Here is a 65,231-nt window from a genome sequence, read left to right as displayed (position 1 = left end):
CCAGATCTAGTCATGAAAATTCAATGGGTACTTACTGTCTCAAGTTACCCTTGTGTGCCAATTCAAGTTCCACCTCAGGAGAAGATGAGTTGATGTAATTCCTCTGCTTTATTGCACAGGACTTTGATCCACATTTTCCCTGAGGTATTCATCATAGACACTCATGGGAAAACCTGATCTTAATCCCATGGCATTAACCCAAGGTACCTGCAGGAAAACAAGAAACATACCATTATAGCAGATTCTAACAGAGAATGCACTGAACAGTCCCAATCACCTGGCCACACCTAACTCCTGCAATCTGCCCCCTATTTTGTTCCAACTCTGTAATGGCAGCATCCAGCTTCACCGGCTACCCCATACCCCAATATCTCTTCTAAGTATCCATTGGTTGTTCATCTGCTGAGCTGTTAGAGTAATAAATGCTGTTTTTATTTAATAAGTACCTAAATAGTTAATTATTTTATATGAGGTTATTTTTATCTCCCTGAGACTACTGGGGATCTGAAGGTCAAGTTTTTTACACACAAAAACATTTTCCAAGTGGGAGATCACAGAGAGAGTTGGAAACAGTTCCTTGTGGAGTTTACATGTCAGATTTTAAAAGTGAACAGGGCCTGTTGGAGTGTCTGCTGACCATTGAGATTGCTTGGGTTATTAGTAACTAACAACCCAAGCAATGGAGCAGTTGCCATATATTAGCAAAACTAATTATTTTGAACAGAGAAATAAACATAGACTCTGAGAGGAGTAGAAACAAACTCCATGATATATCAAGATATATCATGGGGAGTCCACCTCACAATCAGGATGTTCTGGACTCCATGTAAACAGTAGAGAGTTTCTTCTTTTATACAGCACAGAATCAAGATGTTCATAATTTTAGTCTTAACCACACTTTCACTACACAGAGCAAATAGATATATCCATAGCACAAAGCATTTTTAATCATAGAACAGACAATAACTAAGTCATATGGATGTATTTTCCTCTTTTCTGCAGACAGTGTTGCATCCTGATTGTGAAAGACTACCTGCTGTAAGACTATGCTTGACATTGGATTACAAAATTCAAATAGAAAACTGCAAGTTAGCAACTTAGTTTGTTAACCCTTTTGCTGACCTTTCAACCAGATAGTCTGGACTGATTTTATGGCTAACTATGTGTAAAGTTTTGGTAACACTAGAAGAATTGGAAAGTTTTATATTTTCATAACTTTAAGAGTTATAATGGAAAAGTACTAGCAATTCTGGTGCTATCAGACCAATAATACTTTATTCTTCCACAGTATACAAGTAGAGGCAGTATGTAGTAAGACTGTGAGGAAGGACAGGGAGAGGGTAGGGCAAAATTGAAGTCAGTGGGATGAGCTGAATAGCTGTGGGAAAAATTGAAAAGGGTGATGAATACAGGGCTAAAGGTGTTATACTTGAATGCTCGCAGTATACAGAATCAGATAGATGATCTTGCAGCACAGCTGAGATTGGCAGGTATAACATTATGGGCATCATTGAGTAATGCTGAAGGACGATCATAGTCGATAGCTTAACATCCAAGGATACACACAATATCAGAAGGACAGGCAGGTAGACAGAGGAGATGGCTCTGCTGGCAAAAAGTGAGATCAAATTCTAAGAAATAGGTGGCATAGGTTCAGAAAATGTAGAATTTTTATTGGTAAAGTTAATAAACTGCAAAGGTAAAAGGAACCTGATGTGAGTTATATACAGGCCTCCGAAAAGTAGCCAAGAAGTGGGATATAAATTACAAAAAGCCATGCAAAAAGGGCAATGTTATGATAGACATGTGGGATTTCAATATGCAGGTAGATTGGAAAAATTAAGTTGGTACTGGATCCCAAATGAGAGAATTTGTAGAATGCCTTCAAGATAGATTTTTCAAGCAGCTTGTGCCTGAGCCTAGTAGCGAAAGACAATACTAGATTTGATTAGGGATCTTAAGGAAAAGGAACCCTTATGAGGCAGTGATCATAATATGATAGCATTTGTACTGTAGCTTGAGAGGGAGAAGCTAAAGTCAGATGTATCAGTATTACAGTGGTGAAAGGGAATTTTAGAGGCATGAGAGAGGAGCTAGCTAAATTTGATTGGAAGGAGACACTAGCAGGGATGACGACAGAACAGCAATGCTGGAGTTTCTGGGATATATACATCCCAAAGAAGAAGTATTCTAAAGAGAGAATGTGGCAACCATGGCTGACAAGGGAAGTCAAAGACAGCATAAAGGCAAAAGACAGGGCATATCATATTGTAAAAATTAAAGGAAAGTTAGAAGTTTTGGAAAATTTAAAAATAAACAGAGGGCAACTAAAAAGCCATAAGGAAAGAAAAGATCCAATACAAAGATATAAAAGAGGATGCACCATGTTTTTATTCGGAAATATAAAGAATAAAAGAGAGGCAAAAGTGGATATTGGTCCACCAGAAAATGACTCTGTAAAGGTAGTAATGGGGGGGGGGGGGGAGACAAAGGAACTTAATAAGTATTTTGCATCAGTCTTCACTGTGGAAGACACTAGCAATATTCCAGATGCTCAAAAGTGTCAGGGGGCAGAAGTGAGTTGCTATTACTGAGGAGAAGGTGCTCGGGAAGCTTGGGTACCTGAACCATATGGACTACACCCTAAGGTTCTGAAAAAGAGGCAGCTGCAGTTATTGTCAAAGATTTGTAGTGATCTTTCTTGAATCTTAAGATTCTCCAATGGTTCCAAAGGACTGGAAAATTACAAATGTCACTCCACACTTTAAGAAAGGATGGAACATTTCTTTGAGAAAACACAGACAGGATAGACAAAGGAGATTAAATGGGATGTTATTTACTTTGAACGTTAGAAGGTATTTGACAAGGTGCCTCACATGAGGCTACTTAACAAGTTAAGGTCCACAGTATTAAAGCAATGGTTGAAAAATGCATGCAAAAAGTGGGAATAAAGGGGATCTTTTCTGGTTGGCTGCCAGAGACTAGTGGGGTATCCTGCAGTAGGTACTGGGACTGCTTCTTGTTACGTTATATGCCAATGATTTAGATTACGGAATTGATGGCTTTGTGGCCAAGTCTGCAGACAATACACAGATAGCTAGGGGGGCAGGGGCAGATAGTCTTGCAGTAGCAGGGAGCCTGCAGGGAGAATTAAGCAGATTAAGAGAATGGGCAAAAAAAGTGATAGATGGAAAACAGTGTTGGGAAGTATATGGTCATGTACTTTGGTGGAAGAAATAAAAGCATATACTATTTAATAAATAGAGAGTAAAGTCAAAAATCAGAGGTATAAAGGACGGGAGATCTTGAATAGAATGCTCTAAAGGTTAGATGAGTTAATGGTAAGGAAGTTAGCAAGGTTAGCATTCATTTCAAAAGGACTAGAATATAAAAGCAAAGGTGTAATATTGACACTATATAAGGCACTGTTGAAACCTCACTTGGAGCACTGTGAGCTGTTTTGGGTCCCCTTATCTAAGAAAATATGATCTGGTTGAAGAGAGGTTTCAGAGGAAGTTCACAAGTATGACTCTGGAAATGAAAAGGTTAACATCTGAACAGCATTTGATTGCCCTGTGCCTGTGCTCACTGAAGGTCAGACAAATGATGGGAGATCTCATTGAAACCCATCAAATATTGAAAGTCCTAGATAGAGTGGATTCCCATGCCCACTTTCCATCCATGCTGGGTTGAGCGCTGAGCTAGCGACTAGATCTCATAAAAAAGAAATCGCCTGCTACAGAAACATCATCAGTAAGAAGTTGATGGCCTATGCTCTCTCATGAGTTGAAAAGCAAATTCTCGTCTTCTTCTTCTTCTGGATAGAATGGATGCAAAGAGCATGTTTCCTATTGTGGTGGAGTTGAGGACCAAAGGGATCAGCCTCAGAATGGAGGAATGTCTATTTAGGATGGAGCTCAGGAAGAATTTATTTAGCCAGAGGGTAGTGAATCTTTGAAATTCATTGACACGGATGTGGTCACGTAGGCCAAGTCTCTGGGTGTATTTAAAGTACAAGTTGATATTCTCTTGATTAGTCAAAGCACCAAAGGTCACGGGGAGAAGGCAGGAGAATGGATTAATGAATCAGCCATGATAGAATGGTGCAGTTGACTCATTGGACTGACTGGCCTAATTATGTTCCTATGCCTTATGGTTTTATAAGAGGATGGAAGAGCATGTGATAGAGGCAGATAGTAATAAAGCATTAAAAAAAAACAAATTTAGACGAATTCTTGAATATGGGAGATATGGGCCAAATGTCAGCAAGTGTGATTAGCACAGATGGACATCACAGTCGGCGCACAGCAGTTAGGCCAATGAGTCTATTTCTGTGTGGTATAACTCTATGAATCTATGATACTCCTCCATGTCAATTGTGCAAAATTCTGATACCTGTAGAAGCAATTGGCCTGAGATAGCTCCCAAATTTAGGTTGTGTTGCTAGCTATAGAGGATCTTTAACAGCTTTCCATGAGGACTGTGATGCCAAGACCTTCATAGAACTCATTCCTAAAAGCAGATTACAAAAACTGCTTTATGGATCACAATGGAGTTTAATACTTCAAATAAAGTGTAACGTACTCTCTTTTGAATGGTTAAGTCTACGTGATTATTCCATCATGAAGTACCTAAAGATGTTTCATTTGTTTTTTAATGATCATATATAAATTCAAGTATTTGTTGAGGTAATGCCTTGGAACAGTGAGTTTTGGAGGCAGGCAGTGATGTGCTGGGAAGGTGTCTCCACGTGGTTGACTCTTCATTACGATCCATAATAATTTCATGTGATTGACATTAATACTAGACTTAAAATAAAACTTAATTTTCTGTTTCAAACCATTTGTGCAAGATTACGTACAACTAAATTGGATTATGCTATTTCTGTAAAATATCATGAGATTTTAAGTAGATTGCATGTATAAAAGTAAAGACTAAAATTGCATTTTATTTAATTCTTGTCCATTAGCCATAAATCTGGTTGAATGAAGTTCAGTGCATAAGAGATTGTTTGACAATCAGGAAATGCATATTAACTCTATATCAACTTCCTGTCACAGGAGCAAGTAATCTACAGAAATTGAAAGTGATTCTTTCAAATGGGTTGTATTCTGCTTGAATGTACCCAACAGTACCAATGTAAAATCAAGCAAAGTGTTTGAGAGAATGTGGCTGGCAAGAGAATTAGTTAACGCCAAAAAGAATAGCTTGATCGCTGCGTGCATTCAAGTTGCTATGATTGCGACTTTCTTCTTAACTGCCCGTTCACTTGGTACAGTATTCCTTCTTTTACAAAAATATTTTTAGCTTATTTGTTGTATAATTGCTTCTTTCAAAATACCAGAATGCTACTTACTGCACAACTATTCCTTTCAAAAACAGTCAATTTATAATATTGCTTTAAGATAATTTAATTCTTGTTAAAAATGGCATTTTTAAGTAGGTGAATTCGGACCTTTTAGATCCTATCGTCAAATTTTTCACAATTCTAACATTTCCTCATGAATTTATTGTATGTTTGTGTTTAAAATATATTTTCTGTTTTGCTCTGCAGTTATAGAAATATATTAGTTTATTTGTTGGGTTGGCAGTTGAATCAGTTATTTTTGGTAACCATTATATATGCATACTATATAACCATTATATAAGTAAATTATATATGCCTTACTATCTCCAAGAATCATCGAGCTCTAAAGCCTTTAAATATTTTCAAAAGTAATTATTTTTATCTTTTATAAAGTAAAATTGAAGTATAATTTCCACTGTAAACATTTTGTCAATCTATTCCATCTTTACATTTAAATGAGTTATGAATCTGATTTTAACCTGATTCATTTTGATGCCATTTTCCATATTTAAGTGATTTAAATTTATCAGAAAACAGCATGCAATTTAGACTATTTAGTTCAGGACATTAAGCACAACATTGAAGTTAGCCATAACAGTGCTTCTAAATTTGATAGCAAATGACTATGTTACGTTTCTTTTTTCTAAAAAGAAGCCCTGTTTGGAATATTCTGACTTTTTAAACTCCAACCATCTTGCTGCAGTACTGCCCCTAAATCCAGCTTTAAAGGTGTCAAACTGATTAGTCACCCAAGGTCAGAGAAGTTTTAATTTCAATAATTGTTCAGATTACTTCTACATGAAGTGAGAGATTCAAGATTCAAGATGTTTAAAGTTATTTACTGTACACAAGTGTAAGGTGAACTACATAATTGCTACTCCAGATCCAATGTAAAAAAAAACAAACACAATGATAATACTATAAGTCATTTGCATGACTTTGACAGTATACATTCCTTTTGTTGTTTTGTACGTTTATGTATTTGATACAACTTCACCTCTGATTTGTATTTAATCATTTTTTAAAAATCAATAAAAAAGATTTAAAATGAAATGATAATACTATTGAAATAAATATTAAGTATAAATACATAAGATAGCTTATTTACATAGGTTGATTGTATGTCCGTAAAGCGATCAGGCTGTATATAAAGTGATGGGAAATAATAAAGTACTGGTGGAGTTAGTGGGTGGTGTGTTGATCAGTCTTACTGCTTGGGGAAAGTGACCCTTTCTGAGCATAGTGGTCTGGGTGAGGATAGTATGTAGCCTCCTCCCTGCTGGAAGTGGGACAGTCTATCCATGAGCAAAGTGTGTGGAATCCTTCATGATGTTACTGGCCCTTTTCTGGCACCTTTCTGTATATATGTCCTTGATGGCAGATAGGCTGGTGCCAGTGAAGCACTGGGCAGTTTTGACTACCCATTATAGAGCCTTCCTGTCCACTGCAGTGCAGTTTCCATGCTAAATGATGCAGCTTGTTAGGATGCTCTCTACTGTGCATCTGTAGAATGACGTGAGCACGAATGTGCAAATTGCTTCTGGGCTCCGATTCTGATGCCTCTCTCCTGGGCGGCAGCAAATAGGCAACATTATGGCGTGAGGCCTAGCTCTCATTAGAACTGAGGACATCCAGTACCTCCGCTGTTGGTCCCACTAATAAACCAGTGAATCAGACTTGCAACATTTCACATTACCAATGTCCAACTGTGTCTCGCGAACATAAGAAAAACGAATATGACAATCACTCAATGTTAGTACATCGCCTTCACAGCAACGTGGTCAGCACCAATTCCAGCTCCTCCACCAATGAGCAACTCACTGATGGGGACTGACCTGCAGAATTTGAAGTTCTTAATGTCCAGCCAATTACACCATTGGCTGTCCCCATTTACAGTCATCTAATCAAAAGGTCACTCTAGCAGGAAATGATACAGTAGTGGTGGAACTGTTGATCAGCACTTGGACCGATCTTTCATAATGATATATGGAATCTCTAATGAGTGGGATTCCATTGGACAGTTACCTGAAATGCAAAAGGATTCAAGATTGTTGAATTTCATTTTCAGTACACAAGTGTAAGGGAGAACAAAATAATTGTTACTCCGGATCTGATGCAGCACAGAAAAAAAACATATTAAGATAAAGAACTGAATAAATATAAATACATAAAAATAGCTTATGTGCAGGATTGTATGTCCATTAAGTGATGTTAGGTATAGGAGTGTCTGTATATTTGCTGACTCCAATGGGAAGTGATAAAGTCATGGTAGTGAGAATGTGTTGGGGTGGGTTAATGGGTGAAAGTGCTGATCAGCCTGATGGTTTGGAGGAAGCAATTGTTTTTGAGTTTGATAGTCCTGGTCTGGATGCTGTGTAGCCTTTTCCCTAATAGGAGTTAGGTGTTCCCTAACAGTCCATGAGCAGGGTGGGTATGATCCTTTGTGATATTGCTGGCCTTTTTCCAGCACCTTTCTATATATACGTATATATGTCCTTGATGGCAGGTAGGCTGGTGCTGATGATATATTTAGCAGTTTTAACTACTCATTAGGGAACCTTCCTGTCCATTGTCATGCAGTTTCCATACCACATAGTGATGCAGCATGTTAAGATGCTCTCAACAGCGCGTCTGTAGAAAGTCAAGGAATTTGATGTGCACAGTCCAGCTCTCTCTAGCCTCTTCAGAAATTAAAGGCATTGGTGAGCTTTCTTGACTGTATAGGATGTGTTCTGGGACCATAAGAGTTTATGTATGATGTACAATGGTTTCCATGATTTTGTTGCTGATGTAAAGCAGGGTGGGGGTGTTGTGAGTTCTCCTGAAGTCGATCACCATCTTTTTTGTCTTGCTGACTCAAAAGAAAAGGTTATTTTCCTAGCACCAGACCTCGAGCTCTTCCTCCTCTTCTCTGCAGGCCATCACATCATTGGTGGTACTGAGCCCCACCACTGTTGTGTCATCAGCAAAGTTGACGATGTGACTGCTCGGACGTTTGACCATGCAGTAGTGTGTGACCAGAGTATACAGCACTGGTCATGGTAGCCATCCCTTTGGGGCACCCTTGTTGAGGTTGTTGGGGAGAGAGAAGCAGTTGTGCATGCTGACTGTCTGAGGTCTTTTCATTAGGAAGTCCAACACCCATTTGTACTGTGGAGTAGAGCTCATGGTAGTGCAGTGGCTACATGAAACACTATTACAGCTTAGGTCACTGGAGTTCGGAGTTCAATTCCAGTGCCATCTATAAGGAATCTCTATACGTCCTCTGCGTGGAACGCATGGCTTTCCCCGGCTGCTCAAATTTCTTCCTATGGTCAAAAGATGCACAGGGTCATTGTAACATGTTGTGAACAGGTTAGGGTTAATTGGGGTTGTCAGGGGTTGCTGGGGTGCGATGGCTTGAATGACCAACAGGGCCCTGCTCTGCACGGCATCACCCAATGTATAAATCTCCGCTTGCCCATGCTTGGCTTCCTCATGTTCAAATCCCAACCTTTCCTGATTCATAAGTGTTTTAATTTACTGATTGGATGGCACTTGTGTGCAGTTCGGCCTTTTTTGCATTTTGTTTTGGGTTTTTAATGACATCAAGCTGTTGCTTAACTGTCCAAAGGCATTGAGGCTGCATAGTTAGGTATTTGTGAGGAAGACTAAGCTGATAGTGAATTTCCCAGCCTGATTTTGGTGTACATGTCAACGTCCATCCTTTATTTTGTTAAAATAGTAGTTATGATGCAGATTGCTCATTTCATAATCAATGATATTTTTGTTGGTCTGGAATAACAAACCACACCAGGTACGTCAATGAATGTCCAAATGATGATTTTATAGTAATTCATTAGGTCTGTGTTCATCATTACTAAAAGTAATTGGATTCTTTTAAATGTCAGATTATTGATTGAAATTTAAGTTTCACTGCAGTCAAGGTAGAAGTTGAAATCACATCTTCAAGTGGCTAAATCTAGATCTCTGCTTCACTAAATAAGTAATTTAACCACTATCATGCAAGAACATATAACGAGCAAATTTGTTTTGAAATCTGGCGATGCCACAATGCATCTAAGCAACAATTATGATTGATATGTCAGTAAAATAGCATTAAGTTAGCACCCAGACTCCCCCGATAATGATATTCCATTAACCAAATAATCAGTATTCTGTTGAGGGATAAACATTGACCAAAAACACCAAGAAATCCTCCCCAGTTACACTTTAAATAAAGCCATGGAACCCACTTCACAGATGGCACCTCTAGCCATGCAGCATTGCACTAAGCGGCACTGAAAGTCAAGCCCCAAATTTTGTGCTCAACTTCCAAGGTCATTGAACCAAGAGGGAAACCATATACAGTAATTAAATGGATTAGAACTTTCCTCCTTCACTCACTGCTCAACTATAGAACAATTACTGCCTTTCCTTGCTCTGATCACCCGATGTTGACACACAGATAAGGGATATCTTGTTGTAAGATGGTATGCAGCTGCATCTCAGCAGGGCCAAGCATGACATCATACCTGAACAAACGTTATCCATGTCAAAGTCAAAGTAAAATTTATTATCAGAGTACATACGTCACCACATACAATTCTGAGATTCTTTCTCATGTGGGCATACTCAGTAAATCACTCAGACAGTAACTATAAGCAGGATCAATGGGCAACAAACTGTGCAAATACACATATAATAAAATAGAAATAAATAATGAGCATGACATAACAAGATAAAAGAGTCATTAAATGAGTGTAGTCATAAGTTCTTTCTGGGGAAGGTATGACCTGTACAAAAAGGATTGGTTACATCTGAACCCGAGCAGGATCAATATACTTGTGAGCAGGTTTTCTAGAAGGGTTTAAGCTAGGTTGGCAGGGAAGTGGTAACTGGAATGATAAGGTTGAGGATAGGGATGTTGGAATACTGTAGTGAGACACTGAGGATGGGCAGAAAGATGATAGGGCAAAATTAGTCAGTGGGATGAGCCGAAGTATAATGAGGGCAAAATCACAAAGGTGATGAATACAGGACTGATGGTGTTATATTGAATACACACAGTATGCAGAATAGGGTAAATGATCTTGTGGCACAGTTAGAGATTGGTAGGTATGATTTTCTGAACATCAGTGCATCATGGCTGATAGGAGCTTAACATTCATGAATACATACTTTATTGCAGGTAGGCAGAGGGAGTGGGTTGGCTCTGTTGGTAAAAAAATGAAATAAAATCCTCAGAAAGTGGTGACATAGGATCAGAAGATGTAGAATCCTTGTGGGTAGAGTTAAGAAACTGCAAAGATAAAAAGACGGTGATGGAAGTTTCACACAAGAATCTGAACAGTAGCCAGGAAGGGGGATATAAGCTTCAATGGGAAACAGAAAAGCTATGTAATAGGGGCAATGTTATGCTTCAATAAGTATTGAAGATTGGGAAAACTAGGTTGGTGCTGGATCCTAAGAGAGGATATTTGTAGATATCTATGAGATGGGTTTTTAGAGCAGTTTGTGGTCGAGTCCACTAGGGGGAAAGCAGTTCTGGATTGGATGCAGTGTAATGAATCAGATTTGATTAGGGAGCTTAAGGTAAATAAATGCTTAGGAGACAGTGGTCATAACATGATAGAATTCATCCTTCAGTTTGAGAGGGAGAAGATAAAGTCAAATGTTTCGCTATTACAGAGGAGTAAAGAGAATATCAGAGGGCTGAGAGAGCAGCTGCCCAAAGTTGATTTGAAAGGGACATTAGCAGTGATGATGGCAGAACAACAATGGCTTAAATTTCTGGGAGTAACTCAGAAGACACAGGATAGGTACATCCCAAAGATGAAAAACTATTCTAAAAGGGGGATGAGGCAACCATGGCTGACAAGGCAAGTCAAAGACAGCATAAAAGCAAAAGAGATGGCATATAATAAAGCAAAAATTAATGGGAAGTTGGAGGATTAGGAAGCTTTTTAAAAAACACTGGAATGCAACTAAAAAAAAACATGAGGACAGTAAAGTTAAAATATAAAGATAAGCTAACCAATAGTATCAAAAAGGATACCAAAAGTTTATTCAGAAATATAAAGAGTAAAAGAGAGGAGAGAGTGGATATTAGTCTCCTGTAAAATTATGCTGGAGAAGTAGTAAAGAGGTAAAAAAAAGCAGATGAACCAGATAAGTGTTTTAACACAATCTCACAATCTTGAGGGTGGAAAACACAAGCAGCATGCCAGAGATTCAAGAGTGTGAGGGGGCAGAAGTGATTGTAGTTACTTTTACTAAGAAGAAGCTTCTTAGGAATCTGAATGGTCTGAAGGTAGATAAGTCAACTGGACCAGATGGACTACACCCCAGGGTTCTAAAAGACATAGCTGAAGAGATCGTGCAGGCATTAGTAATGATCCTTCAAGAATGACTAGATTCTGAAATGGAAATTTGCAAACATCATTTCACTCTTTAAGTAGGGAGGGAGGCAAAAGAAAAGGAATCATAAACGAGTTAGCCTGACTTCAGTGGTTAGGAAAATATTGGAATCTGTTATTAAGGATGAGGTTTTGAGGCACTTAGATTTGCATGGCAAAGTAGGCCAAAGTCAGCATGGTTTCCCTCAGATGAAATTTAGCCTGACGAATCTGTTAGAATTCTTTGAGGAAACAACAGGCAGGATAGACAAAGGACGTTGTTTACTGGGATTTTCAGAAGGCCTTTGAAAATGTGTTGCATATGAGATTGCTAAATAAGGTAAGAGCCCATGCTATTACAGGAAAGATACTGGCATGGATAGAAGATTGAGTAACTGGCAGGAGGCAAAGATTTGGAATAAAGAGAGCCTTCTCTGGTTGGCTGCTGGTGACTAGCAGTTTTTCACACGGATTGATATTGTGACTGCTTCATTTCATGTTATATGTCAATGATCTGGATAACAGAATTGATTGCTTTGTGGTCATGTTTACAGATGATACAAAGATAGATGGAGGGGCAGCTAGTGTTGAGGAAGCAGGGAGTCTGCAGAAGGACTTGGACAAAGTGGGAGAATGGGCAAATAAGTGATATATGGAATGCAGTGTAGAGAAATGTATGGTCATGCACTTTGGTAGAAAGAATAATGGCATGGATTATTTTCTAAGTGGGGAGAAAATTCAAAAATCAGAGGTGCAAAGGGACTTGAGAGTCCTTGTGTAGGATTCCCTAAAGGTTAACTTGAAGATTGAGTAGGTGGTATGGAAGGCGAATGCAATGTTAGCATTAATTTCAAGAGGACTAGAAAATAAAAGCAATGATGTATTCCTAAGGCTTTATAAAGCATAGGTCACACTGCATTTGGAGTATTGTGAGCAGTTCTGGGCTCCTTATATAAGAAAAGATGTGCTAGCATTGGAGAGAGTCCAGAGAAACTTCACAAGAATGATTCCTGGGTTGAAAGGGTTAATGTGTGAGTATCATTTTATGGCTTTGGGTCTGTACTTGTTGGAGTTTAGAAGAATGGGGAGTAATCTCATTGAAATGCATCCAATATTGAATGAGCTAGATAAAGTGGATGTGGAGAGGATGTTTCCTTTAGGGATCAGTCTAGCACTATCTTAGAATAGAGGGATGTCCATTTGGAACAGAGATGAGAAGGATTTTCTTTAGACAGAATTTGGTGAACCCATGGAATTCATTGCCACAGACAACTGTGGAAGCCAAGTCTTGAAGTATGTTTAAACGGAGGTTAATAGGTTCTTCATTAGGCAGAGTATGAAAAGTTAAAGAAAAAAGGCAGAAGAATAGGGTTTAGAAGGATAATAAATTAGCCACAATGGAATGGCAGAGCAGACTTGATGGGCTGACTGGTCTAATTCTGGTCCAATATCATATGTTTTATAAAATAGCTGAAAGGAACTTTGACATTTGTCTTGACCAGTGTGAAAGGACTCTAAATTCTTCTAAAGCAAAAAATAAAAATAGAAATTTATATAAAATACTTTTAAACAATTCAAAACATTAAAGCAAACAAAGCAGTTCAGCATTGTAAATTACCTTGTCAGTCTTCAGCCTCAGAGCTGTTCTTGGCTGCACAAACTAACATGGCTGTTTTGTGTGCATGTGCATGCACACTTGGAAAATCTACTAAGCTACTTTTACTCATAGATATAAGAATTACTTGTTGTGACGATGCCAAAGGTAACTTTCACTGTGTAAATTTAACACGATAGCAATCTTATCTATAGCCAGGAAGGAAGAGTACATGTATGAAAGCAGAGAAAAGAAGCACTATACAGATATATATCTTCTAATTTAGAGACCAGGTTACTTTTATAAAATGGTATTACAGGCATTCATGAAAATGTACTATGACCAAAAGTGCAAATATTTCTACTAATTTAAATGTTTTTAAATAATGAAAAAAATATATATTGAATGTCATGGACAGTGTTTTCAGTTAAAAACAATATATACCTATAAAATAGATGAAGCGCATCAGGCAAGCATCATTTTCTGTTGATTAGTAGTGGCATTTGTCAAATATAAAAAATATGCCCCACGATTTACCAGAATGCTCTATTGTGTTTTACTGTTTCTGTCTGTGGTAGTCTAGTTGAGCAAATTAAATATCATCTAGGGTTGCCAATGTATGCCATTTATGAAATAGTATTAAAGCCGTGTAATACTCAGCACTTCCAGGCTCTTTCTAAATTAAGCCTTCTAATATTCATTTTTGTAGATCTCAGATATTATGGTGATAAAGCACTGAGATTAATTTTGCATTTATTGTCCCAGAGATGTAAAGTCATTTTGCTAGGCCTGCACAAGATGTGTTTATACATTAAAAACTTCATTTAGGAAAAATGTGTATCAATCATTGTTAACATGCAATAAAACAGAAAATACTGGATATACTTAGCATGTTTCTGAACCTTCTTGCATTCACAATCTAAGATACTGGAGGATAACTGGTAATTTAAACTATCAACATTACTTTATTTATTAGATAACTGGCATTGTGCAAAGGAACATTTCTTACAGTAGCCTCGTCTCAAAGGATGAGAGATTCTGAAAGCTGCAACATTGAAAAAATGTAGAAATAGGGAGCAGTCAAAACGGAACACACTGCAGTTTAAAAATGGAACCAATAAATATTACACATGTGACTGTGTTCAGAAGTGTTTTGCTCCAGATCTTGAGTCAATAGGACGTTCTTCCCAACATGGTCTGACCTGGTCGCACTCCTACAGCAGCATTGTTTGAGCCTCAACGGCCTCATTTGCTAGGTTAAATGTGCATCTTCCATAGCTGCTTCCATTAAGCAAGCTCTTTATTGGTTTACCTGAAGTGGTGTCCACCCTACTGAGGTGAGTCGCCCACTTAAATCATGACTTCATATGATGTGAGTTATGCAACCACTGCCTTCCATCTTGCGGCTTCCCCGTCACTGTGGCTCCATCTCCTCATAGCGACAGGCCTTAGGAACTTGCATTACAGTGATCATTCAGCCGCTTACAGTTGCCCTATGGTCTGTAGCGAAAAGAAAAATGTTCAGTCTAAATCACATGCACTTTTTTCGCACAAAACTTGTAGCTAAGCAACTTGTCAGTATTTTCCACTTTTTAACCTGATCTTCAATGTCTACAATTGGCCAGCGTTATTTCCAACCTGGCTTGGATATATCCATGGCTTTGTTTGTCTGTGCATACCTTTCCAGAGTTAATACTGTTTTGCATACAGCCATATGTAGCATAGCCATATATTGCATATATAGCATAGGACCCTGGTCAGACCCCATTTGGAGTACTGTGCTCAGTTCTGGTTGCCTCACTACAGGGAGGATATGGAAACCATAGTAAGGGTGCAGAGGAGATTTACAAGGATGTTGCCTGGATTGGGGAGCATGCCTTTTGAAAACAGGTTGAGTGAACTCGACCTTTTCTCCTTGGAGTGATGGAGGATGAGAGGTGACCTGATAGAGGTGTACAAGATGATGAGAGGCATTGATCGTGTGGATAGTCAAAGGTTTTTTCCCAGGGCTGAAATTGCTAGCATGAGAGGGCATATTTTTAAGGTGCTTGGAAGTAGGTACCGAGGAGATGTCAAGGGTAAGTTTTTCATGCAGAGAGTGGTGAGTGCATGGAATAGGCTTCTGGCAATGGGGGTGGAGGAAGATGCGATAGGCTCTTTAAAGAAATTCCTAGACAATTATATGGAGCTCAGAAAAATAGAGGGCTGTGGATAACCCCAGGTATTTTCTCAGATAAGGACATGTTCAGCACAGCTTTGTGGGCCGGAAGTCCTGTATTGTGCTATAGGTTTTCTATGTTTCTATTCTTGCAGGCTGACGCCCCAGATTACACAAAATATCCAAACTTTAATGGGAGTTTCATCAGAAAAATTGTATTATCTACTCACAATTTTAATTATGTTAAGAAAATGTCACAGGATTCATCCTCCTCCTAGTTGCATGTAACGAACCAATAAAGTGAACTATTTCACTGCGATATGACAGTGATGCACCTGAGGCATTCTCCATGGTCTCACTTGAGGACTTTACAGTTTGATACAGCTGTCTTATTTGAAACTAAAGTAACATAATAGCATCTTAATTTCTTCTGTGCTGGCTAATTGACTGTAACCAGCTAAATAAAATGGATGACCTTTTCCCTCCACTCTTGCCATCCTGTGGTACCTTGTTGTTGTTCCACTCCATGCCTTGTGATGCATCGGGTGGCAACCTTGTATTTTCCTTAGCATTTGTCTGTTGTTTATGAGACCGAGTTGTTAGCTTGATGCTCAACCCAGCACAGATGGAAAGCGTGCAAGGAGCTGGCAGGAGACAAATCTGGGACCATTTGCCTCAAAGTCTGGTGTGTATGCCACTACATCACCGGCCAGCTATTGTGGTAATTTACTTGCCAGGAAATCAAGTATCTTTAATTTGTTCAACATATATTTGTTCAGTTGAATCTTATGGCCTGATTTTGGAAGGATCAGCTTAACATTCAATATTCCAAATCTGTCAAGTTATCCAGGGTATAATTTCATGTATCAGCATTTCTGACACCACGTCTCAGTATATCTTCTATTCTTGAGGTGGCCAGGGATTTAAATCAATAAACAGAGTTACTTTATTTTATAAAGATTCTTATAATGTAAAAAGCAGTATTTCTTATAGTGGTTCCTTGGCAAAGATAGATATTCTGAAGAACTTTCTGTATTGAAGTGTCGCAGCTATGTCCTGAGAGTAATTGGTCACACTTCTTAATATATCTTCACAATGGCCAGATAGGAACGGAACTCCCTCATGGCTAAGAATGGACTTTTCTGAAAGTGAAGTACGATAATGCCCATTTCTGGATTGTTTCATTTTACTTCAGAAATTTAGTCGCACTTCCTCACACATGGGTCATAATAGACGTCTAAAATTTCCTGTAAGATAAACAACCAAAATGCCATTTCCCTTTTGGCACAGTTTTTATGTTTTGCTAGCAGAAGCTTATCGACATTGTCTCAGGTCTGCTCAATGGCAGGTGCTCAAAGAAAAACTTGCTTCAATTTTGCTATCTGGACTGGAAACCCACTGAAGCAGAGCCATTATTTACCATCCAGCTTTTACATCAAGTTTCAACTTTATTCACTGTATATACTTATATGTAATATACACCCCACTCCACCATCACCATCTCTCCTCACGCACTATCTCTACTTTCATGGCTTCCATGTCACAGATCTCTGATTCTCCAACTTTCTAACCCCTTTTCATAGTTTCAGCTCAACTGCTTTACCACCAACTCTAATTCAAATCTTCCCCAGTAGACACAAATGAGAATCTCATTTTCCAAATTCAGTCTCTCGTAATCAATGGATGGTATATTATGTTCCATTCCATTGTGATGGATCTTCACTATCCCAGGCAGGAGATCTTATATTTGCTAAGCTTGCTTTCTATACAACTGCTGCTGCCATTTGAATGATCGCAAACAGCCGTAAGTAAGTTCCCAACTAACAATTTGTTTAACTTCTGGTTGTAAATGGATGCCACTCTTCAGCTTTTAAAATGTAAATGAAAAGCAGTAATCAGTTTGAAGTTAAACTAGCACTTTCTATAGAACAGCTTTGCAAACAAGCTCTGAATTTTGAAAACTCTTTGTGTAGACATTCTCATTGCATTGGCTTTATTATTACTCAAGAGTAGAGTGTAAGTCAATGGGTTGTTTCAAACAGACAAGCTGATACTTACAATGCTTAGGTCAAGGGAGATTGCTGAACAAATGGATAATATCATTGAACATATCAATATACAATATATTTATTATTGGGAGGTCTATGTACTCAGAAGTTAGCTTTACTGCACTAATTGTGAACTGTGAACATTAAACTGAGGTGTATGTCTCCAAAAGATGCTTTTCAACCATTTGTGTTAAAAGAACATCTGAGGAAATGTCACATGCATATGAAGTCATCCAAGTGGAGAAAAGGGGTATAAATGTAGAGGGCAGTTCAGGCTTATTAGGAATGGGATAAGAAACATCAAGAAATGTGAAAGAAGCATGGGTTGAATGAGAATTCATTCCTCCAGGTTCAGTTTCTGCAAGGAAAATTTGTTCATCTGCATTGTGGGCATGCCTTTTTAGTTTATAGGAATGGCATGTGTTTTGGAAATCCTTAATCCTTTGCGATTTCTGTTTTGGAAATGTTTATGACAGAAACCCTCTGTGAGTTTTTGAAATGTATTTTAAGAGTGCTGTTTGGAGTTAAAAACATGTATCAGTGAAAATAAATTAACTGTGTTTTAAACTACTTTGTCAGCTGGAAGTAGTTTGTTAGTAGGGAGAGGCGACCTGCTGCTCAAATAGAAGGTATTGCCAACTAAACTCGCAGTGAAGAATAAACAGTGAAATGAACTAGTCTTTGAAGTTTGGATAATTACAGTATAATCTCCCTTTAGTAAGAGTACTTGTGGCTATTTACATCAGACAGGGCTAAAATTCTTAATTTGAGTTTAGAACTTTGTGGTCAGCAAACCCAATACCATCACACATTTTTATTTCCATACTGTCTCTTTGCTACTTGTTTCTCTTTCTGTGGATGCTGCCCAACCTTCTGTGCATTTGCAGCATTTTCTCTTTTGCTTTCAGATTATCAGCACCTGTAGTTTTCTTTCTAATTGACTTATTAAAATTATTGGTGATATTCAACCTAGGTAACACTCAAACATGAAACAGGAAAAGGTTCTAAAGTTGAAAATTAATAAATTTTAAACTCAAAGCAATGTGTCTTTGAATATGGAAACAGACGTCATCAAGGGAGCAACATAATCTGTGTAAAATCCTGGCCTTTATTGAGACTGGGGTGTGGAAATGCATTTAGGCTATAGATAAGATGTTGTTGCGATACTGACTGACAACATGATTCCTCTTTAAAAAGTAGTTTAAGTGAAATTTTGGCAAAAGGATGCAATTTACAGATGGTTTGGTTTAGATTCTTTTAATTGACACAAATTACTGTGAGATAAAGATGTAATCACGCTCCAGTGTGGTGCAACATTTCATGCCTTATGCCATCATTATGCACCTGGAACTATTTTTCTGTTCCCAAAAACAAAGACAAAGTTTAGAACAGAACTTCTAAGTTAACACTATCACCAATTATGCCTCATACAAAAAGCCTTCAATGATCCATATGAATTTTTGCTTACATTTTTACGAACAAAAAAAAATTGAGAACCTTTCACAGTATTGTGGGGAGAAAACTGTTTCAAACAACAAAAAATACAGCAGCAAAAAAAAAACAGTCTGCCGGAGGAACTCATGAGGTCAGGCAACATCTGTGACGGCAAAAAGGCAGTCAAAGTTTCAGGTCAAGATCCTGTATTACTATGTTCTCCATCCACAATTTCTTGTGTTTCCACAATAGTACAGCAGGATTTACTGTAAAAGCTGCAGTAATTATCATACAAATAATTTTAACATAATTCTTCCAAATGTTTGTGCAACTTCATTGAGTCTATTTGTAAGCAACAAATTTCTTGTAAGTTCCCTTTTGGAACAGATTCATTTTCAATAATGTAATATTATTTCAATGATTAATATTGTTCAAATAGTTTAATAAACATCAATTATGTTGGGACATTTTAATTTCTTTGTTACTTGAATAATAAGTGCAACTCCCCAAAGCGAAACTGTCACTTTGAAGGAAGCAGTTGTGGTGATAAACATTTGCTAAATCCATGAGTTCCCATAATTTAGATTACAAGTAAATTAATGGTTGCTACTGTTTTTAAGAGAGTATTGACAACTGGGTTCATCTATTAAGTGCTTATTATTGCAAAAGTTAAGAAAAGAGTTTAAGAAAATACGTTAGTTTGAAATTATCTCTCTTCACTTTGATCGATCTGATTCTGCACCTGCTATTTTCTGCTTACTACAACCATTTTTTAACTGTCTAGAATTCACAATTTTTGATATGCAGTAAGTTATAATCTTCTATATCAATAACAATATGAAGAATAAGCTGCTTTTATATACAGCAACTAAATAATCTTCAGTTAAAAATTAAATTTGTTGAAGACATTATTGGAAGTAAAACAATATTTTGAATAACAAAAAATACTGATTTTAAACAAAAAGTTGTTTGCAGTAGTCATATGCCTCAGAACTACATAATAACAGAGTTCATATGCCTCTGTTGCAATTTATTTTATTACTTGCAAGTATTGCATACTTGACATGCAAAACTTTTACATTATTTTTGCAGAAAATCAAGTTCATACTGCGCATATAACCACTGTCTTGGGAGACAAGATCAGTTTGAACTGTTCTGCTAATCATCTGTCTGAAGAAATTACAATGATCAAATGGAGTCGGTCAACAGGAACAACATCCGAAAACATTCTATCCTATGGTAGCCAAGGCAAATTGCATAGGTTCCTCGAAGATGATAGACTAACAATTTCATCTTCTGACGGAACTGTTCTCCAGATACAGCCAGTAAACCTAATGGATGAAGGAAATTACACATGTGAAATTTCAGCTCTCGAGGGAGTTTTTCGAGACCATTTTTTCTTAGTCATAATAGGTAAGATTAGCAGCACAAAATCTCCACAGAACTGTTGCTACAGTTTCACATCAAGTTAAGTAGAAATTATAAGTCTGGAGGATATCACTGAGATTATTTAGTAAAACAATTGCAAAACCAATGTTTTCATAGCATGCATATCTGATGTATATTCCAAGGCACCAGTTTACGGTCTGCAGTGGTGGACATACTTAATAATTCTATTAATATAATAGATAATGTAATAATATGCTGTGCTCCTTGTCATCTTATGGTGATGAAGTAAAAATAACTGTGCTGCATGTTTGTGGTAAAGTGGAACTGCAGAAGAGGCTTGATTCATTCAGGTTTTGTTAATTAAGCACATTGCTGCATATTTCCCTTTCATTAATCATCTCGAGAAAAATAAATTATTGATGCCTGGACCTCTTCTGATACTTGCTTGAGTGTGTCTGTGGTGTGTGCTTATTACTGTATTAGGCTATACGGTGAGCAGAAAAGATTTTAAGAGCTGGTATTCTGTCCTAATGCAGTATTTTGAATCAAAATGTCAATAATCCCTTTCCTCACATTTATGCCGCTTGACCTGCTGAGTTCCTCCGGCAGATTGCTTTTTCCTGCTCTTCAGGCGTTCAGTTCAGTCACACTTATATGGAAACATGGGGAACAGGAGCAAGAATAAGCTACTCAACCTTCTATCATGTCACATTATTCAATACAATCATGGCTGGTCCTTCAGCTCAATAACAAATTCCAACTCTTCTCCTATCCTTATTTTTTGTGTTTCTAAAAATCTGTCTCCCTTTTTAAATATTTTCAACAACCTGGTCTCCACAACCTTCTGTGTCAGAGGTTCCATAGGCTCATCCTGAATGAAGGAATCATCAGTGGCAGGAATGTTTTTGGAAGGATTCTGGAGACAGTATTTACTTCTATTTGGAAAGGTAAGGATTGATTAAGAATAGTCAGAATAGCTTTGTGTGTGTGAAATCATCTCAGAAATCTGATTGTATTTTTTGAAGAGGTACCCACAGTGATTGACAAGAGCATACAGAATTTGCTTGGATATGAAAGTGGATAAGAAACAGAGGATGATAATGAATGGTTGTTCTTAAGGTTGAGAGCTTGTGATCACTTGTGTGCCCAGGAAATGATGCTTGGCGCTTTGTTATTTGTCATAGACAGTATATTATAATGATCTGGATGAGAATGTAGGAAGAATGATTAGAAAGCTTACAAATGACACCAGAATTGGTGGTATAGTGGGACAGCGAAAGAGTTTGTTTGAAGCTCCAATAAGAAACTGGGAAGATGGCCGATGAAATTGAAATCATTTTGGGAAGTTAGACTTGGCCAGTGCCCTGAAGAGTGTTACTGAACTGAGATACCATTAGATACAATTACATAGTTCCTTAAAAGTAGAATATGGGTGGTGAGAATGACATATAATGTGCTTGCATTCATTGGCTGAGGCATTGAATGTAAGAGTTTGGATGTCTAGTTAGAGTAATCCAAAATATTGATTTGGACCTACTTGGAGTATCATGTGTAATTCTAGTCATCACATTATTGGAAGAATGAGTGAGTGAGATAGGGTGCAGAAAAGATTAATAGCATGTTACCTGGTTTGGAGGGCTTGAATTATAAGGAGATTTTGCATAAGCTAGATTTATTTTACATGGGACAAAAGAAGATGAGTGGCGACATGACAGGGAAATATCAAACAATGAGAGTATGTCACAAAATGCTTGAAGCATTAAGCAGGTCAGGCAACATTTATGGAGCGGAATAAACTGTTGACATTTAAGGCTGAGACCCATCATCTGGACTATTTATTCCACTGCATAGATGCTGCCCAACCTGCTGAGTTTCTCCAGCAATGTGTGTGGCTCTGGATTTCCAGTGTCTGCAGTATCTCTTGTGTTAATGAGAGCACATATAACATATATATTGTCAGTGTCTGTTTCCCACTGTAGTGGTGTCTGAAGCTTAAAAGTGAAAAGGAGAAGGCTTGGAAAGAATCTGAGGCAAATTTTTCACATAGAGGGTAGTGGATATATGGAAGAAACAACATTGCCTATAGCATAGCCCTACTCCCCAAAGCAATGCTCCACAGCAAGCAAATAAAATAGACATACCGTATCTATGAATGATTGCAAGAGAAGAAGTGATTAGCCTTGGATGCACAGTATACTGCCCAATATCAGGATCAGCATTAGCTGGAATACAAATCGACAACAGATAGAGCAAACATGTAGCTCTCTAGGTTTCATCCACAGATGAAAGGTAATGTGGAAATTTGCATTAGAATCTCAGAGACACATAGCACAGAAACAAACTCTTTTGATCCACCCCTGACTATCTATCCTATTTATGCTTCTCAAAATTTTGTAAACCTCTCTAAGGTCACAGCTCAGCCTCCTACGTTCCAGTGAGAATAATCTCAGCTATATATCATGCCCTTCCTGTAATATTGAAACAATTTCACTTACTTCCACTCTAGATTTCTTCCGTGTTCTGAGATTTATACCTGAAGGACTCAATGCTTCAGCTTCAGTGTTTGTTTCTTTGTTGAAAGAGATCATAATTATTTAATTACAAAAAGAAATATGTATACCATGTTTAATACTGTTGGGGTATGTGGGCAACTTATTGAGGGGAGCCACAGCACCTGGGTCTCTAGACTGTGGCTCAGAAGGGAAGGGGGCTGTTGCAACGAATGAGGCAAACCCAAGCACAGAGATTTAGTTAGGATGCAGGCGCAGCCATGCACATTGAATGGCAAACAGGAGGGAGAGCAGGGAGGCAGGAGACAGCTAGAATTTATCTTGACACAGAAAGACTGGGTTTCACAGGTAAACCTCAGAACTAGAGTTGAACTTAGAAAACTGATCTTGACTCGGAGAGACTGAGTTTCACAGGTAATTTTCCAGGATCAGCGATGTCTTAGATTAGGTCCATGGCATTCTAAAGAGGGAGGGTGAACAGCCATAAGTCTTGAGACATAATGGCACCAATGACATGGTAGGAAAAGGGAGGAGGTCCTAAAGAGAGCGTTTAGAGATCTATAAAAAGCAGGACCTCAAGGGTAGTAACCTCTGGATTTCTGCCTGTGCAATGTGCCAGCCAGGGTAAGAATAAGATGAACTGACAGATGAATGTGTGGCTGAGGAACTGGTGCAGGGGTCACGGAGGCTTCAGATTTCTGGATCATTGAGATATATTCTGGGGAAGGTATGACCTGTTCAAAAGGGTTCAAATCCATGCAGGCATGTTTTCTGGGACTGTTGGAGAGGGTATAAACTAAGTTGGCAGGGGGATAGGTACCTGAGTGATAGGGCTGAGGATGGGGCAGTAGGTATAAAAGCAGAGGCAGTGTGTAGTGAGACTGTCAGATAGGACAGCCAGTTGATAAGATAAAATTGCAGTCAGTGGGATGAGTTGCAGTGTAGCAGGGGGACAAAATCAAAAAGGGTGATGAACACAGGACAGAAGGTGTTATATCAGAATGTGCATAGTATAGGAAATAAGGTAGACAATCTCGTAGTGCAGTTAGAGATTGGCAGGTATGATGTTGATGACATCGCTGAATTATGGCCAAAAGTTTATAGTTGGGAGCTTAACATCCAAGGATACACAATGTATTAAAATGACAGACAAATAGACAGAAGTGGTGGGTTGGCTCTGTTGGTAAAAAGTTAAATCAAATCCTTAGAAAGAGTTGAAACAGGATTGGAAGATGTAGAATTTTTCTGAGTAAAGAAACTGAAAGGGTAAAATAACCTTGATGGGAGTTATATACAGGCTTCCAAATAGTAGCAAAAATGTGTGATACAAATTACAATGGTAGGTAGAAAAGACATCTGTAAAGAACAATGTTATGCTAGTCATGGGGGATTTTAACATGCAAACAGATTGGGAAAATCAGGTGGGTGCCAGATCCCAAGAGAGTGAATTTCTAAAATGCCTATGAGATAGCTTTTTAGAGCAGCTTGTGGTTGAGCTCACTTAGGGATCAGTTATTCTGTATTGGGTGTTGTGTAATGAAGCTAAAGTCAAATGTATCCATATTACAATAGAGTAAAGGGAATTACAGAGGCATGAGGGAGGAACTACCAAAGCTGTTTGGAAGGAGACACTAGAAGAGATGATAGCAAAGCAGCAACAGCTGGAGTTTCTGGGAGCAATTCAGAAGGCACAGGATAGATACATCCCAATGAAAAGGTATTCTAAAGATGGGATGACTGAACTGCGGCTGACAAGCCAATGTAAAAGCAAAAGACAGGGCATATAACAGAGCAAAAATTAGTAGGAAGTCAGAGGATTGGAAAGCTTTTAAAAGCCAACAAAAGGCAACTAAAAATGCCACATGAGGAAGGAAAAGATGAACTATGAAGGTAAGCAAGCTGATAATATCAATGAGGATATGAAGAGTAAATGAGACGTGAGAGTAGATATCAGACCTCTGGAGAAGGAGTAATGGGGAAGAAGGAAATGGTGGATGAACTGTATAACTACTTTACATCAGTCTTCACTGTGGAAAACACTAGCAGTATGCTAGGAGATCAAGAATGTCAGGAGTAAAAGTGACAATTGCTATTACTGTGCTTGGGAAGCTGAAAGGTGGTTAAGTCACCTGGGAGGACTACAGCTCATGATTCTGAAAGAGGTAGCTGAAGAGATTGTGAAGGCATGAGTCATGATCAAGCATCTATAGATTCAATCATTCAATAATTCAATTGCTCCAGAGAAATGTATGCAATATACGTCCTGAAATTCTTGTTCTTTGCAGACAACCACAAAAACAGAAGTGTCCCAAAGAATAAGTCACAGCTAAATGAGGTTATAGGTCATTTAGTCTGACTGCAGTGGTTGAAATGATAATGGAGTCTATTATTGATGAGATTTCGAGGTACTTGGAGGCACATGATAAAATAGGCCAAAGTCAGTACAGTTTCTTAAAGGGAAAATGATACCTGACAATTTTTTTGGAATTCCTTGAGGAAATAACATGCAGGATAGATCATGGAGAATTGGTGAATGTTGAGTATTTTGATTTTCAGAAGGCCTTTGACATGGTGACACACACATGCTTAGTAAGAGTCTATAGTATTACAGGAAAGATGCTATTTTGGATAGAGCACTGGCTGATTAGCAGGAGGAAAATAATTTAAATAAATAGAGCCTTTTCTGACTGACTGCCGGTGACTAGTGCTGATCTGCAGGAGTCAGTGTTGTGACTACTTCTTTTTACATTATATGTCAATGATTTGAATGATGGAATTGATGGCTTTGTGGTCAAGTTTGCAGATGATACAAAAATAGGTGGAGGTGCAGGTAGTGTTAAGGAAGCAGGGTGTCTGCTGAAGGAATTAGAAAGATTAGGAGAATGGACAAAGAAATGGCACATAGAACACCGTGTATGGAAATGTATGGTAATGCAGTTTGGTAGAAAGAATAAAGGTGTAGACTATTTTCTAAACATGGAGAAAATTCATAAAAAGAGGCGCAAAGAACTTGGGAGCTCTCATACATGATTTCCTAAAGGTTAACTTGCAGGTTGAGTTGGTGGTGAGGAAGGCAAATTCATTTTGAGAGGACTAGAATAGAAAACAAGGATGTAATGCTGAGGTTTTATAAGGCACTGCTGGGCTGCACTTGGAGCATTGTGAGTAGTTTTGGACTCCTTATCTAAGAAACTTATATAAGATGTGCTAACATTGGAGAGGGTTCAAAGGAGGTTCATGAAAATGATTCCAGGAATGAAAGGCTTATCATATAAGGGGAGTTTAATGGCTCTGGGCCTGTGCTCACTGGAATTTAGAAGAATAAGAGGGGATCTCATTGAAACATACCAAATGTTGAAAGACCTCAATGTGGAGAGAATGTTTTATATAGTGGGGGAGTCTAGGACCAGAGGGAATAACCTCTGAAATGAGGGATGTTCATTTAGAACAGAGCTGAGGAGGAATTTCTTTAGCCAGAGTGTGGTCTGCATTTTTACATTTACATCTTGCTTCAAGACAGCACCTCTGTGGTCATCTCTGATTCAACTGCATTTTTATTCTTTATTTTATTTTAGTTTAAAAGTAATATCTATACACTTCTTTTCAGTCTTTCTAATCTATTTTGCTTGCCTTCCATCCTATCCAATTACAATCTATACTATTAGCCCGAGTATTGCTTTGCATCTCTTTTTTAGTATTGTTTTTAACTTTAAAATTTTGAACTTATCTTGAAAGAATCTTTAGCAACGTAACTACACCTTATCAGATTGTAGTCTATCCACAGCCCATAACCAGCTAAGTAATGTTTTTTTGTCCTGGTTTCTTCATCTCCATTTTGAGAGACCCAGTTTTAGACAAGCCTTGGATCTGACATCCAGAACTGTTCTCATTCTGCATGCAAAGTCAAACTGAAACAAGCATCCACCTTCATGTATCAGATGTGGATTTCAAGAACTAAGCTAGCCTATCTTGGAAGAATTCCGACCCTACCTTATTAAGACCATCTAAGTCAGGGATTCCTAACGTTAACTGAGTGGTCCATGGACCGCAGGTGGGGAACCCCTGCTCTAATTGAATCTTTTCACTAATTAGTCTCCATATCTCATTGTCTAATTGATATACTTGGTTTCAATCTATTAATTAACTCTAGTCTGGTATTTTCACCTTCCTGTATACCATTTAGTGCTGAGATTGAAACTACTCCATTCCCTTTTTCCCCATCTTTGTCCTTTTTTAAATATTTTTGTAAGCATGATTTCACTTTTGTCTTGACTAAACTTTATGTTTTAAGCTCCTTGGAACCTTCTTTCAAATTACAGATGCTGCAAGAATGCAAAATGTTTCTTTTATACTCCAATCTCCTACCTCAACTGCTATCCCTGCCCAGCTCATTCCTAGAGCAATTCACAACCTTTCAATAATTTTCATATGCCACGTAGTCATTGGAACATCTTACATTCACTCTTCGTTCCCATTAACCTTGACTGGGTGATGGTGAGTTGTTTCCTGAACAACTCCACTGAAAAAACTCCACTTGCATCCCTCCACTGAAAATACTGCCAATGTCATTAGGTTGGACATTTTATGACTTCTAACCCAATGAAGATGAGAAGCTGATGATGTACTTCTCAGTAAGGTTGGTGTTATTATGTAGTTGCTATCCCTAGGCTTCTAGGTTTGTAGCAAAGGAGCAGATATTTAAGGTGCAAAATGTGGTGGAAATTCATATAGGGGCTGTTTCATCCTGGATGTTGTCAGAATTCTGAATTTTGCTAGACTTTCTCTCATTCAAACTAAAGTGGAGTTTTATATTATACTGTTGAATTGATGGTAATTGATATAGATCTTTGAGAAGCTGGGGAATTAGAACATTAGGCTCTTGTAGGTGGAAGACACAGTCCACAGCTTGCTTTTGTACCCAGTGGCCTTTTGTCCAGATAGGTTCTGGTCAATATTGATCCTCAGTATATTCAGGGATGGTAATCCTGTTAAGTGTCATGGGAAGACAGTAGGCTGTCTTTTATGAAAGCTGGTTACTATTATCTAAGACAGATAAACAGTTTCCAGATCTTATCAGTGGATTTATACCTCCCTTAAAATTAAATGTTTGTGATTAATCAAAATCAAGTATCTGAGTTCCAGAACTGGTGCAGAAGTTTGACAGAGCAATATTGTGGTCTTATGGCTCTTGTACAACAATTTATTCATAGTGTGTTCCCTAACAGAAAATTCAAATCTCCTTCTACCTGTCTTGTTACATCATTTTGTTTTTCCTTTGCTGAATCATCTTGGTCTATTTTGTTCTTACATTTCATTTACAATCTGTATGAATGCATTTTCTCTTATCCTTAAAATATTAACTGACATTTTTGTGCTAAGAAAAAGATACCGATAAGTTCTCAGATTTCTGACTGGGTATGAAGTTCTGCTGGGAGGCAGTGCAGCCAATGACTTTCTCTATATAGAATATGGCAGATTGCCTGTTCTTTAATTTCAATAAAAAGACAAGTAAATTTTATGATACCACTGTGCAACACTGCCTGTCAAATTTTAAAGACAAATTTCCACTGAAAGTTTAACAACTTGGCAACACAAATTGAAATGTTCTCCATGCTTAATAATGTGAGATCAACATATGGGAAATATACGCACTAAAAAGAAAATACTGGCAACATGCACAGAAATGCAATCACAAAGTGCAACTGTGCCAACATTTGCTCAGAAAATGTTTTGCCCCAAATCTTTAAACGAATTGTAATGTTGGCATCTCTGTTGCAGGCAGCACAGTGAATGTGTTTGGTTTTAATGTCACACAGCATAATTAGGAAAATCAGGCCTTTTAGCCTCTTGTGTTAATATTCAATAGTATATCTAATCTGTGAATTAACTGCATGTAATAGTCCTGTCTTTATATCATTTAGCAGCTTCTAATAGCTAATACCTATTAAACTTTGGTTTAAAATTAATAATTGACCCAAAGGAGTGTTCCAAACCTTTACCTCTATTTACAAGTTTCTGCAATTCATTCTTTCAGCTTTGGCTTTAATTTTTCCTCCTCCTCCACAATGCTGCTTCCACTCATTTCATCCTCATAATGACCAGCTTTTGCAAACAAACATCAGTCTTTCTCAGCTAGATTCACTAATATTGCCTACTGAGCTCAGAGACCAACCATCTCTTGAGAAACCTAATGGCAGCTCCCAAAGAGCTCCAAGTGACCCCATTCCTGCAATTTATCTACAAGTCTCTGCTTTCTACTAAGAAAGAATATGCTGGCATTCAAGATTGTTCACAAAAGGTTCACAAGAATAATCCCAGGAATGAAAATGTTAAGGTATGAGGAACGTTTGATGACTTTAGGTATGTACTTGCTGGAGTTTAGAAGAATGGGAGGAATCTTTTTGAACCAATGAATATTAAAGGACATAGAATAGACTTGCAGAGGATGTTTCCTATAGTTGGGTGGGGGGGACTCTGAATAGAAGGACCCAGCCTCAAAATACAAGGATGTCCCTTTAGAACAGGGATGAGGATGAATTTCTTTAGTCCTAGTGTGGGGAATCTATGGAATTCATTGCCATAGGTGACTGTGGAGGCTAAGTCGTTGGGTATATTTAAAGTGGAGCTTGATAGGTTCTTGATTAGTAAGGGCATCAAAGATTATGGGGAGAAGATAGGAGAATGGGGTTGAGATGGATTATGTCAGCCATTATTGAATCATGGAGCATGCTCGGCGGACCAAATGGACTAATTATACTTCTATGTCTTATGGTCTGTAGTCCTGAGCTTTCAGAAGGTTCCTGGATGATAGGATCTCCCGAAAGAGCTCTTATTCAGCTTCCACTGACCAGTCTTATGTCCCTATTTCTACTAATAATCCTGAAGATGCAGTGGATTACCACCATTGCACAGCAGAGAGGCAGAAAGATGACCTTGAGTTCTGACGAAGCATAACTTCCACCGGCAATTCATGAAATGAAGTGAGCGCATATATTAATTTTCTGAGAGGTATGTACGTAAACGCTTTGGTTCTTCAGAATGCTAATGATTCCTAGCAGCTTCCATCCATGGATCAGTGCAGTTGGCACTGGCTTGTATGCTTAATTCATTATAATAAGCAGGCACTGCTGAGTTGACATGGAGCCAGCATTACAATCAATAGGTCCTGGTTAATCACTCATTGTGGCCTTTGCACCCTTTCTCAAAAGCTATCAAATTTAGCTCCCAACCACTTTGAAAAATTCAGCATCTACTTGGCGGCTACTAATTCCAAATCAGTAGTACCTACACTGCTGACTTCAATATTGATTCATGGGAACCCAAATTAGCACCTAAAATGGACGTCAGCCTTCTGGCACTCATTAAAATTGTCAGGGGAAAATAGATGTAATTTCATATCTAAATTTAACAGTGATGTAATTTGCAGATAAAAATGACTCCATTTACTGATAAGGGCAGTTGCTGATTAAAAAACTAAGGAGTAGATAACTTTTTTTAAGTTAACTGTGGGGAAAGTGTGTACATGAAAGGACGTTGAAATTTAGTAAGGAGTTATATTTTAGAAATTCTTCCTTAAAGTAAGTAATTTTCCAGCAACGGCAAAATCTAGAATCAGATTTATTATCACTGATATATATCGTGAAATTTCTTGTTTTGCAGTCGCAGTATAGTGCACTGCATAAACGTAACAATAAGAAATATAAAAAATAAGTACCGCAACAAGAAAGCATCTATTTTTTGAAAAGTAGACTATAAGACACTTATAAGCTAAATAGAACACATGCTACAGCAGAAGAAAACCATAATGCTGAAGCAGGAAACTCAATGTCTCAAAATTCTTCTGCAATTCTTCTACACTGTCCTACACTTTTTTTCCACTCTTTACTTCATCAAGATTTTACTCTTCAGAAGGTTGGTCTGGATATATCACTAAACACTGAGCTCAGGCTAAACTGGCTGAATCCTACCCCTGAACCCCAGCACAATTTTCTGTTCAAAATCTGACAGCTGTCTGATTCATAAAGCCGTATGCATAAAAGGACCTTTCTGATCCCAGGTAGCAAGCCCTGCTCTGATAAGTATTTTGGGATCCAGGCTTACTGGCTGTTAAAGTTGTCAAAGAGTTTGAATTCTTGAGAATGTCTATGGCATTCCCATTCAACAATTGCTAAAGCTATTGAATATAAAAAGAAAAATAGCCATTTTTGCAATTAATAAGTCAAAAGTTGTCAAAGAATAAAAGCAACATGAGAGAAGTTAAGAAATTCAATGCGTCTGATTAAAAATGAAATTATAGTGAATGTAATGTTTCCTTCTATAGCTTCTTCAGATCAAAATCTGTGTGTGTGCCATACTTGTTCTGAGTATAACAGTCAGTAGGTAAATTTCCCAACCTAAATGCTAGGAAATCTTTGAAACCTTATGACACTTTGTTAGATCTGTTTCCAGCAGAGTTCAATCCTGAGATTGATGATTTGTTGAATGGACATTTGGGGCTTCTACCTTCACTCAAAAGTCATCACGTTCCATTTGTTTCTTTAGGCAAAGGCTTGTGGTTCTGAACAGAGCTGTCACCATTAGTTAAAAGTCTGCCATTATGACTCAAAAATGAAGACAACTGACGATGCTATATTTTCTATTTATATCAGATGAGTGAGAGGTGATAAAACTCAATCATATTCAATGGATTCTAACTCAAAGAGTATGTTGTACGCCATTAAAGCATATTGAAAAACCAAGCCAATATTGCAGAAGTTTGCCTGAAACTCCCAGGCTTAGGTGTTATTAAGTCCAGCCTACATTTCAGCACAAGCTTCAGTATAATTTTAAGAAATATCACCAAGCCTTTTCAGAAATAACAGCACCTTAAATACAGAAGCCTGAATGTAATACTTCTTAAATTAGCTGATTTGCATTTCTGTTCCTCTGACAATAGCTGACTATAAGTCAGTGCACAACATGTGTGACATAAGCCATCACTTTAGAAGTCTGGGGGACTAACAATCTGGACATTCTATTCAATCTCACCAAGGCAGCAGTAGAATTTACATTCAGTGAATGATATGGAATTTAAAGCAAAGGCTAGTCACGGTCAATGATTTTCATAAAGCAATTGGATTGTTGTAAGCACCTTTCTAATCACTGTTGTCCTTCATGGGGGAAACCTAACATCCTTGAGTGATTGGTGCCCCACACTCAATAATGTGGTCAGCTCTGAAATGAGCCAGAAACCCAAACAATTTAAGGGCAATTAGGGATAGGTAATTGAGGATGAACAGTAAATGAAGGCCTGTTTAAGAATGCTCAGTTCCTGAAAAGAATACTGAATAAGAAATAAGGTTTTCTTGGAATATTTTGGGTATTTCTCTGTTTCTATCTGAGTTCAATTATTTCGGTAGTACAAACTAAAAAGCAAAGTTATAGTTTGAAATACCTTGAATATTGAAGTCTTCACTTGTAGGACCATGAACCAAACAGAAACACAAAATATTGTCTAAGTTTGAAATGTTAAAGTTTGATCTGCTTTTTTAACTGGTTTTGTTAGTAATGGGGTGAGAACTTCTAGTATACTCACTGAATATTTTTTCTGTATTATCTTACTTTCCCACCAGAATACACTTTGTTCTTGTTAAGGCCCAGATAATACAAGAGAAAACAGGAAATTCTTTATTCTAGCTAGCAAAGAGACTACATTTAGTGAGACAATAGAACGTTTAAGACCAACTTCCAAGACGAATGCAAAGTTCACATCACATGCTTTACATTCAAGGATTTCAGCAAGGCATTTGATAAGGTACCCCATGCAAGGCTTTTTGAGAAAGTAAGGAGGCATGGAATCCAAGGGGACCTTGTTTTGTGGATCCAGAACTGGCTTGCCCACAGAAAGCAAAGAGTGGTTGTAGAAGGGTCATATTCTGCATGGAGGTCGGTGACCAATGGTGTGCCTCAGGGATCTGTTCTGGGACCTTTTTTCTTCGTGATATTTATAAATGACCTGAATGAAGAAGTGGAGGGATGTGTTAGTAAATTTGCTGATGACGCTAAGCTTCGGGGTGTTGTGAAGTTACAACTGGGCATCAATAGGATGCAAAACTGGACTGAGAAGTGGCAAATGGAGTACAACCCAGATAAGTGTGAGGTGGTTAATTTTGTTAGGTCAAATATATGGCAGAATATAGTATTAATGGTTAGACTCTTGGCAGTGTGGAGGATCAGAGGAACCTTGGGGTCTGAGTCCATAGGTCACTCAAAGCTGCTATTAACTCTGTGGTTAAGAAGGCATACAGTGCATTGGCCTTCATCAACCATTGGATTGAGTTTAAGAGCCAAGAGGTAATGTTACAGCTATATGGGACCCTGGTCAGACCCCATTTGGAGTACTGTGCTTAGTTCTGGTCGCCTCGCTACAGAAAGGATGTGGAAACTATAGAAGAGGTGCAGAGGAGATTTACAAGGACGTTGGATTGCATACCTTATGAGAATACCTTATGAGATTGGAAGGCATACCTTATGGGAATAGTTTGAGTGAACTTGGCCTTTTCTCCTTGGAGCAACAGAGGATGATAGGTGACCTGTTAGAGGCGTATAAGATGATGAGAAGCAATGATCGTGTAAATAATCAGAGGCTTTTTCCCAGGGCTGAAATGGTTAACACGAGAGGGCACAGTTTTAAGGTGCTTGGAAGCAGGTACAGAGGAAATGTTAGGGTTAAGTTTTTTATGCAGAGAGTGGTGAGTTCATGGAATGGACTGTTGGTGTTACGAAATCCCGTACCAGCAAAGGATCACTTACCAGCAAAGATAGAGAGGTCTATTGAAATCTGATGGTACTATTTTTAAAAGTACTTATTGATAAAGGGCACAAAAATAAGATTAATGCAAACATACAGGTAATATACGTCGTCAATACTAAATCTAAAGTGCAGGTATAATAATAACCAATAAGAAATAGCTCTATCATTGTCTAGGGGATAATGTATTGTCCGATGGAAAGATAACAGTCACTGTTAGTTCGTTCAAGCTGCAGAGTTTTTGGGTTTAAGAGCGAGGCGGTTTAAACTTGCCCAGGTCTTTTATGAGGCCAATCCGTTGAGTCAGGGGAGTGGGTTTCCTCGTTGTTAGCTAAAAGCCATTTTCCGTGGTTCCAGCCACCAATTCCAGCAACGGAACTGAACGCACATGGCCTCCTTCAGATTACTTCCTGCTGTTACGTGGTCGCTTAACGTTTCTTCTGGTGCGTCTGAGGGACTGTTCCTACAGCCCCTCTTTTATCCTGACTCGCAGGGTCGTAGATATCAATCAGGTTGGGGGTGTGCACTCTCTCCCTCAACCAGCCCACTTTGCCCGAGGGCATTCACGTAGCATAGTATCTCAATCCACAAATTGGTCTCCAAGAGACAATGGCCATGTCCCGTAGCTTTACATCACTGGGGAAACGAGACAGTCTGCACGTCTCTTCTCCCATTTCCTGGGCCCCTTGACCCAACCCAACAGTGATCTTGCGATTCTCACAAAGGAGGGGGCTACGGACGTAACACTGGTGACAGTGGTGGAGGCAGATACGATAGGATCTTTTAAGGGAATCCTGGATAGGTATATGGAGCTTAGAAAAATAGAGGGCTATGGGCAACCCTAGGTAATTTCTAAAGTAAGTACATGTTCAGCACAGCATTGTGGGCTGAAGGGCCTATATTGAGCTGTATGATTTCTGTTGCTATGTTTCTATGAAACAGCCTTTCCATTCAATCTCAATTACCACTGTGGCAGAAGAGCCCTCATTTTCAGCTATAGCTGGTTGGTCCATACAGTCCAAAGGATTTCAATAAAGACTTGAGCTGAGGACCCAGATCTAACTCAACTTTACACCAGTTATAGTTCATGCATCTATGAATAGGATTGTGAGCCTTCATTAGAATGTTAATGAGGCTAAATACTTTTAAAATCAATGTGAAAGCATTAATCTATTTATATCAGTTAATTATTTTAAGTGAAAAATGTTATTTTTATTATTAATTCTTGAAATTATCTTGTTTTTATATCAACCTTTATGAACAGCTCTGGTCATTTAGAAAAAAAATCCCTTGATAGCATTGGCTGTCAGAAGGCCACTGGGGTAGTTCTAGGGCAGGGCCTCAGTCTGTACTGACTGTGGCTTGTTCCACCTTGTGAATGGCTCCAAGCAACTGGGAGCCATGGGGCTGCAAAATGTTAGTTCAGCGTTGAGGTAAACTCAATTTGTGACCCATAGAACATGAATCCAGCATGTTGTTTTCCCAGGAAATCTCAACTTGGAAAGGTATGGATTCTGGGAAACACCGAGTGTTTCATGATCCCACTTTGCAATAGTTAAGATTATAATAAGAGTTTTACACAGAATTAAACAAGGCAGGAAATATTTATTTCACACCTAGAAATGAGTTATCAAGCAGGATCTTCAAAATGCTTTTATAACATTAGGAATCAATGAATTGTTTACCTGTACAGGCCTGCTTTTTCTCATTACTTTTGGAAAATATTAAGGTTTAATGAATTTCACTTTCCAGTCACTTTCTGACATTCATTTCAAATTTGTCTTCCATTTTGGATGGACTTCTTCATAGTGAAGTCAAAGATAACTTGGAATTTACTAGAATGTTTTTTTTTCAGAACCATCCAAATTAAGGAAACAAACTGAAACTCAGTAGTATTCAGTAACAGATGTACATTTGCTAGATATATATCATAATTCTAAACAATTCTCTCTTTACAGTCCCACCAGTTGTCATGGTGAATGTCACTATTTTACCAAATGGACTCAAGAAGTTGAAATGCATTGCTTCGAAAGGTAAACCAGCAGCAACTATTGCCTGGAAAGAGAATATTGTTGGAAATTTCACAGACATTTTGACTGATAATGATAATGGCACTGTGACTGTGGAAAGCCAGCTCATTACAGCTATCAACTTCACTGAGGAAGACCAAATCTGCTTCATAAAACACCCAGCATTTAATGAAATTCAAAACCACACCATCTCTATCGGTACGTTTTTTTAAAGTCTTATCTTACACTTTAAGCTTTTTGCTTGTGAAAATTAAAATCACTTGCCCTGCATTATGTATTCTTATGACATAGATAACAGGTTTTCAATGGATAATAAGATATGAATTTGAGAGGCTGTAAAGCAACCTACAGCCATTTGGGAAAAAATAAACGTCTTCTTTAGAGGCTCACTAATGTAAATGCATTATGAGATGAATAATAGTTAAACATACAAGCAATGGATTTCTGCAGTGGTCAGATCACAAACAGGAGAAAATCTGCAGATGTTGGAAATCCAAGCAACACGCACAAAGCGCTGGGGGAATTCAGCAGGCCAGGCAGTATCTATAGAGAAAAGTACAGTCGATGTTTTGGGCCGAGACCTTTCCACAGTGGTTATCTATTTCTCTTTAACATCGGTGTAGTTCCACTCAACTATGTTTTTAACCAATCAAATTCACAACTCACACTGGGATATTTTGTATGGAATTCTGTTTTATATTATATTTATGAAGTTTTCCCATGAATTTCACATGGTCATTTACCATTATCAGCTGACATCACTGCAGCCCTGAATTCATAATATACTTCTCCAGTCTGTCACGAGTGGATTTACTGAAAATCATTCAGTAAGAGTTTGCATTCCCCAGGTGACTAATTATCATTCCCTGTTGCCTTATATGCCATAATATGTGTCAAATACCATGAAAAGCACCTGGACAGAGTCATTTGCATTTAAAAGCTTGCTCAATTCCCTGGGCTGTTGAGCTAAGAAAACCACCCAACTGCTTCTAATTTGAAACCTGATAACAACTCCATTCACAAAATACCCTGATCAGCTACAATCTTCTGCACATCAGGTCATAGTATGTAAACAGCTACCAGGGTGTCTTTATCCATCACCTAAATAGTTTCCTAACACAGCAATTTTGGAGTGAGAATTGAATTACAAAATTAATTTTATCCACAATGAATTTTAGTACTATTTACATAATGTACTTACCTAAAGAATAAAGTCACCGTGTTGGTCTGATGTGTTTCTTCCATGTACATTTAAAAAGTTTTTTTTTCTGTTTAGTAGTTTGGATGCTATTATGAGCTTCTAGTGATGAATTTGTAAATGTACATGATTAATTGTGACTAAATGAGGATTACCAATGTATTCTGTGGTTCAATGCAGCATTAGTATCTCTAAGTCAACTGAGTGTAGCCTCAAATTCACTCCAGAAAAGGAAGCACAAAATAGAGGGTGATATTTCAGTCCAGTCCTGAGGAAGTACTATGTAGTGAAAATTTATGCATTAAACACAAACCCAAACCCACCTCTCAAAGAGATTTAAAATTATGGAGTATATTGTCAAATAATTTAGAGATTTTCCTGGTATCCTGACCAATATTTATTTCTCTAAAATCATTGCCCAGAAATGGATTATCTGGCCATTTGTTACATTGTTCTGTTGTGTGTGAACTTATCATGTTAAACTTAAAAGCTATTTTCCTATATTACAACAAGGACAACCTTCAGAACTACTTCACTGTCTGTAAAGTGATTTGTTATAAAAAAAACAGAGTATAAATGCATGTTTTTTTTTCTCTCAAGCTGTGTAAGTTCCTTCTCCAAAATAATAGTTTTACCTTTATTAAAACAGGAATCAGTATTATTTTGTTGCAGAATTTTTTCCTTTTTTTAATATTTTCAGTTATCTTTCCCACATTTTCAGACAGTGCTTGAAGCATGTGCTCAATAAGATACCTAATAACTCCATGCATAATTGTATTTTTATGTTTTATACCTTTTGAACAGGCATGAATACAGCCAAGACCAGGTTGATTTCTCAAAAATTAATTTACAGTAAGTCATATTTACAAGAATATGTTTATAACAGATACAAGCACGGCCATTTTTATGTGTTTTTATGTAAGCCCAGCTGTTGAATTCTAAAACGAATTCCTTGTCAAAACCATTTCAGTAACTAACTTAAAATTACTAAATCTGAAGCAGGAGAAATCTAGCATTTCAAACCATGTACAAGATTGTGTTGTCTCGTTTTCATTTTATTGATAATCTTCTTGCAAAGTACCAAATAGGAATCAATTGAGTGACTCTGCATGATGTCAAGAAATGGCTGAGAGCACGGGATACAGCAAAGGCTTCGGGACTGGACAAAATCCCAACTGTAATGCTGAAGACATGCCTTCCTGTACTGTGTTCTTGTCAAGCATTCCAGCGTAAATATTGGCATCAACCTGGAAATATGAAAAATTACGCAGATATGTCTTGGTCACAAAAAAAGACAAAGCAATCCATCTCATTATCACCAAATCACTCTGTTCTCAGTTATTAGGAAAATCAAGTGAGAGTGTGTCCAAGTGATAATTATTCACAAACAATCTACTCACTGATTCCCTGTCTAGGTTTGACCTTGACCGCTTGACTCCAGATTTCATTGCAATCATGAGAGTTAAAATGTAGAGGTGAGCGAGAAAGTCTGCACATTAATATCAAGACAACATTTGACTAAGTTTTATCCTTGTAAAACTGAACTTAGTGGCAACAAAGGGAAAACATTCCAGTAGTGGGAGTCATATCTTGCACAGAGATAGATGGCTGAAGTGTTGGACATAAATCATCCCAAACACAAGACAAGACAGCTACAGGGCAATGCCCTTTGCCTAACCATTAATGACCTTCCTACCTTAACTGAAGGACACAAGTGGGTATTTATGCCTTCAACCATTGGTGAGGCCGAATTTGGAGTATTGTGTGCAGTTTTGGTCACCGAATTACAGGAAGGATATTAATAAGGTTGAAAGAGTGCAGAGAAGGTTTACAAGGATGTTGCCGGGACTTGAGAAACTGAGTTACAGAGAAAGGTTGAGTAGGTTAGGACTTTATTCCCTGGGGTGTAGAAGAATGAGAGGAGATTTGATAGTGGTGTATAAAATTATGATGGGTATAGATAGAGTGAATGCAAGCAGGCTTTTTCCACTGAGGCTAGGGGAGAAAAAAACCAGAAGACATGGGTTAAGGGTGAAGGGGGAAAAGTTTAAAGGGAACATGGGGGGGGGGGCTTCTTCACACAGAGAGTGGTGGGAGTGTGGAATGAGCTGCCAGATGAAGTGGTAAATGCGGGCTCACTTTTAACATTTAAGAAAACCTTGGACAGGTACATGGATGAAAGGTGTATGGAGGGATATGGTCCAGGTGCAGATCAGTGGGACCAAGCAGAAAACTTCAGCACAGCCAAGAAGGGACAAAAGGCCTTTTTCTGTGCTGTAATGTTCTATGGAAATAGATGATGTATTAAATGAGTACTTTGCATCAATATTGACCAAGGAGAGCATAGAGGAAAGTGCGTTAATAGAGGGTATGTTTATATTCTAAGGCTTGTTGACATCAAGGAGATGATGTTGAATCTCTTGATGATTGTTAAGGTGGATACATTCCCACTGCCTGAAGGGATCTATAAATAATATGCTGGATGAGCTCAGAAGGTCATGCAGCATCTGTGGGAGGAAAGAAATTACTGGTGATCCAGGCTGCAACTCTGCATCAGTCCTGAAACAGTGACAGATTCTTTCCGCTGACAGATGTTGCGTGACCCACTGAGATCCTTCGGAACACTGTCAGTGGCTTCAGGTTCCTGCTCTGCAGTCTCTTAAACCTTTGTATTCTCTTTAGCCGTAGGTGAGGTCCCTGAGGGCTGAAGCCAATGATGTTACTTTATTTTAGAAGTGCAATAAGGATAATCCAACAAATTATTGCTGGTGAACCTCAAATCAGTGGTAGGGACGTTACTGGAAAAGATTCATAAGGATAAGGTTTACTTGCATCTGATGAGGAAAGTTATCTTGGCTTTGGGCGGGGAAGGCCATGTCTTACAAACATGACTGTGTCTTTGAAGGGGTGATAAAGATGATTGATAAGAGTAGGGTAGTAGATGTGTCTACATGAACTTTAGTAAAGCACCCATCAAAGTTCCCAATGATAAACTAATCTGGAAGATTAAGGTACAAGGGATCCACGGAGTTAGACTGGATTTAAAACTGGCTTTGTTACAGAAGACAGGAGGAGGTGGTGGAAGATTTTATTCTGATTGGAGGTCTGTGGCCAGCGTGTTCCAGTTTGAAATATAATAGTTTAAAGATATGCTTAAGAAAGATTTACAAGACAATTTTTCCCCATACGGAGAATGGTAAGTGCCTGGAACGCACTGTCAAGAGCTGTGGTAGAAGCAGATGCATCAGTGGTGGTTAAGAGGCACTCAAGCAGACACTTGTACAGACAGGGAGTGGAGGGATAATAGACCTTGTGTAAGCAGATGGGATAATTTAAATTGGCATCGTGGGTTGAAGGACTTGTTCCTATGTTGTACTGTTCTATTTTTGGGGGCATTCAATTTTATTCTCTTGCTGGGAAGCAGGCGAGTATATCTGGTAATTGCAAGTCATATTAATGCAGCAACCTGTGGGTAAGTGACAAACCTCCAGCAAGCGAGCCTAACCAACAGCTCTTGACAATCAAAGGGATTCCTAATGCCAAATGCTGGGTTTGCCATTGACTGGGCCAGCCATGCAGGAGCTGTGATGACAAGAGGAAGTCAGAAGCTGGGCACCTTGTGGTGGGTGACCCACCTCAGAGCCTTTCAAATGGCTGTAAAGCACAAGTTAGGAATGCAATAGAATACCCCACACTTGCATGGATGAGTTGCACACTTGCTCCAATAACTTTCAAGAAGCTCAATGCCATCCATTACAAAGCATTCTGCCTAACTAGTACCAATCAACTAATTTCTCCACTACAGTCATTGTACCACCACCCACAAAATCCACTGCATGGAATTCCAATTTCACTGTAACTTTCACAAGAATAATTCATAATAAAGTACCCCCAGAAAAACAATGCTGTTTGCTTATAAAGGTGTAACAATAAGCATTGTGAAACTTATCAAAAGATAGAACTACTTACACCCAAGGAGCAGGGTATAGGAGACTAGGTGACAGTCAGGAAGGGGAAAGGAATTAAACAGTCTGTGCAGAATACCACTGTGGTCAACCCCCTCAACAATAGGAATACCACTTTGGATACTGTTGGGAGGGGATGACGTAGCAAAGGAACACAGCCTTTTTTGGATGACGTAGCACAGCAATTAGATCTCTGGAATTGCGTCTGGCTCTATGATTCAGAAGGGAAGTTGAGAGAAGAAGCAAGCTGTGGTGATTGGGGAGGGAAACAGGAATGAGGTTCTGTGGACGAGAACGAGATTCCCGGATGGTATGTTGACTCCCGGGTGGCAGGGTCCGGGACATGTCAGACCGAGTCTTTGGCTTTCTTAACTGGAAGGGTAAACAGCTGGAGGTTGTGGTCATAGTCCATGTAGGTAACAATGACATAAGTAGGAAGAGTGACAAGGTTCTGCTAAATGAGTACAGGGAGTTTGGTGCTAAGTTAAAGGACAGGACGTCCAGGGCTGCGATATCAGGATTGCTACCTGTGCCACATGCTAGTAGACCAAAACTAGAAAGATTATACAGTTTAACATGTGGCTAAGGTGTTGCTATAGGAGGGAGAGTGTCAGATATTTAGATCATTGGGCTCTCTTCCAGGGGAGGTGAGACCCATACAGAAGAGATGGTATGCAACTGAAATGGATGAGGACAATTATCTTAGCAGGAATATTTTCTGGTGCTGCATGGGGAGGGGGTGCAGGGTAGGGGATGGTGTTTAAACTAGAGTTGCAGGGGAATGGGAAACAGAGTGCTAAAATGGATGGTGGCGAGGTTGTGGAGACAGATGTTGTTAAGACCTCAGACAAAGTCAGCAAGCAAAAGGTTGACTAGTGTTCTGATCTGCATATATTTCAATGCAAGAAGTATGGTAGAAAAGGCAGATGAACTCAGGACATGGATCAACTCCTGGAATTATAATATTGTAGCTATTGGTGAGACTTGGTTGCAGGAGGGGCAAGACTGACAGCTCAATATTCCAGGGTTCCTTTGTTTTAGATGTGACACAGCAGGAGGAATTAAAGGGGAGGGTTGGCATTACTAATCAGGGAAAATATCATGGCAATGCTCAGTCTGGAGTACTCATCTAGTGAGGCTTTATGAGAGGAACAGAAAAATAAGAAACTTATGACCATGTTAATGGAGCTATATTATAGACCACCCAACATTCCAACAAATTCAGAAGAACAAATCTGTAAAAGAATGATAGACTGTTGCAAGAAACATAAGGTTGTTACAGTAGGTGATCTTAACTTTCACATATTGAATGGAACTCCCATATTGTGAAAGGACTAGAGGGGATAAAGTTCGCCAAATGTGTTCAGGACAATTTCCTTAATCAGTACATAGAAGTCCCAATGACAGAGTTGCTATACTCAATCTCCTATTAGGGAATGAGTCAGGGCAGGTGCAGAAGCTTGTGAAAGGGTACACTTTGCATCCAGTGATTATAATGCCATTAGTTTCAAAGTAAGTATGGAAAAGAAAGGCCAAGTCCATGGGTTGAGATTCTAAATTAGAGAAAGGCCAATTTTGATGGTATCAGAAAGGATCTGGCAAATATGGGTTGGGACAGGCTGTTTACTGGCAAAGGTGTAATTGGCAAGTAGGAGGCTTTCAAAAGTGAAATTTCGAGAGTACAAAACTAATATATCTCTGTCAGAATAAAAGCTAAAGATAAGTTTCTAGAGAACCTTGGTTTTTAAGAGATATTGAGGCCCTGATTAAGAAAAAAAAGTGGTGCATAGCAGGTATAGACAGGTAGGATCAAGTGAGGTACTTATGAACTACAAGAACTGGCAAGAGAACACTTAAGAAAGAAAGCAGAAGGGGTAAATGAGGTTGTGCTAGCAGGCAAGGTAAAAGAATCTTAAAGGCTTCTACAGATGCATGAAGAGCAAAATGATTGCAAGGGACACAATTGGTCCTCTAGAAGATCTGAATGGTAGTCTATGTGTGGAGCCAAAAGAGATAAGGGAGATCCGAAATGGATTTTTCCATTTGTATTTACTCTGGAAATGGATACCTAGTCTATAGAAATCAGGCAAAGCAGCAGTGTAGTTATGGACTGTATACAGATTACAGAGGCAGAGATTTTTGCTGTTTTCTGACAAATTGGGTGGATAATTCCCCAGGGTCTGATAACTCTGTGTGAGAGGCAAGTGCAGAAATTGCAGAGGCCCAGCAGAGACTTTGCGACAAAATCATCCATTGCGACAAGTTTGGTACTGGAAAATTAGAGGATAGCTAATGTTGTTCTGCTGTTTGGGAAAGGCTCTAAAAAGAAACAAGGAAATTATAGGCTGGTGAGCCTGACATCAGTACTTGAAAGGGACCAGATATACAAATACTTGGATAGGCGTGGACTGATTAGGAATAGTCAGGATTGCTTTCTGCCTGGTAGGTCATGTCTAACCAATCTTACAGAGCTTTTCAAGCAAGTTACCAGGAAAGTGGATGATGGCAAGGCAGTGGATGTTGCCTACATGGACTTTGACAACTCCTGCATGGGAGATTTGTAAAGCAGGTTCTGTTACTCGGCATTCAAGATGAGGTAGTAACTTGGATTAGACATTGGCTTTGTGGGAGAAGTCAGAGTGTGATAGTGGACGATTCACTCTCTGACTGGAGACCTGTGACTAGTGGAGTGCCACAGGAATTGGTGACGGGTTGATTGTTGTTTTTCATCTATATCAATGATCGGGATGATAATGTGATAATTGACTGGATCAGCAAGTTTTCAGATGACACCAAGGTTGGGGGTATAGTGGACAACAAAGAAGACTATCAGAGGTTGCAGCGTGATCTGGACCAGCTGGGAAAAATGGGCTGAAAAATGGCAAATGGAATTTAATGCAGACAAGTGTGAGGTATTTGACGGATTGGAGGACCTGAGTTATAAGGAAAGTTTGAACAGGTTAGGACTTTTTCCTTGGAATATAGATGCTTGAGGGGAGATTTGATAGTGTTATAGAAAATTACGAGGGACATAGAAAGGGTAAATACAAGCAGGTTGGGTGGGACTAGAAGTCATGGGTTAAGGAAGAAAGGTGAAAAGTTTAAGGGATATATGAGGGAAAACTTCTTCACTCAGAGAGTCGTAAGACTGTGGAATGAGTGGCCAGTGCAAGTGGAAGATGCAAACACAATTTCAGCATTTAAGAAAAGTTTGAATAGGTACATAGATGATAGGGATATGGCGGGTTATGCTCTGGGTACAGGTCGATGGGACTAGATTCAGTAGCTTAAACGTTTCAGCATGCACTAGATGGGCTGAAGGCCCTACTTCTGTGCTGTATTTTTCTATGACTCTACTCTATAATTCTTTATTCAGTTTATTGCCACCACAACTAACCTTCAGAAGTTTTATCTAAGCTTTTCTTCTTTTACAACAGCTTTAATATCATGTGCATCAGCCATCGCACTTGGGATGGTTGTGGTGATGATATGCATTATCAAGAAAAGAAATGCAGTTCCGGGTAAGTGTTAAAGTAATGCCTTAAATTATTAAAACATAAAATGTTTGATTATCTTCTGTGTCAGTAGGGGCAATCAATATTGACCTATTGTAGACCATTGATTGCAATAGAGCAAATATTAAGGAGTCGTATATAACAGGATACAACGCCATTTGGTGTGAGCAACCAAATGTGAATTTTTACCCCTGAGGTTTCAAACATAGTGATGAACACATTCATCATGTTGTTAAATGGAATCAAGCTGTGATATTTTTAACAACATTGCAATTACAATGTGTAATCAAAGTGAAATAATCTAGCAGGATCAGAGGCCTCCTGCCATCGTGCAGTCATTTTCAGGTGCATAGTTAAGCAACCACTTAAAACAACGTGTGTTCCTCAGTAAATTATGGGAACAACAAACAAACAGCTGCTAAATGCAACAAAATGGCAGCATTCATGAATTATATCTAATCAGTGAACAGTTATGACTTGACAATTATTGCATCTAAAAAGATTTTTGAAACTAAATTGACTTTCGCAAAAGAACGGAGTAACTCATTTGTGTTTTATTTATTAAAATGTTAGATAAAATGGGTATTATTTTTGGCCCAGAAGCATGCTCACAGGTGAAAAACTTGTCAAAAGCAAAACAGGAACACAGAAGACCAAGTTACATGCCAAGAACCACGAAATTAAGGCATTTTAAATGTGTAGGTTCAGTATAATATCCCATCTGTTTTCAATAAGCAAAAATAAACTATTTCTACAAAGCACCTCAGATGAGATCGAGAGTAAAAACTTGTGGAAATATCTTATTAATGCTATGAAGCATTCAATTCCTTCCCTCAAGAGACTCAGTCAAATGTCTGATGATATACTAGTTGTCTACTCAGGTGCAGCAAGGTATTTAAACTGTTAAAAAAAATTGGGACAAGGAACCGTTTTGAATAAAATGAAACATCTTATTCCTTTCCAACAAAATCTTGAGAATATATACCACCCTAGGGATTTTGGTAGGCAAATAAAACTGATTAAAACCTGTTTCCTTTCTAAGAAAGAATTGTGAAATTGATGGGTAATATCTTTGATACATTTATAGAGGGAGAGAGGTGTGCAGAGTTGAGAATAGAGGGTGAGAGGATGTAGGGAGAATGGAGGGATGTAGGGGAAGAGAAGGAGTGAAAGGGGTAGGGAAAGGGGATGGTGAGGAGGGGAGGGGTGAGGAGGAGGAGAGAATGAGGGGAAGGGGAGAGGGCAGCGAGAGGTAGGGGAAGGGGTAGTCAGTAAGAGAAGGGGGAAGGAAGAAGAGAGGGATCAGTGAGAGTGGGACAGGGAGAGGGAGAAGAGAGGGGTGGGAGGAAAGAATGAGGGAAGGGTGAGAGAAAAGTGAGGGATTGGGGAGAGGGGCAGAGAGGGGACAGAAGGGGAGGGGAGGGGACGGATCAGGAAAGGGCGGGAACAAGGGGAGGAAAAAATGGGAGGAGTGGGAGATATGAGGGGAGTGAGAGGAAAAGGGGAGAGAGAGGGGAGCAGGAGGTGAGGGAGGTGGAGGGGCCAGGGGAAGGGTAAAGAATGGGGGGAGTGGAGAAAGGGGGAAGAGAGGAAAGGTGGAGGGGAGGTGGCAGAGAGGTGAGAGGGGGATTGGAGAGGATAGAGAGCAAAGAAGATAGAAAGAGGAAGGAGGGGAAGAGGGGTGAGAAGAAGAGAGAGGGAGAGACAGAAGGGAGGGGACAGAGCAGGGAGGTGAAAGGGGAGGTGGGGATGGGGAAGGGAAAGAGGGCGTGGAGGTGAAGGGAAAGAGGGCGTGGAGGTAAGTGGAGAGAGAGGAGGAGGGGAGAGAAATTAGAGGCGAGGGCAGAAAGGAGAGTGGTGTGGGGGGGTGAATGGGGAAAGTAGGACGGAGGGGTGGGGGAAGAGAGGGGTGACTAGAGAAAGGGGGACAGTAGGGGAAAGGTGAGAGGGGAGGGTGGAAGGGAGGGTAAAGAGAGAGTGAGAGAGCGGAGTGGAGAGATGGAGGGGAGAGTGATGGAGAGTGTGGTGAACTACATATACCTGTCTGGACACGCCCCCCTTGCTAACTGCTGCTGTGGCCCCTCCCACTGACCGTGGCTCCTCCCACAGACCCCGGCATAAAAGCGATTGAGGCCTGAGCCCGGCCCTCAGTCTCCAGGATGTAGTATGGTGGTCAACTACTGCTTGTTCTTTCTTCCAGTCAATAAAAGCCAATACCTCGCCTTCACGTCTCAGAGAGAGTTATTGATGGTGCATCAGGGAGGGAAGGACATGGAGACAGGGAAGAATGGCGGAGGGTGAAAGAGAGTGATGGGGTGGGTAAAGTGTTGAAGGTGAGGGGGGACAGGAGGATGGTGGGGAGGAAGGGGTAGCACAGAAGGGGAAGGGAGAGGAGGGGAGGGGGAAGGGTGAAAGGGAGGGATGAAGGGGGAAGGGGAGGGAGATGAGTCGGGAGGAGGAGAGGGGGTGGTGTAGAGGAAACTGAAGTGTGAAGAGACAAGTAGAGGTGCAGACAGTGGGGGGAGAGTGGTGGGGAGGGTTGAGGGGAGATGATGAGAGTAGTTGGGAGAGGAGGGTAGAAGGTAGAAGTGGAGGAGAATGGAGACAGGGGATTGGGAAAGAGGGGCTAGAGGGAAAGAAAGAGGAGAGGTGGAACGGGTAGGGTGAGAGGAGGTAATGGGGAGAGAAAGGGAGGGAGGTGTGAGTGGGGTGTACGGAGAGTGGTGCGAGGAAGTTGTAGGGGGGAAGGAGGGGAGAGAGGGAGGGGGAGGGGAAGAATGGGGTGGGAGAGAGTGGAGTGCAAAGAGATGGGGTACAGATGTGAGTGGATAAAGGGTGCAGAAAGAGGGACAGGAAGAAGGGGAGAGGAGGAAGGAGAGGAGAGAGGAGAAGGTAGGGAGAGGGATATGGAAAGGATGTGAGGAAAGGAGGTGGGAAGGGATGAGGGAAGACAGGAAGAGGAGAGTGGAAATTGGTGAGGAGAGTGGTGGAACAGGAGGGGAGAGAGGAGGAGTGGGTGGGGGTGGGGAACAGGAAAGAGATGGAGAGGTACATATAGAGACAGGGAAATGATGGGGAGAGGTGCGGAGAGGGGCATACAGTTGGTGGGAGTGGTGGGGAGAGAGTAGTGGGAAAGAGGGAGAAGGGGGTGAGAGGGGCATCCAGGGAGAGTGTGGATTAGATATGGGTGAAGGGAGAGGGGTGGGGTGAAGAGGTGCGGATATGGGGAGTGAGGGAGAGAGGTGGGGGAATATGGCTGGGGAACATGAAAGAGATGAGGGAGAGTGGAGGAGGAGAGAAGGGGGAGAGGGGGAAAGGCAGAGAAGGGGGGAAGAGTGGGGAGTGGTGGAAAGGTTGTGGAGGTGTGGAGATGGGGAGTGAGGAGGAGAGGTGGAGGAGTCAGTCCAAGGAACATGGGCAGTGGAGAGTGGGGAGGGGTGAGGGAGGTGATGGGGGATTAGTGAAGGAGGAAGAGTGTTTGGGAGGGTGGAGGGAGGGCTAGAGTGGGGGGAGAGCTGGTCATTAGGTATCATGTGAACTATATGGTCAATGTACCATTTAGAGTGCTATTTGTGTGATAACAGTGAGTTGACTGAGCATTATAACAATGTGCTATTAGCATGTGCAGTGTATCATACAGAGAGGTGAATTATGATTTTGTACTAAGTATATGTAATGCATAGTATGCATTGTATAACATGCATACTAGATCTATATTACTACATGGATAAATCATTTGCTCTTCATTAGTTGCATTTAATAGTCCACGGCTGCTTTACACTTCTTTACGGGTGAATCGAAATGAAAGAGTGGTGGCAGGTGATTCTATACTCTACTTGGCACTGCTGATCTTATCTATGACTGATCCTGGATTTTAGTTTTCCAGCAGACACCAATGACAATAACCCGAGGTAGTAGAGCTTGTTTTCCATTTTCACAGCGAATAATTACTGACTTCTGTAATAATGCCCTAGTACTGAATTAGCTCAGCCAAAATCAGTGTTCTTGTCACTTATCTGAGGAGGAGGATGTTTGAATTTTTTAAATGTGGACGTGGAAATTTCAGAACAGACATGAACTACGCACTGACTTCCCATGAAATGTATTTGAAGCATACCAGCAGCCATGATAAATACCAACATAGACGTACCACAAAGAACATTCTGACAGGCTGCATCACTGTCTGGTATGGGGGGGTGGGCTACTGCACAGGACTGAAAGAAGCTGCAGAGGGTTGTAAATTTAATCAGCTCCATCTTGGGTACTAGCCTACAAAGTACCCAGGACATCTTCAAGGAGCGGTGTCTCAGAAAGGCAGCGTCCATGATTAAGGACCCCCAGCACCCAGGGCAAGTCATTTTCTCATTGGTACCATCAGGCAGGAGGTACAGAAGCCTGAAGATACACACTCAATGATTCAGGAACAGCTTTTCCTCCTATGCTATTCCATTGCTAAATGGACATTGAACCCATGAACACTACCTCACTTTTTAATATATATCATTTATGCTTTTGCACAATTTTTAATCTATTCAATATACAGATACTGTAATTGATTTACTTAATTATTTATTTTTACTTTTTTTTAACTGCTGTATTATGCTGCCGCTAAGTTACCAAACATCATGACACATGCCAGTGATAGCAAACCTGATCTGATTGTTAAATAAAAATGTTCATTTTATAGTGAGGACAACATTCTTTAAGTCTGCTGGTAACAACTTTCCATAGAATAACCAGAGAAAAGTGAGGCATTCAAGGGCAAGTGCTTGTTCACTTGGACTATTAAAAGATAGATACAGCACCTTTATAGGCAGATTGATCTGAATTTCTGCTTTAAGGCCATCATGATGCAGATGATTTTCATACATAGTTGCTAAAGGAAATGCAGCACTGATGCGACTAATTTTAATTTAATAGTAGAACAGAGAACCGTACAGCACAGTATTGGCTCTTGGGCCCACAATGTTGAGCAAGCAATATAAACCTACTCCACAATCTGTCTAACCCCTCCCTCCCACACAGCTCATAACCCTCCAATTTTCTCACATCCAAAGGTTCAAGGGTTAATTTTATTGTCAGAGAATGCATGTACAATGCAAATCTGATACTTGTCTACTCCAGATAACTGTTAAGTACAGAAAAACCATGTGAGCTGTTGAAAGAAAAGACGTTAACTACCCCACCACATGAAAAAGAAAAGAAACAAAACTCGCAGACCCCAATATCATCTCTCCCCAGCAACAAAGAACAACCACAATAATGATCACCATCTCCTTACACATAACAATCCCGACCCCATGACTCGCAGAAAACAACAGTGACTGTTCTATCTAAGAGTCTCGTACACCCCTACTGCATCTGCCTCTACTAGTGTCATTGACAGAGCATTCCAGGAACCATGACTCTAAAACAGTCTGCTTCTGACATGTCCTGTAAGAGTTCCTCCACTCACCTTGAACTGATGTCCTCTGTATTAGCCTTTGCCACTCTTGGAAAAAGGTGCTGCCTGTCCACTGTATCTATGCCTCTCATACTCTTAAACACCTCTATCAAGTCATATCTCATCCTCATTGGCACCAAAGAAAAAGTCCTAACTCACTCCAACTTTTCTCATAAAACATGCCCTCTAATCCAGGAAGTATCCTGGTAAATCTCCTCAGCACCTTCTCTGAACATTCCACATTCTTACTATAATGGGACAACGAGAACTGAGTGTGGTCTAACTAGTGTTTTATAAAGCTGCAACTTTACATAATGTCTCTTGAACTCAATCCCCTGATTAATAAAGACCAGCACACCATAAGTATTCTTAATCACCCTATTAATTTGTGTGACAATTTTATGGGATCTATGGACTTGGATTATGAATATTATCATGAAATATTATGTATTTTGTCATTAACCTTGTATTTCACCTTCAAGTTTGATTTTCCAAAGTTTAAAAAGTCAAACCTTTCCAGTTTGAACTCCATCTGCCACTTCTTCATCTTACTCTGTATCCTTTCTTTAACCCACTGTAATCTTTGACAATCTTCTACACTACCCACAACACATCTAACCTTTATGTTATCCACTAACCTACTAACCCACCCTTCTATTTTTTCATCCAAGCCATTTATAAAAATCACAAAGAGCAGGGATTCTAGAACAGATCCCCACAGACCACTATGAGTCACCGACCCCCAAGCAGAATGTGCACCATATAATACCTTTATCACCTTTTGTGAGCAAGTCAATTCCAAATCCACATAGCCAAGGTCAATGCATCCAATGCTTCATGATCTTCTCAATGAGCCCACTGTGGAGAAACTTGTCAAGGGCCTTAATAAAATACATTTACACCACACTCACTGCTCTACCTTCAAATGGTTTTGTTACCTCTTCAAAATGTTATTAGGCACATGAAGCACAATCTGCCATTCACAAAGCCATGCTAGTTATCCCTAATAATAATGCTTCTTCAAATGATCATAAATTCTGTCCTTGAGAATCTTCTCCAATATCAGAATCCTAGGACCATCCAGCACAGAAACAGGCCTTTTGGACCATTTATTCCATGTTGAACCATTAATCTGCCTAGTCCCATTAATCTGCACTTAGACCATAGCCTTCCATGCTCCTCCCATCCATGTACCTATCCAAATTTCTCTTAAATGACCTGCATCCCCAGCTTGCACTGGCAGCCTATTCCACACTCTCACCATCCTCTGCATGGAGAGGTTCCCCCTCGTTTCCCTTAAGCATTTCACCTTTCACCCTTAACCCATGATGTCTAGTTTTCATATGTTTGATAGAGTGTTTTGTGGTTCTGGGCCTGAACTCGCTGGAGTTTAGAGGAACGAGAGAGGTTCTCTTTGAAACCTATAAAATATTTTAAAACCTAGACAGAGTGGATGTGGAGAGGATGCGTCCTATAATGAGGGTGTCTAGGACTAGAGGGCACAATCGAGGGAGGTCCATTTAAAACAAAGATGAGGAAAAATTTCTTTAGCCAGAGGGTGGTGAATCTGTATAACTCATTGCCACAGACCAAGTCATAAGGTATATTTAAGGTGGAGTTTGATAGGGTGTTCGTTAATTGGGGCATCAAAGGTTATGGGGAAAAGGCAGGAGAATAGGTTTAAGAGGGATAATACATCAGCCATGATGGAATAGCAAAGCAGACTCAAAGGGCCAAATGGCTTCATTCTACTCCCATGTCTTATGGTTTTATGAAATCCACACTGAAGCAGGAGCTCTCCAAAGCTCCCATATTATGCATGGTTTATTTTATTCTAATAAAACAACAAGTAAATGATCCCAGTCCAAAAATTTAATATATTTCTATATGCATGATCGTGAATGAGAGATTGTTGTCCATTTAAAATAATTATATTTGGCATTGTGACCAAGCTGAACTTCTCTATGTCTGACCGTTAAACTTCAATTTTCCAGCAATAATCACTGAAAACACCCAGATGATAAATCTCCCCCTTCCACATTCAGGTAAATACAATTTCTTTGATGTGATTCTAGTGGCCCATCTAAAGATACTTTTCAGGTCACATGTCAGTGAATGTGGTCTGCCCCATGCAGGCTATGCATGAGGCGGCCTCATCTTGTGGGGGTATTAATCACAATAGTTAGAAATCAAAGGGCCTAATCCCTGTTTGAAGAATGACTCTTAAAGTCTTTCTCAGTAATATGATATGCACAAAATTCCAATGTAACATCAATGCATGCCAACTTGGATATTGACGTCAATTACATTCTTATAAAATGTGGGCAATGTCAACAACATTATAGACTTTGCTGACTATAAAACCCACCTGTGGTACAGAAACTGTTTATTTCACTCTGGTGCCATTATTTAAGACTCTCTTCTGGTGGTACCAAATTCAGATTCAGATTTATCGAAACATACAGTGAACCGCGTCATTTGTGCTAACAGCCAACACACCAAGGATGTATTGACAACATCCGATAAATGTCGCCACACATTCTGTGCCAACATAGCATGCCCACAATGTTCAACAGTACATTGTGGTCATCTCCAGTGCTAAAGTCTTATCAATGACCTTGCATAGCCTTTCCAATTGCAGACCTAATTAATTGGTATGACCATTGTACTTGATATTTACAAAAGGTATAGACAAATTTCTTTTTCATTTTAACAGGGAGAAGAAAACAACTTCGAATGGTTAAAGATCCAATTTATCAGAATACATCCCACATGAAAAGATACCAACATTCTGGTTAAATCTATGAGCCAATAAATTTTAAAGTAATAAATTTAAATCAGTTATGTAAGTTTTTAAATACATGAAGTTGGGGAGAGAAACACAGTTAACCTTTCAGTTCAATGACCTTTGATCATAACCTTTTCTCTCTTGTCACGAAAGGTCATTGATCTCTCTACCAATGCTGCCTAATTGCTTAGTACATGAAGTACTTTCCTTTATTTTCAGATTTCCAGTTTCTGTCAATTTTTCAATTACAATATTATTTTGATATTCTTATCAGTTTACATTCAGTATTATCATAAGATTTTGTGAATAAAACATTTAAGAATTGTTTTATGTGATAAATGTTGGATCTGTTTACTTTCTGATCCTTGGGGTTCTTCTGGGAGTCAAAAATCACAAGCAGTCTTAATTCTAATGATTGTTTATTTAAGTGTACAAAAAAGATGCATATACTAAGTGAAATAAATTAAGAGCTGAAAAACTATACAAAGACGTGAATGAATGCAGCCACAGAAGAAATAAAGATGGTGCCTCTGAAAAATCCATCACTTTTATAGAGAAGATAAGAAGTTTCTTAGAAATAAACCAGTTAATGGACTACATAATCCAAACAATTACATCACATGGGTAAACGCTAATACTTAGCCAATGGAAAATGAGAAAGGTGATAAAACATTAGTTTAGTTGCTACAAAACACAAAAATACAACTGCAGATGCTGTGGTTCAAAGAATACGTACACAACGCTGGAAGAACTCAGCAGGTCAGGCAGCATCCGTGAGAAAAGAGTAGCCAACGTTTCGGGCCAAGACCCTTCATCAGGAATGGGGAGGAAGAGAGGGCTGAAGCCCAGCCTAGTTGCTATATCGCTTTCTACCAGTGAGTGGGAATGAAACACCGTATATTGTGAAAAATACGAGTTTCCAAAAAGTACTAATCTTTTAAAAAGTATTATTTGAAAAAACACTGATTTCCAACAGTCCTCACTTTGTCTCATATCGCTTCATACCGCCAAATCATATTGTTTCCTTGTGGCTCAGTGGTTGGGTCCAATGCTATAAGGGACCCCAGCAGAAACACATCTGAAAATTCTGAGGTGGAAAAGCTTAAAGTATCTATGTTACAGTAATCACTTTTAAACAAGCATAAAACATGTAGATTATGATAATAATGTTCAATATTATATTTGTGCTTCCCACAGTACTTGTCTTAATCTGGAGCCGCTTTAGCTCACTTGAAGTGGCTACCATGTGTCCACTTTCTTTTCCCTTCTACCTTAACTGCTGAATTGGTAATGAACAGTTCTTGGTAAGGATCCTTAGCAACAAGTTCCGAAGGGTTTCTTATGCAGTTTCTTGACCTGAATCTTCTCGCCAGGAATCAAGGTTTGTCTTCTTTCCAATGGACCACACGAAACATAAGAACCCTGTTGAGAAGCAGACTGAACAGCTTGTGCTGGTTTTGCACAATAATCAACCGAACTACCTGACATAACATACACATCAGCCTCTCTGAGACTGAGAACTTCCAGTGGTGACATTGGTCACCCCTTCACCACTTCAAAATGACTCAGTTTTGTGTTCTTTTCTGGGGAGGTAGAGGCAGGTTCGGTATTGTCATTTAAAGCAAAATTGGATAGGTATATGGACAGGAAAGGAATGGAGGGTTATGGGCTGAGTACGGGTCAATGGGTTTAGGTGAGAGTAAGCGTTCAGCATGGACTAGAGGGGCTGAGATGGCCTGTTTCCGTGCTGTACTTGTTATATGGAGGCCCTGATGCTGCATGAAGTCAAAGTAAGAACTATAGACTATGGTACACCATACCATCTACAAACTTGCTGATGATACAACCATTGTTAGTAGAATCTCAGAAGTGGAGAGAGTAAGCAGCTTCAAGTTCCTGGGTGTCAAGATCTTTGAAGATCTAACCTGGCCCCAACATATCAATGCAGTTATAAAGAAGGCAAGACAGCGGCTATACTTTATTAGGAGTTTGAAATAATTTGGCATGTCAACAAATACACTCAAAAACTTCTATAGTTGCACCGTGGAGAGCATTCTGACAGGCTGTATCACTGGCGGGTATGAAGGGGCTACTGCACAGAACTGAAAGAAACTGCAAAGGGTTGTAAATCTAGTCAGCTCAATCTTGGGTACTAGCCTACAAGGTACTCAGGATATCTTTAGGGAGTGGTGTCTCAGAAAGGCAGCGTCCGTTATTAAAGACCTCCAGCACCCAGGGCATGCCCTTTTCTCACTGTTACCATCAGGTAGGAGATACAGAAGCCTGAAGGCACACACTTAGTGATTCAGAAACAGCTTCTTCCCCTCTGCCATCCGATTCCTAAATGGACTTTGAAGCTTTGGACACTACTTCATATTTTTTAATATACAGTATTTCTGTTTTTGCTAATTTTCTATTCAACATATGTAATTGATTTACTTGTTTATTTATTATGTTTTATATTATTTATTATTATTATTATTATTTTTATCTCTCTCTCTCAGAGATTATGTATTGCATTGAACTGCTGCTGCTAAGTTAACAAATCTCACGTCACATGCCGGTGATAATAAACCTGATTCTGATTCTAATTCTAATTCTGACCTTCCTCGTGATACTAAGCCATTGTTTGATGATGCCATTCACTCTTTCAACTTGACCTGACGACTTCAGGTAATGTGGGTAATGAAAGTCCACTCAATATTCATCAATCGACATAATTCCTGACAAACACATTTCCAGTGAAATGTATTCCTTGGTCAAAAAATGTTCAAAGGTTAATTTTGTTGTCGAAGTATGCACATACAATCCAACTCTGATATTTGTCTGTAACACTTGCCCAACAGGCTGGTATATGTCTAGGGGGAAAAGGAGATCCAGCCACACACCAACCCCACCTCCCGTACACGCAGGTGCTGTGAGAATCAAGTTTATGCCGCGCGCACACACACCATATCAAATTCACACCAGATACCGTTATGGAATACACTTTAAAGATTTTACTAAAACTAAAAGAGTACTATGCAATACAATATATATGAAGGAAAAGAAAATAGAGTAAAAGGTGGCAACTTATCAAAGTTCAGTCAGTTTAGTGCACATCGTTGGAGCTCAACCATCGAACCATTCGACCCCTCATCGCTTGCCTCCGATCTCCACGTCCTCGCACCTGCGACCACCCCGGTGGTCGACCGAGCAGTGCAGCGCACGTCCACCTTCCTTGGCGTCTCCTTCTCACCTCCTCTGAAAAGACAGTGAAACCCCCAAGCTCCCAGCCTCACATGACAAAATAACATTCCCCATTGGTCAACAAATGAATACAATCCCGATATCATTAAGTCTAAAGCTAAACAACTGCGAGAGAAAGCACTTATCATACAAAGAAGCATTCCTACTCTTAACAAAACAAAGAAGACATTTTGATTAACATACACAGTACATTGTACATGTCTACTCCAGATAGCCATTAAATACAGAAAGACCATGGGTGTTGATAAAGGAAAAGACATCAACAACAGCCAACTGGCATGAAAAAGTAAAGAAACAAAACTCACATACCCCAAAACTCCCCCCTTGCCTGCATAATATTCCCTGACACCCGCACTCGCAGAAAAGAACAGCAACAGTAGCACCAAAGCACCAAACACCCCTCTTACCTTCTTACCATCTTACCTCCAAGTAAGGAAGCAGCTCAGCTGCGGCTACCAGTCTGCGACTAGTGCCATATCTCCATACTCCATTGTCATGTAATTATCCACCATTTTCCATCCAGTATCATTTTATTTTCATTGGAGCACAGATCTTGCATTTCTTGAATATCTTCCATGCTCATCGGTAACATAGCTTAACTTAATTTCACCATTGGGTTTTCTTCCATTTCTCTCATTTTCTTTATTCCTTCCTCCGCTGCCCTTTTTGCAGTTTTGTCTGCAAATGAATTGCCACGGCTTTCCATTGTGATCATTTTGGAGTGACCTTTACAGTTTAATACTGAAACTTCTGATGGTAGTTGCATGACTTCCATGAGTTTTTGTACTAGTTCACTATTCTTGTTTGGAGTCCCGCACAACAGTGAGAAATCCATTTTGGCTCCATAAATTTCCAAGTTCTTGAACAACTCCACAAGTATATCAAGAATATAGGTAGATATTAGCTGATCTTCCTTCTGCTAGCTTACAGGTTTCAATTAAAGCTTTCAGCTCTGCCTATTATGCAGAGGTAGCAGAAACCATGTTTCCTGAACTATCACTTCATTTTCTGTGACAGCAGCCCAACCATCCATTTGAATTCTTCCCTCAATGGTTGAGGAGCCTTTAGTGTACAGAAACAGATCTGGGCTCAACAAAGCACCACTTTGAGGTAATTTGCATCTTCTTGGCATGTTATTGTTCTTGCTTAGTCATAATCATTATAGTCTTCAACTTTTGATAACAGTGTATTTAGCCACCAGATTTTTGCTCTAGAACTGCAGACAAGGACAGGACCTAAGTCACTTTTGCAGCTTTGACAGCATCTCCATTATATTTGCAATTGTAGCCTGAAGTTGTGCTGTCCAATCAATGTTTTCCTTCCCCTGTGTGGTAGAGGCTTAAGTTTACTGTTGAAATTGTTGTTGACCTTGTAGTGAAGTTGATTTCTTTTGCCAATAAGATCAAGCCTGATGTCCTCTTCGATCACACAATTTTCATATCCAATTCCACTTGTTCAGTTGGTTAGCAGGTGGAGACCGTGGATCTCTCTGTACCGATCTTCTTCAGACATTGATATCCCACTCCACTTGTATCAATTCACTGTAGGAAACAAAAATTTCATTCCCATTTGGATTTGTTAGCTTCACCATTTTGGCAACATCTGGTTTCAATCCATCTGTGAAAGTCAACTTGAGAGGGCTATATGTAGCATAATTGAAATTATCTTTGTTTACTCCTGGAACTCCTGAGTCACTGAGCCATATTGTTCTATAGCAATCTTCATATTCAGAAACATCTTCTGAAGGTTTTTGTTTACAATCGACCACTTTCTTCCAATTGATCAGGTTTGGGGCTTGACCCTCCAACCAATCCTTAATTGCTTGGGAAGTCCTATTTATCCTCTCCTATTCCACTTTCAACTCATCTTGTCAAGTGGTTTATTTGCTGACTTGTTAGCATGGTAGCTAAAATTTGAATGCTATCAAATGGATGCAATTTGTATATATTCTTAATTCGTTAAGGTTCAGCCCAGGTCTTTAAGCTTCCTTTTTTAGGATATGGAGCTTCCCTAGACTATTGGTCAATATTTTCCAGGTCTGGTGGTTAATGACAAACATCCTGTTTCCTTTCATACCCTCCAACGTCATTCTTCCGTGTTTTCACTCTCTTTGTTTTTACTGTGGCGTGCCTTGCTATCACTGCCTTTGCAATTACCTCATTACTGTCATCATCACTTGAGCCACCAGGGGTCTCTGTTAGTCAGTTACAATTGGATTTCCCAAGGAGTTGCTTTTTCTGGGAACTAGTCAGTGTTGGCAGCCTCTCAATATGATTGATATCACCCACTAAAGGTCTTCCTGATGACACGCAGTTTGCCTCATTTCACTTTGCAACTCTGAACAGAGCTCTCGACTACAAACGTACTTTGCATGTTGTCTTTTAACTCATTCTGTTAATACAGATTTTTTTTTGCTAATTTATGATCTCTTTCATACTTTTAGCATTTTATGCATTTTTCTTTTTCACCCAATTGATTTTCTAAATCAGCACGTTCACACTTTGAGGTATCTATTTAGACCCGCAACTCAATATACCCTCACCTTTGCAGCTTCTTTAAGCTTTCTAGCATCCTTGCTGTTTTTCTACTACCCGGCCACATCTTTTTGATCTTCCAACATATCACTTCAACATCACTTATAAGCCAGACCTCATTAGACTTAGCATCGATAGCCCATTTCTTCTGTATTTCTTTACCAATGGTATCGTTAATATACATAACTTAAGTAAGTGCTTAAGATTTTCCCCTCTCAACTGGGAATTTGAAGGACCTGGTGGTCTGTTTCAAAGGTTTGGCTATTGGATCAGTTTTGATCTTAAAGAGCACACTTCACTTTTAATGTCAAAAATCTTGTGACAATAATATCAGGTTACAACCAAACAAAAATCCATCCACTATCTTAAAACTTTTGTTGGTCTCTTATCCACCAACCCAAACAACCCGTGGTGACTGTAGTATCAGACGCTGGTTCTGATAATTTATACCAGCCATGAAAAATCTGCCACAATAAATACAGACTCTGCTCACTCTTAAGTTCCTTTTAAATGTTGTACTGAAGATGTTTATTCTTGGACAATTAAGGAATGAAGGAAAGTCCTGCATCCAGCAGCCCACTCAAAGCTTTCTATCTCAGTTCATTTTTTCTTCAATTAATCGCCTGACGTTTGGGTACCAGATTGTTGTATTCCTATTTATTGTCTGATCCTTAAGGTTCTTCCAGGAGTGAAAACTGGTGAGCGCTCTTACTTCTAATGATCACTCATTTTAGAGTACAGATAAACATACTAAGCAAAATTAATAAAGAGCAGAGAAACGATGCTGAGATGTGAATGAATGTGAAGGCAGAAAGTAAAAAGATCCGTCACTTCTATAGAAAAGTTAAGAAATTCCTTAGATAGGAATAAACTAGATAATAGGCTACGTAATAAAAACAATTACATCATGTGGGTAATGTACTAATATTTAGCCAATGAAAAATCAGAAAGTTGATAAACCATTAGTTCAGCTGCTACACCAATCTCTGCCAGTGAGTGGGGATGAACCACCACATACTGTGAAAAATACATGATTTTGTTAAACAGTACAAATTTTATAAAAAGTATTGTTAAAAAAACAGTGGTTTCCAATATCAACAAAAACCCTTTACTTCCATTACAAACAAACCAAGTGTCATTGAGTTAGACACCATCTCTTTAAGTGAACATAACAACTCAGTGGCAGTGTTTCTGATCAACGTAAATTTGTTACTATTATGAACAATATGTGTCATCTATCACCTGTCACATTGCCCTACATATTACCCTATACAATGTACCTGTATGTCAGGCGTGAATTCCGAAATGTAGGCCAGCTGGCATTGCTGACGTGCAGACCAAGGATTTGACACTTTGGCCATCACACATATGAGGGGTTTGTGATTAACAATCACTGCAAAATGTCTATCCTCTAGTAGAAAATGAAGATAGCAGATGGCCAGATAGAGACTGAGAAGCTCGTGGTCAGACCTGCTAAATTTCCTCCCAGGGCGGAGGCGGAGTGAAGGGGGCACAAAGCTACCAGCTGAAGGCAAGCGGCTGCAACACGCCTTCAACCATCTGTTCATGCACAGGACCCACAGCATAGTCTGTGTTGTCAGTAGTGATGGCTATAGGTGTGTTGGACAGTGGGTGTCCCGTAGGATCGGGTTTAAAATAGCACCTTTGATACCATCAAATGCTCTGGTCATGACCACCGGCCACTCAAGCATGTAATTAGAAAACTGCCATTAAGGATACTATACAAGGGGAACATAAGCTTAGCAGTTCATGGAATGAAACAGTAATAGAAATTGATCATAGCTAAAACTCTTGCAGTGCATTGGTAGTGTGGGGCAGTGGAAAGTCCATAATAGTGGTGATTTTTGACAGCAAGGGTGTTTCACCTTTCTGCAGAGATGCAGTGGCCAAGAAAGTCAATAGCAGGCAAACTGAACTGGCATTTAGCAGGGCTAATAATCAGCCTACGTTGGCTTAAGCACCTGAAGTGGGTGTGGAGATGTGATAGGTGTCCAGTTTTGGATGCACAGGTGACAAGTATGTCATCCAGGTAAACAAAAAGAAAATCTACAGAGTCCATTAGTCGTTAGGAAGTCTGTGCTGCATTTTTCAGCATTTCAGCATTTTTCAACGTGGACAGAAACTAAAATAGACCAAGCGTTTTGGGAACATCCTCCAAGTGATCAGGCATCTGACGGTAGCCCCTGACGCTTTAGAAAATAAAATCATCTGTCTGGCTAAAATTTTGAATATATGGGACCGGGTAATGATTGGGGGTGCAATTAAGGCAGTGGTAATCGTCACGTGGATGGATACCACCATTGGGATCATGTGGAAAGTTGAAGCCCATGGGGTATTAAACCTGCATACAATACTTAGAATTTCCATGTTAGCAAACTCATCTTTCGAGCCGTCCAGCTTTTCTGAGTCGAGTCCATGCATACGAGCTTGGACCAGCAAGCCAGCTGTGGCAATGTGGTGCTCAAACACATGCTTTGTGACGAGAGTAAAAACGTGGGCTTGATGAGATTTGGGAATTTGCCCAACAGGCAAGTGAATTCTCACGTTGTGGTGCATACACTAGACAGAATCAGCATGGGGAACTTACTGAGGGTACAGGGGAATGACCCAAAGTCTGTAAACCAGTTCTTAAGATCTACTAACAGCACTTCGGCACAGAAGAAAACTATGCCAAGTAGAGGTCTGGTAACTTTTGACAAGACAAAGTCCCATGTGAGGTGTCGCCCACTGACACAGAGCATCACGCATCATGTCCTGTAAGTCTAGCAGCCTCCGGCAAGGGTCTATTGATGTCTACTGTTACGAATGTGCCACAACTCTGAGGGGCTGAAGGGTACAAAGTAGCCCACTCCTTTTTGAGAATCGCAAGATTGCTATTAATTCGGGTCTGGGACCCAGGAAATGTGAGAGAGACATCCAGAATACACAGGGTTTGGAATGTGCCCTGGCCTCAGCAAGACAGAACCATTGATAACGGCTATTGTCTCTTGGAGACAGAATTGTGTATTGAGTACTGTACTATTCAGCGAAGCCCCTCAGGGGATGACCAGAGTGGGCTGGTTGAGGGATTGCATCATCCCAACCTGATTGACATCTGAGACCCCGTGAGTAAGGATAAAAGAGGGTCTGGGGAACAACCCCTTTAGACGCACCAGGAGAAACACTAGAAATCCCGTGAGAGCGTTTAATAGCGACAGCCAGTGGGGGGATCGCGTGTGTCCTTTTCCCTTGCCTGGGAATTGACGGCCTTACCACGGAAGAACAGCTTTAGCTAAAGGAGAGGCCACAAGTGAACAGCCACCCCCAATGGGACTCCCGAAAGATCGAAATCATAAAAAGGAAAAGCTGGCAAGTTTCTAAAAATCTCTCTCTTGACTCCAACCAAAGGCTGCAGCCTGAATGAACTGAGTGACTTTTATATTTCCATTGGACAATACATTATCCCCTAGACAATGATAGAGCTATTTCTTATTGATTATTATTATACCCGCACATTTAGATTTAATATTGACGACGTATATTATCTGTATGTTTGCTTTGATATTATTTTTGTGTATTTTTACTAATTAATACTGTTAAAATAGTACCATCAGTCTTCAACAGACCTCTCTATCTTTGCTGGTAAGTGACCCAGTTACGGGGTTCATAACACTACCTTATAATCAATGGGCGATGCTGACACCACACTGACTTAAGCACCTGTGCTGCACAGGAACGTTGCCCTGACAGGGTGTCCGTAGTAAACATTAGATGACCCTGGTAGCTGGATCCCACGGTGTTCACAGACCTCTAATGACCTTATCTGCTGGCACTGTTGAAGCTGCACGTGGACAGCACATCTTGGCACTCATACTGAAATGTTCGTGATAAAACACAGACCCAGTCATCGTCTGATTCGAAGTCATGGGTGTGAGTCTGCTAGGGGCTCTACAGATAGGGCTTATAGAGACAGGGAAAAGAGAAGGAATGATATTCCTCTGCCTAGCAGAGTGTAGACTTTCGACTATTTTAGCAAGCGCCCTATAGTCCTTCACGGGTGTATTGGCGAGGGCTATGTGAACTTGATTAGCTATTTGTTGCTTAAAGAGCTTTTCAAAAATAAAACAAGGGTGCTGCTTTCCAGAAGAGATAGCATGTGCTCCAGTAGTTTCAAAGGCCTGAAAGGAGAGCAACTATATGGTTGGCTTGGACTCTGTCCGAAAGTCTGTAAGAGGTAAGTTTTCAGAGTAACAAACTTATCACGTTCATGCTGCTCTTCTAGTACACTCAGCACTTTGGCAGCAGAGGAACTACTTAGTGATGCTATGATGTAGTAATATTTGGTATTATACATGGTGATTCCTCACAGCGCAAACTGGGCTTTTGCCTGTGTAAAACACGCAGTAGCATGCTGCTTCCAAAGCTCTGGCCACTTCAAAATGACTGCATAGGTGGACATGAGTAACTCTAGAATCATCTGAGAGCATTCTGGTCAGCAATGTACAGTTTTGTGAATAAAACATGTGAGAACCTCTTTCTGAGCTTAACAAAAGCTGCAACCGTTTACTATTATGAACGTGGCACTCGATGTCAGTAAAATGAAAGAGCTGATTGTGAACTTCAGGAAGGGTAAGATGAAGGAACACATACCAATCCTGATAGAGGGATCAGAAGTGGAGAGAGTGAACTGCTTCTAGCTCCAGGGTGTCAAGATCCCTGAGGATCTAATCTGGTCCCAACATATCAAAGTAGTTATAAAGAAGGCAAGACAGCAGCTATACTTTATTAGGAGTTTGAAGTGATTTGGCATGTCAACAAATACACTCAAAAACTTCTATAGTTGTACCATGGAGAACCTTCTGACAGGCTGCATCACTGTCTGGTATGGGGGGTGCTACTGCACAGGATTGAAAGAAGCTGCAGAGGGCCATAAATTTAATCAGCTCCATCTCGGGTTCCAGCTTACAAAGTACCCAGGACATCTTCAAGGAGTGGTGTCTCAGAAAGGCAGCTTCCATTATTAAGAACCCGCAGCACCCAGGGCATGTCCTTTTCTCACTGTTACCATCAGGTAGGAGGTACTGAAACGTAAAGGCACACACTCAGCGATTCAGGAACAGCTTTTTCTCCTATGCCATTCGATTCCTAAATGGGCATTGAATCTTTGGACTCTACCTCACTTCTTGGTTTTTTTTTAATATACAGCATTTCTGTTTTATCACTTTTTAAAATGTAGTCAATAGGCATAATTGATTTACTTGTTTATTATTACTATAATTTTATTAATTTTTTTCTGTGTTTTATTATGTATTGTATTGAACTGTTGCTGCTAAGTTAAAAAAATTTCACATTACATGTCAGTGATAATAAACCTGATTCTGATTCTGAACAAACCAAAACTTGTCACCTTGCACTGACATCATTTTACCAGACACTACCTCTTAAAATGAACACAACTGAATGTCAATGTTAAAGAATTATGTAGAACAGTTTCCTTTACGAACAATATGTGTCATCTGTCACCCATTACATTACCATACAGTATACCAATGTAAATTTATTACCTGGAAGAATGGCATCTCCACAAAATTAGTTTCTACACAAAAATTTAAGCTTTGTATGGAGTTTTACAATTAACACACTGCCACACAGATAGACACGAATCATATGCGGCTTTAAGACTTGTCAAATAGATGATCTGGCACCCGAAAGGATCATGGTGGCCTGAGTTAGTGCCCAAATAGCTTTCCATTTTCTGCACTATACTCATCTCAAGTTATTACAGAATGAGTCTCTCAGGTCCAACATCCTGTGATCCATCAGCTGATGATGCAACATGTTTGAGTTTGTAGTAAAACTCTGTAACTAAGTCTAACTAAGATTTAAAATTAACTAAGGTCTGTGTTAATCTGTAGCTAATTAACCTGCCCATGTAACTTTTGCAATCAAAGCTGATAATGATCTCGCCAAACAACTTTTCTGACTTCTGGAAACGTCAGGGTGCAGGCAAATTTTGGAACCCTTTGTAAGCTGGGGAGTGTCTACACTTAAAAAGATCAGGTCAGCTCACAAGAGGATGATTGGAGACGATTTCTGTGCTCCAGGATTTTCTGTGTTCCTGCACTAATCGGATACCAAGTGTAGCTCAACCAGAGTTTCAACCTGTGCTACAATCCTAATTAGGCATATTTATCCCTTGGATAGATTCAGGCTCAGGAAGTCCATTAATTTTCCACCACTAAAACTTGGCAGAGGTCATGTAGGACTTTGGCTACCATCTTTGCTGATGGTACATAAACGTGCAGGTTGTTGGCCACCGTATGTTCCCCTGGTCCCTGGACAAGTTGTGGAATCTGGGGGTGTGGATGAGATTGTGGGGAAGATGAAAAATGGAGCTAATGAAGGATTACTGTAAAAGAGAGGTTAATGGTGACCGAATGACTTGTTTTTGTGCTCTTTTGTAATGACTGACAACAGCACAGATAAGGAATGGACTCTGACACTATTTGCAAGTTGCAATGATTGAGACAGCTGCTGCCAGCAGGTGGTGAGAGAAAGAAATAAAAGTTAAATCTCATATATTTCACCTTCACAAAGCTAACTACCATATATGTATGTAACTTCTTTTGTTTTATGGGACAAGATTGTTTTAATGGTAAGATCATCCCCAAGTTACTTAAAATAGCTTTTCTAATACTTCTGTTTTCTTGTATCACATTATTCCAAAGTTTCTTCTAGGTGGTTTCAAGGTGGAAACAAGGTGGTTTCTTCTAAGGAAGGTGGTAATGCCTGGTGCCTCCTGATGTGAGGTTATTCAGTCTGCTGTTCAACACCGAGTTTATCCATTTTGGATATTGGCCACA

At 39.5% G+C, this 65,231-nt stretch overlaps 1 protein-coding gene across 1 annotated transcript; it reads left to right on the top strand.

Annotated features, from left to right (window-relative positions):
* The first annotated feature begins 5,138 nt into the window (after positions 1 to 5,138).
* Positions 5,139 to 52,596, top strand: LOC132392166 (cell surface glycoprotein CD200 receptor 2-like). Its single transcript, XM_059966016.1, has 7 exons — positions 5,139 to 5,272; positions 20,051 to 20,371; positions 35,605 to 35,874; positions 37,679 to 37,726; positions 44,277 to 44,360; positions 51,792 to 51,842; positions 52,514 to 52,596. Exons 1-7 carry the CDS (start codon positions 5,167 to 5,169, stop codon positions 52,594 to 52,596), a joined length of 963 nt encoding a protein of 320 aa, XP_059821999.1. The 5' UTR covers positions 5,139 to 5,166.
* Positions 52,597 to 65,231: the final 12,635 nt, after the last annotated feature.

Source organism: Hypanus sabinus, chromosome 4 (genome assembly GCF_030144855.1).
Source record: "Hypanus sabinus isolate sHypSab1 chromosome 4, sHypSab1.hap1, whole genome shotgun sequence".
Taxonomy (NCBI): domain Eukaryota; kingdom Metazoa; phylum Chordata; class Chondrichthyes; order Myliobatiformes; family Dasyatidae; genus Hypanus; species Hypanus sabinus.
Note: the sequence above shows the minus strand (reverse complement) of the source record. Positions and strands in the feature narration are given on the sequence as shown.

Coding starts and splice junctions, on each gene's coding strand:
- LOC132392166 (XM_059966016.1), top strand. CDS start 5,167: ATGTGGCTGGCAAGAGAATTAGTTAACGCCAAAAAGAATAGCTTGATC. Junction 20,372..35,604: donor TTTTTTCTTAGTCATAATAG/GTAAGATTAGCA, acceptor CTCTCTTTACAG/TCCCACCAGTTGTCATGGTG. Junction 37,727..44,276: donor TTCTCAAAAATTAATTTACA/GTAAGTCATATT, acceptor CTTTTACAACAG/CTTTAATATCATGTGCATCA.